General features: G+C 40.8%; 2 protein-coding genes across 4 annotated transcripts; one reads left to right on the forward strand and one right to left on the reverse strand.

Moving 5' to 3' along the window:
* Window positions 1–6,583: 6,583 nt before the first annotated feature.
* On the forward strand, window positions 6,584–41,392 carry PLP1 (proteolipid protein 1). 3 transcript variants are annotated; one of them, XM_059910142.1, is made up of 7 exons: window positions 6,584–6,722; window positions 14,904–15,090; window positions 15,845–16,001; window positions 17,185–17,353; window positions 17,801–17,874; window positions 18,662–18,727; window positions 41,307–41,392. In XM_059910142.1, the coding sequence occupies exons 1-7, from the start codon at window positions 6,719–6,721 to the stop codon at window positions 41,307–41,309; spliced, it is 660 nt and encodes a 219-aa protein (XP_059766125.1). In that variant the 5' UTR covers window positions 6,584–6,718; the 3' UTR covers window positions 41,310–41,392. The 3 variants fall into 3 exon arrangements, with proteins under 3 accessions (XP_059766125.1, XP_059766123.1, XP_059766124.1); XM_059910140.1 differs by lacking the exon at window positions 41,307–41,392 and adding an exon at window positions 19,823–21,853 and having other exon boundaries at window positions 15,845–16,106; XM_059910141.1 differs by lacking the exon at window positions 41,307–41,392 and adding an exon at window positions 19,823–21,853.
* A 10,225-nt stretch (window positions 41,393–51,617) lies between these two features.
* Window positions 51,618–58,115, reverse strand: RAB9B (RAB9B, member RAS oncogene family). The gene is made up of 3 exons (XM_059911062.1): window positions 57,978–58,115; window positions 53,253–53,319; window positions 51,618–52,265 (listed from the first exon to the last, which is right to left on the reverse strand). Exon 3 carries the CDS (start codon window positions 52,221–52,223, stop codon window positions 51,618–51,620), a length of 606 nt encoding a protein of 201 aa, XP_059767045.1. The 5' UTR covers window positions 52,224–52,265; window positions 53,253–53,319; window positions 57,978–58,115.
* Window positions 58,116–72,089: the final 13,974 nt, after the last annotated feature.

A 72,089-nucleotide genomic window follows, 5' to 3' on the forward strand; every position in this document is an offset into this window, starting at 1 on the left:
ATTCTCAACCACTGTGCCACCAGGGAAACCCGAGTCTATGTTATTAATCACTCTGCTCCGTTGCTCATAGAGAGCTCTGATCATCTGGAAGGCCCACTTGATATCTTGCTAAAAATCCTTCATGCTGCAATTCTATCAACTTCCTTCTTGATTTATCAACAGAGAGAGGATGGCTACTCCCAGGAAACCCAGGACTAGCCACTCTCTCTAAACTCAGCTTTAACTGGGACAGCCAGCCCCACCCCAGCATTCCCCAGCCACCTCCATGTCCCCTTTTTGAGGAAATCTGAGGACAGTTGGGGAGCTCTTGCCCCAGAATGAAGAACCCTACTGGCTTTTTCGGCTTGTAGCTTAGGCTCAGTGGCTCTCTCTAAGGCCAGCTCCTTGGAGGGTGTCTCATGGGCTGAGAATTGAATAGAGCTTCTGTGGCTGGGCAGCAACAGTACAGCCAGGGTAGAGAGAACATACCAGTGAGGATTTGCTTTCCTTCCTGAAGGTTTCTGCTGCGGGGAGGGAGCAGAGGCTAAGGGAAGCTGGTGACACGCTATCCTTTGAAACCTTTGCAAGAACTGCTGGATTCAGCTTGTGGAAATAATTGCAGTGCTTTAGAAAATTTGAAGGATTTTCAAGGATAACCCAAGGAGCATGTAAAACCCTCTTTGGAGAGTCCTCCAGGGGAATTGCCTCTTAGACTTTATGGTTTTGGACTAATTGTGCTTAAAAAAAGAACCCAGTTCCCTCCAAGGGCCTGGGTGTCTACAGCCTAGGAAGGAGCAGGCCAGGATGGAGGAGTGCATTATAACCCCTCCCTGTGCCCCTTGTGCCCCCCTGGCTGTCACAGACAATTCCACAGCAATAGAGTTCCTAGGCGGGGAATGGTTGGAGGGTGGGAGCTCCCCCAAGGCGCAGTGCCTGCCGCATCCTATTCAGTGGCAGGAGGAGCCCATGCTGGTGGGGAGAGCAACCACCCAGGACTCCTCCTGGGCTCAGCCCAGGGTGTGGGAGGAGGAGGGGGGAAAGCAATCCTCAGCCCTGTGGGGCAATTGCGCTAAGCTCTGGCCCCATGATTTGTGCTTACGTGGAGTATGCAGCTCTCAGCAGGGAGAACTGAGACTCCCCTTCTTCTCCATCCTGGATGCTGGCACAGTTTCCCAAGGAAGGCACCCCAGCCTCGAGGGTAGACAAGCCACTCCATAGGCGCGTAGCTTTGCGTTGAGGTATTGTCCACAGCCCAGAGTGACTCCTTTGAATCAGGCAAGCAGCCAGGGCTGAAGGGCCTGGCCTGGCTTCTCTGAAGGGACAGCAAACTTTGATGATGATGATGATGATTCTGATGATGATTGAGGGGGCAGAATCATATCTCTGAAAAGGCAGTCCTGGGCAGCAGCTTTGAAAGGAGGAGGCCTGAGCAGCAGCTTTGAAAGGGAGGCTTGAGCAGCTGCCTGAGTGGGTCCCTTCAGTGGCAGACGTAGCCTTCACTGTTCGTGGGGTCAGCAGAGGGGCGAGGAGGGGCCTTGTTCCCCTGGAAGGTGGAAGGACCGGCCTCTTGTGCTGAGGACCTTTCTTGCATTCAAGGGCTCATGTCTTCTCCTCCCACGGGGAGCAGGACAAGAGCAACCCCTCTTCCCCATCCAGCTGTGCCTCAGGAGGGGTTCCTGGGAGTACTCTCCTGCGGCTGGAGGTCAGTGTTTCAGAAACGCAGGCAAAGAAGGGTGTGGGCGGCATGGGGGCTGGCCAATCTGCCACGGCGAGGACTTCTCTCTCGTGATCCACCAGCATCAGTGGAGCAGACTCAAGGGACCCACAGGCTGCTGTCCCTCAATCTGCCTGAAGCATTTTTCGAATGAGATTTTCAATAGAAAAACCAAGGCATTGAGTATAATTACAATTGTCCCTTGGTATCCGCAGAGGATTGGTTCCAGGACTGGTGCAGATACCAAAATCTGCGGATGCTCAAGTCCCACAGTCAGCCCTCAGCCCTCGGTATCCACAGGTTCCGCATCCAAGTATTCAACCATTCGCAGTTGGTTGAATCCAAGGATGCGAACCCCAGGATACCAAAGGCTGATTGTACAAATTCCCACTACACCAAAGTGCGTAGAGTGAAAAGTCTCCCTCTTGCTCCAAGCCCCCTATCCCCTTCCCCAGAAGCAGGCCACTCTTATCAGGCTATGTGCATTCTCCCAGAAAGATTGGAGATCTCTCTTTAAAGTGTTCTCTTTTTTTCTGAGTTTGTTTCAACCTTAACTTTAATGACTCCTCTTTTGTGACCTCAAGTTTAACCATACACAAAGTAGAGAAAATAGTATAATGAACCTTCATGTCCCCATCACCCAGCTTCAATAATTTTCAACATTTAACCAATGTTATTTCATCTAACATTGCTATTGTAATTTTCTGGGGGAGGAAAAAAATCTCAGGCATCATGACATTTCACCTCTAAATATTTCTCTGTGCAACTCTAACTGATAAAAGATCCTTTTTAAAAACATAATTACCATGCTATTATTACACCTAACAAATATAAGAAAGTCCTTAGTATTATCTAATCTCCAGTGACTGATTTTGAGTCCCACTGATCTACAAATTGCACGTAACTTGCCCTGCCTGGAGTTGAACGTGGACCCCCTGCTTAGCCTGAGAAGTACAAAGGGTTGGAGACTTGGGCCACAGCAGCCTGAAACCTGTCCATGCTCCCCTTGGCTGTTCTTGTTCAGGCCAGAGGCTCTCTGTGCAAACATTCTTTTGGAGCAGAACAATCTTCCAAGCAACTTCTAAGCAATGAGAGTCTGGAGAGGTGCATCCTCTAGAGGTGGCTCTGTCCCTTGCCTGCTGGGTGGCATTGGGAGAGCTGCCTCTGTACCCCATCAGCAAACTAGAACAAATAACATTGGTCCTCAGAAGTCAGGTGAGTATTTGACAGCCAAGGATAGTAGTATTATTTCTGCTGTGCTCAGAGATTGTATCAAACATACGGCCCCTCTGCAGGGACCACTGTGCCAAGACTGGCCGAGTTTTCATTTTGGTGAAGGTGGATTTTGTGGACAGCTTATTTCTCCACGTTGCTAGTAGCTATTTGGTGGTCCCTAGACACTCCTTTCCTGAGCTTATTCATCTGATTATTCTGGCTTCCAGACTACCCTTCACGCTACCTCTAAGCCATGGGCATCTCCTCATCACAAATACACATCCAACTCACCCCCTGCCCCCATTCATCCTTGCACTGCTCTCTGAATCTTCAGGAGAGAAGAGCACCCTCTACTTCCTCCCACCCCCTGCCAGCTCAAAGTATGTGACATCTCTGGTCCTCAGCCCTCAGTCCTCTTGGCCGGAAAGGCAAGGCCACCAATCGGCATGAAATTGGGTGTGGAAAGTTCTAGCTCAAGTGCCTAGGAAATAATATATTGTCTGCCAGCCAGCCCTCTGTGCCAGGGCTAGAAAAGCTGTAAGAATAAGCCACTGCCTTCTTAAATTTGATCTGGGAGGACATTATCTTGGGGAGCAGAAGCAAATCCTCAGCTCCGCAGCCCCAGTGTTAGCAGGTGACCTCAGGTACTGTGCCTTCTCTGTTTCCCTTTACAATCTTTTTTGAGGACATGAAGTGGCCTGCCAGATTGGGCACTTGAGCCCTTATTTACTTTCCTGGGAGAAATTCACTGGAATTCTCTGAATTTCAGAGTTCACTCTATATAATGGAGCAAAGAGAACCCACTTGCCCAGTGGCCTTCAAGAATCTGGTAATATGGAATCACACAGCAGAGAGGGGAGGTACTATCCAAACGTTTTGGAGTTATTGGCAAGAAAGCTGCACAACCAAAGCAAGCTGTGATCAAGGGGGCCCAGATCCTCTGAGGTACCATCAGAATTGCATTAAGCAAACTGTTTACTAGTTTCATACAATCCTGTATTGTTCCCACAGGCACCCAGTGCAGGCAGCAGGCTGCCACCAAGAAGGCTGGCAGTGCCCTCTTGAGGAATCGCTGGGTAATGCAGGGGACCCAGCCGGACTCTGGAGAACATTTGCCAAGGGCAGCCAGCAGAACCATTGGAAGCAAAATCACAGAAATAGGTGGGGTTGGATAGATTTTTTTAAAAGCCCCTTTGGGGACCTAGAAAAAAACCCTATGAGGGCTGTGGGAAAGGCTCAGGAGAAGGGTGGTGAGCGGGTGCTGAGGCAGAGTGTCAGGCCCTACAGAGCCACTGTAACACAGTAGATCCTGGGGAGCTGGGAACCTTAAGGCACCGGGGACAGTGAACATGACACAGTCACCTGGCTGAGCCCCTTTGCCATCCCAGGCATGAGAACAAGGTGCAGACAGGAAGACATGCTCCATCAAGGACTGTGGCGAGAGAAAAAGAAAGACAGAGAGAAGCAGAGACAGAGATGGAGAAACAGAGACACAGAGAGATTGAGACTTGGGGAGAAGACAAAATGAATAGTATGGCAAGAGAGTTGGAGGAAAGGAGAAGAGAAATGTCGGGGAATATGGTTGAAAAATTGGTATCTGTGAATTTACTGGGAACACATCTTTTCTTCCAAGTAGCTTAGCAGTCCCCAGAGCTGCTGCTGGGAATCCAGGGGCAGATTTGTGAGAAGCTCAGCCTGAGAGAGTCCCCCTGCATATGGACCTGTCTCATCTATTCGAGCTGTGAAAAACCATCTCTCTCATCCCCTAAACAGAACCCCCGGAGTTTGCACTCAGTTTCTTCTGCCATCTGAGAAGCTGAGGGCACACGTTTGGCCCATTTGACTTCTTGCTTTTGGTCCCCGCCTCTCCTCCAGGGCCATTCTCACAACAACCATCCAGAAGTTAATTGTTGGCACAATCCTACAACTCAGCTTCCTCAGTAAGTGGAGTCTGTGGCTGGAGAAAAGGGCTGGCGAGGTCAGGGGTCCTGGGACCCTCTACCATCAGTCGTATGGCCTTAGTCTGGTCTGCTCCAGAAAGCTACTATTATACGGTTCTGCCAAAGGGGCAGTGTTTACAGGGATCCTTTCTCCTTGGGGCTGGTATAAGGGCAGAGGATATAGAGTTCTAGGACTCTGGACAAGCCTCAACTACTACAGGACTCAGGAACTGAGGGGACCCACAAGGGCATCTGCAGAAGATTCACCCATTTCCTAACAGAAGAGCCCAAGCCAGAAAAGTGACCAAGGCCACAATCCAAAGAGAAAACTGTAAGACACAATTTTGCCTCTCTCCCCCCATAGGAAGATTCTAGACTCTGCTCAGTATCTCCTTCCTCTCCTCTCTTACCCCAAGGCAAAGCCATGGGGAAAATTAGGGAGGGGGCATCCCTTACTTCCCTGGAGTCTTAATGGTACTCTTCCAGTTATATGCCAACCAGTTTCCTTATAGGCCATCTATGGGAAGATGTGGGCCTCAAGGTCAAGATAGTCGTGTCTCTCTGAGACTCCTGAGGGGATAGGGAACACGAACAAGGAGCTAGGTAGACACTGGTTAAGATTCAGTTCTTCTAGCAAACCTTCCATAGGCTAATCCCACCCAGTCCTGGGCACTCAAATACCTTCACAGTCTTTAGAAATAAATATTATTAGGTTTAGTATATTATTCCCTTGTTTTTGCTACTTGGCTATTTTTTCTTAGTGTTTCTTTCTCTGTGGAAAGAACCGTATTACTTTCCCCTTCCCTCCATCCTCACTGGCACCCATGGCTTCACCTCAACCCACTCCCTGCCTCTCACCAGCCTGGGTTCAGCTCTCTGACGACACTATTCTCAGGGTGGGATATTGACTACCTAATTCCCAGATTGTGTTCTCGTGTCAAAGTCAATTACCTTCCATGGAAATCACCCACATCCCTAATTCTGACCTTTTCTTTAGCCTATTCTGTGAACCTGCACAACAGGTCTTGCCCCATCCCTGGGTCTCTGTTATCCCGTCTATAAAAATGATTACAATTCTACTTTTCTCCAGCTTGTTCAAAATCTGTTCGTGGAATCAACAGCTTGTGTTTTGTCCTCATTCAGTTGAAACTAGGAAGGATTTGGAGGAAATTATTTTAAAAGACAATTTTTCTTCTCTCTTGTGTTTCTGGAGCTAGGATGGCAGGGAAGGAGCGCTTATTTTCCAAAGGGTGGGGAGAGAGTAAAGGTGGATAGGGTCAAGGGCAGCTAGGAGTGAGGGGTGGGGTTGGGGCAGAGTTGGAAGGACTGGGAGATGGCACCTAGGTTTTCGACCCTGACTGCCTCGCCAGGGCTACCACCTTCCTGGCTTCTGACACTTGTGCTGCCACATCCCACACCAAATAGATCCAAGGATCAGTTGGAGGCCTGCAGGACCTCTTTATTTCCACCCCCCAAACCGCATTTCCAGATGTCTCTGCAGCAAAGTGAAATTCCACACAGGCAAGCCTTGGTGGGGGGGGGGGGAAGAGAAAAAATGAGACAATTGGCAGTGAAAAGCAGAAAGAGAAGATGGAGGCCTTAGAGAAGGGAGTATCCCTGAGGAGGTGGGGACAAGGGGAGGAGAAGGGGAGGAGGAGAGGAGGAGGAAAGCGGGCCTGTCCCTTTAAGGGGGTTGGCTGTCAATCAGAAAGCCCTTTTCATTGCAGGAGAAGAGGACAAAGATACTCAGAGAGAAAAAGTAAAGGACCGAAGAAGGAGACTGGAGAGACCAAGATCCTTCCACCTGAACAAAGTCAGCTGCAAAGCAGACTAGCCAGCCGGCTACAATTGGAATCAGAGTCCCAAAGACATGGGTGAGTTTCAAAAACTTTAGCATAGAAGATTCAAGCCAAAGCACAGGAATTTGCAAGAACTTTGTGGTTCGGGGTTTCTAATGGTTGAAATGAGTTGTGTTTTGGCACCTGTTTTCTTTTTAATTCCTTAGCACGCAATTAAATTAACTCCTTCTCTGCTGTACTGAGAATGATGCTTTATTGTCAAAGAACTCCAGCAGCGCGTGGAGAGCCCCACAGGTCCTTGGAGAGAGTGCCCGGCGGGCTGGATGTGGTCATGTGTCCTCCTACCCCCTCACTTCCCTCTACCTTCTCTTTTCCCCTGGTCCCCAGGCCCTGGTAATGGCCCAGTCAGCTGACATCCCTGGTTTTGCTGGAGGCAATTAATGTTGGCTGGCCCTCAGCTGTTCAAAATGACTGCTTGCTTGATACAAAATTTGGACCCTGCTGGGCATCAGAAGGAAACTGGGAGAGATGGGCTCAGGCTTGGCCATGGCTGAGGAGGCCAATCTCAGGTTCAGGAAATGAAAATAAAGTCCTCAGTGGCTTTACCATAGGGAACGGATATGGTTAAGGGTGTGTCTGTGTGTGTGTGTGTGTGTATGTGTACGTGCGTGCACGCACATGTATGGGTGACCATATGTAGCAAATATTAAAGACTTAGCCTTCCTGAGGCCATGGCTCAGACTCTAAATCCCTGCTATGACAACGAGGTTGATGGGACCTTAGGGCTCTTGCTGACTTGGTTGAGTACTGAGGGCTTCTCCGTAGAGAAGCTATGAGGTCTGGTCTCTGGTGGTGTCTACTCAGAGCAAGGTGTGCAGAGCACAAGGGTCTTTGTCCACACAGGATGCCACAGAAACATGTAGACATTGCTCACATTTGGCAAAACAAGAGCAGCAGCTTGAATACATCCTAAATGAAATGAGAATCAATTGTCCTGAGTATTCACCATCAAATGTAATACTCAGAAGGCTCCAACAACATCCACGGAGATAGATAGGTTTTCAATTATACTGAGCTGGTGTCAGACTTTAGGTTGTTTCATCCTGAAACACTGAGAGAGCTTTTTGAAGCATGTATTCAGGCAGGATAATTAAGAGGGCAGAGAACTGGACTAGAAGTTAACACAACCAGGTTTGAATCCCAGATCTGCCACTTATGAACTTCATGACGTTGGGTAGGTTGCTGTGAATTATCACTTCATCATCTGGAAAATGGGGATAACAATAACTCCTTTGTCTACTTTCAGGGTTATAAAAATCAAATAATAATGATGTGGGAGTCCTTTGAAAATGGGCAAGCTCTACAACAATTGTAAATAATAATAATACCAATTATTATACAATAATGCATATACAGGCTGACTCTTCTTTCCAAAGTGTTTGGGCTTTCTTTGTATGTACTCTGTGCACTTGGGTAAGAATCATTTGTCCAGTTGAGTGTGGCCAGGTGAGAGGTGAATGTTGGAGGAACTCAATTCCTGCCCTAGGTAACATCAAGAACCCTACCTAATGTCAAGGCAGCTGATTGGGTAGCTTGTGAATTAAAAAACGGAGAGGGAGTAAAGAAGGATGCTGAATATTACTTCCTTAGGGGATGAAAGCCCTGAGGAGAAGGCAGGAACAAATAAGGTGACCATAGGGATAGTTTCCTGTTATGGAGGCTGGATGATTTCCTTCAGGGGAGATTACCATAGTGAGGGCACAGTAGAGGTTGTGTATTGGATCCCAGATCCTGGGGGTGGGCCATGCTTGGGCCAGGTGCACATGATGGAGTAGCCATTGAGTTCTCAGTTATTCAATGACAAAGTATCTCAAATACTTTGTAAATAATAGACCATCTCCAGCAAGGTACTGAACTGCTACTACCTCTGACATGGAGTGTGTTGCTGTTTAACTATTGTTAACTTATATCGTGGAATCTGGGATTGGAAGGAATTTAAGAAGCTGTCTGAGCTAATTCTCAATGCAGGATTCCCTTCTACAACACCCAATTAAACATTCCTACAACTTCTTCTTAATCACCCCCAGGAACAGGGAGCTCACTGCCTCAACCATACAGAATCCAGTAGGATTGGAAGTGAAGAGGAACAGGGAATTCAGTAGTGTCCACACAAAAGGTTTACGGGGGAAATGATAGTTCATTAAAACTTGTCCTGACTTGGGAGAGGGATGTTCCAAATGAGTCTTTGGGATAACAATGGAACCGGAAAAGAGCCAAAGAGCAGTAGCTGATTATTCTCTGCTTAGTAACACAATGCCATTACTGAACAGCAAAACATTGGCTCCGGCAAAGCCTGATGTCTGAGAACAGTGGCTGTTACCCCGGTAACCAGACTATGAAGCTTCCCTCCAAAGGTGGCTGTTTGCCGAGCAGCGTAGTTTTGGCTGGCTCAGAGTAAGTGAGTGTAGCCCAGGCAAAAAGTGTGGAAGCAGAGCAGGGGTCCAGTTTTTTACAAAATGCCTGAAGACTATCTGAATCCCATCACGATGGCAAGAATGCTGCAAGAATGCCAGGAGCTAAAAAGAAAGCAGATTCAAACCAGCACATTCATTTACTTTTCCTAGAGACACTGACCAAAATGATCATAGGCAGCCTTCCCCACCCCACTCCTCATCTTGGCCCTGCAGAGCCAGAGGCGCTCTTGGAGAGCCAGGCAGATTGAAAGGTCTGCTCTGCTTCGAGGACCTTTTGCTCTGGCTCTGTGCTAGGAAAGCCAGCAATTTACTCAATAGCCTGACAACTAGAACTATGCTCTCAAATCTCTCTGAGTAGTAACAAGGCCCAAGAAACCCCTGGGAAATGGGTGGGAGGGGAAATATAGTCTCCAAACCTGTGAAGGCAGAACCCCAGCCAGTGGCATCTTTTTCCCTTGTTACCTTTTTGTGTGTTAACTTAAAGCCTTGAAAACCATCCCCAGGATTCCTGGTGCTGAAAGAAAGCAACAGTAGAAATGCCTCCTTGCCCACAGAACTTCAGGTCCAGAGATCATCAAGTCAGGGCAGTGACCTGATCAGGAAGGGTCACAGCAGCCATGGGAGGTGAACAGAGTAGCTTTCCCTTCCTTTCCCACTGTCAGGGCCTGCCCAGTGTCAAACTCACAGCAAAAGCTCAGCAAGTACTGATTGATTAATTCCTCCTTGATTATTTTAACATGGTCCTAAAGGTGATCGTTCAGTTCTGCACTGGCCTCTGAGCTTTCTGCCAGACAGGGCTCTGGAAAGGAGTCAGTGACATTCCGAGGAAGAGAACAAGGTTCCTTAGATCAGCTTCACACTGCAACCAAGGGGAGAGGAGGAAATGGTGGGAGACTAACCTAAGGAATAAGGTATGGAAACTGTTGTCTCTCAGCTTAGTGCCAGGTGCTTCTCTTTAACCTTTCCAGAAGTGGGCAAGGCGAAGACAATGTGTCAGAGATAGAGTTTAACAATCCAGCCTCTACCGCAGTCTCCCAATGTTTGGGTATAAATTGGCATACATGTGTGCACATGTGTATCCATGCATGCGTGCCTGTGTGTGTGTGTTTGGGGAGGAGTAGGGAATATAGGAAACAAGGTGGTCCAGTTGCTGTTGCCATGGCAATAATAATACCTGTTCAAAGAGGAGCCTGAGATTCCTTTTATATTTAACTCTGCATGACTTGACCATCTAGCAAGCTTGGATTCCCATGCCTCAGGGGCTACAGGGCCTCTTTCCAGCGCTTGAATGTGGTATAAGTGCTGATTTCATGTAGGAAAGACAAGATTATAGGCAGGGCTTTGTCTGATCAGGATAAGGCCAGAAGCAAAAGTCTTTGTCTCTGGCACCTCCTGTTGATTGTTGTTTTACTCCTAGAACCCACCCACTCATCCCCATCCATCCCCAGTACCAGTCACGGCTGTTCTAGCATCTTGGTCCTGTCAACTGTGATAGGTCCTGATCAAGGGAGCCTCTGTTCATGGGGTGAGGTTAAGGGGTGGGTTCTGGGAGGAGGGTAAGACTTTAGCTCAGATTAGCGACTTAGGGAGATGGGGCCAGTTTTTCACTCAATGAGCCTGCCTGTTGTTTAGCTCTATTGTATAGGGTTCTTCTATCTCTCCCTTTGTCAGCTGGATTCAAGGGACAGGCTGGGAATTGTGCAGGGCACAATTGGTCTCTTTCTACCATCCCTTTCCATGAAAGCCCTTCCTTTCCTCCCTTTGATGGGTTCCCAGATTCACACTAAATTTCCATCATGGAGCTCGTCCTTGAGGCGTGCCCAGGGCATGGGAAAGGAGGGAGGGCTTGGGAGCTTTTGGCTCCTGCTTAAAGAGACAGCATCAGGATCAATCCAGTCCCTTGGATAGACGAATCTGGATGAGTCACAGCAGTCCCGTTGAGCCTTGTCAGACTCCTGTGAAGAGCATTAATGAGAAGGGCTTGAAGTTCTATCACAGATTGATTAGACTAGTTTGGGGAGTTCGCAGATATATCTAGCCAACACTGAATATCTCCCCTTTGCTTACGTTTTGCCCACAGGACTTGGTTATACACATTTTAACACTAGATTATAGGCAGCTTTGGTCTTTGATTCACAGACATGTTTTTTTCCCCAACAAGACTGAAAGGTCTTTGAAGAAAGGGACTGGGCCTTATAATTCCCTTTTGTTTCCCATAGTGTCTAGGTTACTGCTAATATGCTTAATAATTGTACTGAATCCAATGAACAGAAATGAAAGGAAAACACTGGGGAAGGTTATTATTTTTCTTTATCACCTCTCAACAAAGTCAGGTGGTTTAATCCAATTCTATTGCATTGGGTAATATTATTGCTATATAGTTCTTTTATGCCAACTCCACCATGTTGGAGTCTATACTTAGCCTGGAAATGTGAGAATGTCCTTTCAAGAGCCAAGGAACTTCTTCAGAATCCCTCACAGCCTTCCTGAATCAAACTGATATCTTTTCAACCGTGAAGTCTTCTGAAATGGAGACTCTCTGGCTTTAGGTTCACACATTCCCAAATCAAAGGGAACCCAATGGACCTTTCTCAGAATGTTCTGATTGTCAACTACTTTGATGACACGATTTCTTGCATGTTCTGAGTTTTTCCCAGTTGGAATCCAAAATTTGATTTTTTGCTTGGACTGACTGACTGAGATCCCTCATTTCTGCTGAACTTAAATGCCCCCAGAACAAACATTTAATGTCAATGTGAAGAGGTGGACACCTGATGCTTATGCTTATATTGTTGAACTGTTTATAGCTGAGGAGTGATAGATTTATCCAGGACCATTTATTTCCAACTCCATGTTAGAGACCCATTAAAGCCTATGTCCTTTTGTACCTTGCTTCGAGTGGCAATGGAGCAGAAAAGGGGGTGCTAAGTTATTTGAGCTTTAAGAAAATGGAGGAAAAATGGATGTAAGAAGAAATAATATCAGTTGATGATTCAGAATTGCTCTCATGGCTTAGCCCTTTATCACCCAGTAAGAACACTATATGTGATACTCTCTGGTTATTTGGATGATGCTTATCCCTCTATCTGAGGGATCAGATAGACTAAGGTGGCTTTTTTCCTCATCTTTACAACCCTGGAGGAGGCATCAGCTAAAACTTAGAGTGGAATTCTCTGTTTGGTTAGCAAGAGTTCAAGTTTCTCCATCCCTGCTCACACCTGCACCACCATTTTAGCCCTTTCCAGGGTGAGAAAGCTGGGGTGAGTGAGTGGGCACAGGACAGTCACTTGCTAGGGACGATGCTCTCCTTACTCTGGGCTAAACAAACAGTTCTTCCATTGTTCCCTGGGTCTGATCCCCTCCCCACCCCCAGGCCTGCAGGCCCCTGCAGAATACCAATGAGGCTCCTGAGATCTCAGGGAAAAACAAGGCTTCTTTGTCCAGGGGAGCTATGGAGGGCTCTGTCCAAGACTTGACCCTGTGCTGGGGAGAGAGGGAACAGTGGGGTCACTGACCTTCCCTTCCCCCACCCCCAGGCTTCAGAGACCTTCTTTACTAGAAGATTCTAAGAGTTTGGGGATAGGCCGAGAAGGAAAATGGCAGCACTGTTTATTTCCAAGCTCCTTTTCTTGACTTACAGGATGCATCTAGTATCTTAACCTGTTGAGAAAGAGGAAGATCAATTTCTGAATGTTTCCTGAGGACAATGAGCAATTTCAACTGCTATGGTTTTCTCTCTGGTATATACATGTGTTTATGTGAACATTTGCATTCATGCATGTGCCCCCGCCCTGGCACGTGTGCACACACGCGCACACCCCCCGTGGGCCAGCTCTAATGAAGCACTGCTTCCCATAGAGGCCAAGTTTTCTGACAGCAGTGCTTCAGTACTTAGAAAAGGGAGGAAATTCAGTTCTGCTGCAAATGTTAGCTACTTATTTTGCTTGGCTTGGGCTTCTGAGTCTTGTCTCTGGTGTGACATACAAGAATCTTTGAGGAAGTGGCTCTTTGAGCACCAAGGAAGGGCTGTCATTTTAGGGGACAGTGGGTAAGAGGACTCACTCATTCTGTGGCTCTGAGAACAGAGATAAATAAATGTCTCTGCCTCAACTTTCTCATGATAGAGATAATTTGGTCCTTCAAAATCTGTTCACATGGATGCAGTTCAGCCAGGCAAATCACCAGATGGTCAAGCACTCAGGTCTAAAAAGAAACTGTACTATTATTAAGAGGTTCAGGCAAAGGACTCCCCCGGTCCCTGGTACCCTGGAATAGACAAGCGAGCTTTGGATAAAATCCAAACCTAAAAATTAATACAATTTATTTTATTTGTGTAAGGAGTTCCAACATGCTTTTCCAAAATAGCAGCTTCTCAGCACATTTGCTGATTATTTGTGTGTGTGTGTGTATACACACAAATATTTTATATATGTGTATACTATATATATACACAAAAATACAAAAATAATTCATATGCCATATCTCTATGATATGTGGATAGATAAAATCAGTGTATATATAACTTTTTTCTGAAGAGTTTAACACTTTCATTTCTTCCACCTTTTGGGGATCTGGCTGAGAGGCCAGAGGGAGCCCTCCTTTTCCCATCTAGTCGGTCATCTACTGGATATTTTTTAAGTTTCACTCCACGTGACACCTTAGAGCTCAGGGCTAGTACTTGGGGGCACAGCTGCTCTCAGAGCCTGTGACTTGCGTGCCTTTCCTGCTTCTCAGCAACACTGGCTTGGAGCCTGAGGTACCAGGTCTGGGGAATCTCAGGGGCTCTTAGCACTTTAAGACACCTGTGTTCCCAGGCCCTGGTGTGTTTTGCCATTCCAGAAAGACGTTTCATGCTTTGTTGACTTTGTATAAAGTCTCTTTGTAGCTGTTTTGACAGAACTCCAGGGTAGGACTGAGGGTGGGGACATTGGCCAAACTGTAGTATTGGGGGACAAATCAGCCATGCAAAGTGTCCAAAAATCATTCAGCCTGCATTGTTTATTACTGAGAATAATAGTAATCCTCCCATTACCATTTCCCATCCTCTGCCAGTTCCCTCCTTTCCTTTGGACTGCTCTCCACACATCCAGACTAAGAAGAATCAAGCATTCCATGCAGCAAATACACACAACGTTCAGGAATATCCAGGAACATGCAATTTCCAAAGTTTCTCCACCTGGAATGCTGTTTAAGGCTCAAATGTTGTCTGACAATATCAATATCTCTGGCCTGCACTCATCCCTTCCTGGAATTCTAAGGGCATTTACCCTTTGTAACCATTTACTTGGCGGCCTGGAATTGTTAGTTGAAAATATTAGGTCTACCTAGCTCACTTGCCTCAGTAGACAAACAAGTCCCCTGTGGCAGAGTCTATGTCTTTACGCCTTCACACTCCGCATAATACCTAGCACAATGCTGGGCACATAGTAAGTACTCCGTAAGAGTTGATAAATGATGAAACCAAATCAGAATGAGAAGAAAGGAGGGAATGATTGCATCATCTCTCTAGCTGGCTACCTGAATACCGATTGTTCAAAAACCCACGTACATTCTGGGAATTAAAGGTAAGGATTTATCTTCAAGAATGGAACAAAGTATAGTTTGGGGGGGTCAATCTCACATTCTAAAAGTCTAAGGTTCTAGACTCTCCTGCTTTTGGCCTCTGGGGTGACACCCCCCACCCCCTACCATCCGTGCATGTGAGCACAGGGCCTGGCTGGGCTGGTGGAGAGTGAAGCTATGTATTGCCCATCCCTGACTGTTTACCCTCTTTCGTCCTCAGGCTTGTTAGAGTGCTGTGCGAGATGTCTCGTAGGGGCCCCCTTTGCTTCCCTGGTGGCCACTGGATTGTGTTTCTTTGGGGTGGCACTGTTCTGTGGCTGTGGACATGAAGCACTCACTGGCACAGAAAAGCTAATTGAGACCTATTTCTCCAAAAACTACCAGGACTATGAGTATCTCATCAATGTGTAAGTACCTACTGTCCCACACAAACCCTGTCTATCTTGGAGATACAGAACTCATCAGTACCTTAGTGACTAGTAGGGGATTGGTGTGGGGCCAGACAGGATTCCTGGATCTTCCTTCTGTGTGCAGGTTCTACCTGTGCCACATCTGAAGCCCTGAATGAAGGGAAAGTGCCACATTCAGAGGGGGAGGTCTGCCTGCCTGCCAGCCCACTCCTAACCACACCCACCCCACCCTTGCTTTGTCCCACATGTTTTAATTTCTGCTAGGTAGGGTTAACATGGACAGAGTTGGAGCCTCTGAAGTGGTCCGTATAAAGAACTCGGCGGAGGCACAATGACTAGACAGAGTGGGGCTGCTTCTCTTGGTTTACCACACCGCTTGAGTCCGCTCAGGCACAGTACTAAGCCTTTCCTGTTCCTAGGGCAAGTTAGACTCCTCTTCTTTCATCCTTCTTCCTTCTTGCCTAGCTCCTCTCTACTCTCTCCTCTGAGGGAGCATCTCTGAAGGGTCAGGTCAAGGAGAGTAGTGCCCCGGTTCTTCAGGTTACAGGGTAAACCAGGTGTTGGGGAGGAGCATCCTCTTTTACTTCAATAAAGATAAGGTAGAAGCACAGAGGAAGAACCTAGTGATCCCTCTAAAGAATCCCTAGCCTTGTTTAGGTGCCCACTCAAGGGTCCAACTAACTTATGCAGCAAGGGAACTGGGTCCTCAATTCATTAGATTTTCTGGCTTTTTGTCTGTCTGTTAATGTAGGATCCATGCTTTCCAGTATGTCATCTATGGAACTGCCTCTTTCTTCTTCCTTTATGGGGCCCTCCTGCTGGCTGAGGGCTTCTACACCACCGGCGCAGTCAGGCAGATCTTTGGCGACTACAAGACCACCATCTGCGGCAAGGGCCTGAGTGCAACGGTAACAGGGGGCCAGAAGGGGAGGGGTTCCAGAGGCCAACATCAAGCTCATTCTTTGGAGCGGGTGTGTCATTGTTTGGGAAAATGGCTAGGACATCCCGACAAGGTGATCATCCTCAGGATTTTGTGGCAATAACAAGGGGTGGGGGACAACTGGGCGTGAGTCTGTGGCCACACCCCCACCCAAGGCTGGGTCCTCTTTAGGGGCCTGGCTTTTGAGTGAGGACGTGATGGCTGCAGCCAAACGAGAAGGTCAGGAAGAACGTGGTGCCCAGCTGGCTTAGCCTCACTTTTTAAAAGTTCCCTAGAAAATTTCATCTCAAAAGGAAAAGCATGAGTTTCGTGGGATGCTTTGTTCAATCAGACCATTTCTAAGCCATCTGTTGGTACCCCTTTACTCCCCTCCTAGCTGGGACCACAACAAGAGTAGATCTGACTGCCCGAGAGTTTAAAATGCTACTCGTGGGATTGAGATGTAGGTAGGTACCTGATCTGAGAGGGAGGGTGGACCATGGAAATTAAGTAATTGACTCCAAGATGGAATCCATAATATTCTGGGATCCTACATTGTTGGAGGCCCCAGAGGGAGCTAGTGTAGATCTGCATATTTAATGCTTTATCTTTGTCAGAGGGCTATCCATGCTTCCAGTGAAGTACACATTGGTTTCCAGCCTCTAGAGTTAAAGATCCTTTGGGGGCTGAACATCTGTGGGTTGTGGTGATGTCTTTTGTGGCTAGCAGTTGGCTTAGAAAGGTTTTGGGATTGGAAATTTAAATCTCCTATTGGCTTTGTTCAATAACTAGGGATCCAAAGTCCTTTGACAAAGAACATTTTCTAAGCTCAGCCTAAGGCATTTAAATGGCACGACTTTCTTTCAAGATCTCTTTTGATTTCTTCACACCTTATCTGCCCAAACAATCTCCTGAAGCCTCTCTAACCCAGGGGTCCTCCTCACTCCAACCCCCACCCATTCCCCCCACCCTCTGTCATATTTGGAGCCAGTTCTCTAGTAGATACTGCCAATGACATTTGGTAGAGGTGCCCTGCTTACTAATTTCATTTGGTGGAAATCCCTGGAACCTGGTTTCATGTCTGGTACATGCCATTCCAGGATCTCCTTGTTTATATTTCAATGTCTGCAGGCTGATGTTGACTTCTAACCACCCCATGTCAATTGTTTTAGTTTGTGGGCATCACCTATGCCCTGACCATTGTGTGGCTCCTGGTGTTTGCCTGCTCTGCTGTGCCTGTGTACATTTACTTCAACACTTGGACCACTTGCCAGTCTATTGCCTCCCCCAGCAAGACCTCTGCCAGTATAGGCAGTCTCTGTGCTGATGCCAGAATGTATGGTGAGTTAAGGTGGCTTGGCTCCCCTACCCCCTATAGAAGCACTATATATTTGGTTCTTAGGGTAAGGAAGGTGGTAATTATGGGGAAAAATAAAAATATGGATGCTTGGATCTAGTTTGTTAATCCTTCTTATTGAAACTGGAGAGGTTTCTTCCCTGAGAAGGGAACTTCTTGGAGGTGGTGGGAGTTTTCTTGGCTCTTTGCACTGCTCTACCCCAGTTGACTGCTGTCCCCAGCCCAGAAGCAGCACATTTCAATAACAAACAAAAATTTTTGCAACTGTTCAATACCACCTTCTATTTTTTGGGTAAATCTTTAGAAAAGAAGATCCTGATTGTCAGTAGGACCCAACTTTTCAGCCAGGATGATTAAAGATGGAAGAAGTGCTCCATGTAGCCCCATAACTCTGTGAAGCTTACCTTGGTTGATATTTGTGTCTTACATAGGTGTTCTCCCCTGGAATGCTTTCCCTGGCAAGGTGTGTGGCTCCAACCTTCTGTCCATCTGCAAAACAGCTGAGGTGAGTGGGGCACTGGGTCATTTTACAATGGAATGGCTAGTAACATAAAATTTCTACCCAACTTTGATTTTAAGGACCACAATTTCTTTTTGCTGGATTTTGAGTTAGCAAATTGCCTTCTATAAAATATTGCCTGAGCCAATGAACATACATGGTAAAATATCTATTTTCCTTAAAGCTGCAGAGAAAGCCTTCCATTCTAAGACTTCCTCCCTTAAAAGAGAAATTTGTAGCTCTAGGTAAAGATAGAGCTTAATGGCAAAATCCCCCAAGTGAAAATTTTCATTCTTTTACTTAAAAGCCTTATCAAGAAAATAGGTTGTGCCCAGACATACGTAGGTTTTATAAAACACATTTAGTTCGGAACTTCTCAATCTCATTTAAAAAGAAAGTACATTTGAAAAAGGAAACACTGTATTGAGAATGGATATTATACACAAATGAGGCAGGGGAATAAAAGTAAATCCTGAGGAAGAAGGCAGTAAGCTATTTCTTTGAAAGCAAAATGTTTTGGGGTTCTGGGCACAACCGAGGGGAACCAGTTGATTATTTGGGAAGACTATACTATTTTATGAGTATTCTGTGTTCTGGGTGCTATGGGGTCAGGTGCTATGGTGTACATTGAAGAATGGGAGGCCTACACTCAGGGATGTGACAACTTAGTTAGAGATGCCAAATTAACACACAGAAAGATATCAACACGTTCAGAAAGTTGCACTCATGATCTGCAGCAGAGCCTATTTCAGCTGTTGCAAGACCCAGTTCTCCCTTTTGCATTTTCTTACAGTTCCAAATGACCTTCCACCTGTTTATTGCTGCGTTTGTGGGGGCCGCAGCCACACTGGTTTCCCTGGTGAGTTGTCTTTTAATGATCTTGGCAAATAAGTGGTCCTGGGATAGCTTGGGTACAGCTATGCTGAAAGGTAAAAAGAGGTAGATTCCTTCTAACCTTGAAGTGCTGGAGAAAAGCTGCTGGGCAGAGACAGCAGAGTGTAGAGACTGTGGCCTTCTACTTTGCGTTGGCAAGGCAGAAAATTTTCAGAAATGAGACAAGAACAAGCAAAGTGGTGTGAGGAAGAGGAAAGAGATTCGTGGTCAAGAATAATAAGATAGAGCATTTACAGAGCATGTAACATTGCCAGGTGCTTTGCAGTCAGAAATTATAGTTAATTCTCAACACATTCCGGTCAGATCAGTGACAAGAACACTGAAACCTTACTAAACGTGATTTTTGGTAGCCTGGAATTCTATATACTGTAAATAGGAATCATCTTGGATGCTCTCCAAGGGATTTACTTACTCTCCTGAAAATACTGGAAGGACCTCTTAACATTATTAGAATTGTTATTATGGATGGTGTTTTGGCGCAGTGTCAATGTAGTGCATTCATTGTTCAGATTAAGAACCCGGGGTACTGAAGGGTGAAGCAACTTATCTCGAGTCATTGAATAAGTGGTGATCAGCCAAGGATCAGCTTGCAGCACTCCTGGCCCCCACCGCTGAGGCTTTTCTACGGAGTCGAGTTGTTCTTCATCTTGTGAAATAAATGGATGCATTAAGCAGGGGAAGGCTGTGCTGCACGGTGTGGCTATGCGTCTACAGCAAGCACCCTATGAATCCAGGTCGCTCAGACACGTAAGATATGATGATGGCAGAGCCCAGGTAGTGTTCACTTTCCTGAGGAAAACTCAGTGCTGGGCTGAGCAGAGGTGTGGAAAAATTCCTTGTCGAGTTGATTCTCTGGGCCTGGGCCATTGGAAGGAAATGTCTCAGAGAGGACTTCTAGTCAAGTATACAGGGCAAAAGCCTGGATGTGCTGCTTTTTGCAGAACAGGAGTTTTTTCTTTATTTAACTATGATTTTATTTCTACCCTTCCTCGTTCCCAAAAGGACTGGAGGAGGAAGCCTTTTCTACTCTCACTCATATTCTCTCTTCTCTTACTTACAGCTCACCTTCATGATTGCTGCCACTTACAACTTTGCCGTCCTGAAACTCATGGGCCGAGGCACCAAGTTCTGATATCCTGTAGAAATTTTCCTTTCTCTAATAGCGAGGCTCTAACCACACAGCCTACAATGCTGCGTCTCCCATGTTAACTCTTTGCCTTTGCCACTGACTGGCCCTCTTCTTACTTGACGAGTGTAACAAGAAAGGAGAGTCTCGTGGCGATTAATGTCTCTCCGTGGACTCTCCCCTCTTACGTACCTCTTTTAGTCATTTTGCTTCATAGCTGGTTCCTGCTAGAAATGGGAAATGCTTAAGATGGTGACTCCCCATCTGCAAGTCACAAAGAAATGGAGGCTCTAATTCAATTTTCAAGCATCTCCTGAGGACCAGGAAGTGTTTTCTTCTCAAAGGGCACTTCCACTGATGGAAACAAAGTGGAAAGAAAGATGCTCAGGTAGAGAAAAGGGATGCACCTGGCCCCCTTGCCATTTTGGGGGCCAAATATATTCTCGTTGGTGTACAAAACCGAGAACTCACTCCTGTCTCCCTATTACCATTGACGATAGAAGAAAAAAAGAATGCCAGCAAAACAATAAAAGCATTTGCCCAAATCTACCTATTGCAGCTGGGAGAAGGGGGTCAAAGCAAGGATCTTTCGCCCATAGAAAGAGAGCACTGACCCCGATGGCAATGGACTATTTAAGCCCTAACTCAGCCAACCTTACTTATAGCATAAGGGAGCGTAGTGTCTGTGTAGACAAAGGGGGCACCTGGCCTTATACCTCGTTAGAGAAGAGAAACAAGGTGTTGTCAGCATTTTCTCACTCCCTTCTCCTTGATAATAGCTACCATGACAACCCTGTGGTTTCCAAGGAGCTGAGGATAGAGAGAAACTAGCTCATATGAAAAAAGCCTGGCCTAAGGAGCAGCAGTTGCTAGAGGCTAACGGTGTAAACTGAGCCAGCCCTCTGGTAGACACAGGATAGATAACTCTTTGGATAGCATGTCTTCTTTCTGTTAATTAGTTGTGTACTTTGGCCTCTGTCACATCTTCACAATGGTGCTCTTTTCATGGGGTATTATCCATTCAGTCATAGCAGGTGATTTGAAGATCTTGATTTGTTTCAGAATGATGCACATTTCACATTTTTCAGTTTGTCTATCGCTTGTTTGGGGTTGTACCAGAAAGGTCTGGAGAATGATTCTTTGATTATGATTCTTTAACAAATGAAAATTGGACATTAAATAACGCAAATGATGTGTAAAATTGGCTAGTTCTTGCATCTCTTGGGATTTTTGACCAATTATTCCGTCCTTTGCAGAAACAGATTTGGTGAATTTGAACCTCAATTTGAATAACCTATTTGATCGTTCTTTCTAGCTGGCGGGAGATGATTTGATTTAGCAATGTTACCTTGGTGTGTTAAAGAGTTAGGTTTAACATACAGGTTATTCTCTCCTGGTGCAGATCATATACCTGAATGCACCAGCCATCAGCTATTCAGTTGGTAAGCTTCCATGGAAAAGGAAAAGTGGAAAGAGTTTGAAATTCGAATAGATCCCAGGTTTCAGTCTTCCCTTTCTGTGTTTGGGTTTTAACTTTGGGTTAAAAAATAAAAAGTTGATTTGTCTTTATTAAGGGAAAGATTTTATGAGTATGGCTGTAGGTGGCTCTGTTGCTGTAAAGAGTCGTTTTGTGTTCTCCCCCAAAGTGGTTTCAACAACGTTTAAGGAGATGTAAGGTTTACAAAAAGGCACTTGATATTTGCTTTCAGAACAGTATACAAGACAAGCTTCCAGGCTGCATAGAGGGAGCAGATGGAAAAGGTTCTGTAAGAAACCAATCAAGATCAAGGAAAGTGAAGTAATCCATACCTTGTGTTTTGTTTCGATTTAATAACATAACAAATAACCAACCCTTCCTTGAAAACCTCCCATGCATACATGCACACATATACACACATGAAGAGAGTTAATCAACTGAAAGTGTTTCCTTCATTTCTGATATAGAATTCCATTTTTAACACACATAAAGGATAAACTTTTAGAAACTTATCTTACAAAATGTATTTTATAAAATTAAAGAAAATAAAATTAAGAATGTTCTCAAACACCGTGTCTTTTGATTGAATTGTTCTGTTTTGCCCTACAATAGCAACTCAAAATAATTGTACCTTTATTGTGCTTTGTTTAAGGAGCTTACTTATTTTTCAGGTCATACAAGTCATTCCCACAACAGTTTTCTGAAATAAAGAGTAGATAAATCACTTCTATTTTTTATAGCTGGAGACACTAAGAAATAGAGGCAAATAAAGTACCCAAAGAAATCCAATAATCCAATAAATACGTATCTGAGCTTGGACTAGAACTCAACTCAGGTCTTGCTACCAACTCATTGAATTGTAAGGTTTCTTTTCTCTTAGAAATTGGGTTTCAGAGTGTTGTTCTACTAATTCACAGTCAAGTATGGTTTCTTCTTTAATATGACAATGGTGCCCCAGCCCTGGTGTGTATAGGATTCAGTTATTGTTAACTTTTCTTGGAATTGTTTGTATATTCCAAAAATGAACACTTAGTGCTTCATACATGAATAATGCTTAGTTTTATCTGGAAAGTACTGGTTGAAAGGTTTAATGTAGGGGCAGAGCAGATATGGGAAGGGCAATGTGAATTTAAACAGTCTGTGGCAGGGCAGTGTTAGGATAAATTAGTGACACCTGCTACTCTAATGGCCAGCCCAGTAGCCCACTTGGGACACAGCATTAAATCCCTGTCACGACCCTAGGCTAGAATTTGGCACTGTCGGACAGTAGGCACTCTAATGACCAGCCTAAGGAAAGCTGACTTAAAATTAGCTGTCGATTCATTGTCCCGTAGTTGCAGATGGCAAGGAGCGTGATCAGAGAGAAAGGAGAGTTTAGCTTGGGGGCAACAAGTCGGTCATCAGTTAAGGAGCTCTGTTCAAAAGTAGCTTCAATTTCATCTCCTGGTTTCTGCTTCACTGCAATCAATATTCTGCAAGCAAGGCTGCTTGGATGACTTTAAGACAAAGAGAATAAAAATATGACAAGGACTTATTTTTAGACACTGGCAAACAAGGACACAGCACTATATTTTGGAGAATTGATTCAGGGTGCTATAGAGTGATGTATTTTGGCCTCAGAGGAGTGGAAAACCAGTTCCCAAGAAAGCTGTGTTCTCCATCTGCCCTTATTTGGCTCTGCCCTCTGGGACCGATCTATAGATGGAGATTCCAGGCTCTCAGAAGCTGAGAGTGTCTCCAGTCTGTCAATTGAGCCCATTGTTCTTAGCTCTGCCATACACCATAAACCTCTTTTCTCTGAACTGAAAGAGTTCTCTTTGTGCTTAGATCAGCCAAAGATCAAGATGCAGCAGTATAAACAAGAAATATTTTCTTACAGCATCAGTTGTACTGCTTTTCCTATCTTCAGGGCCAGTACTGAGTGCAGTTATGCAGGGTGTGGAAGCTGTGGCTTTGGCCAGAGCAACATTCATTCATTCACTAATTCAGTCTACAAATATTTATGGGGCACTTACTAAGCTTTGTGCTAAACCCTGGGAGTTTCAAGTTTGGGGGTGATGTGGGTAGAAAGGGGATAAAGATATGATCTCAAGGATCTCACTCAGCCTCAGCCATAGCAAAGAAGAGTTCCAGGGTGGAGCAGAGTGGAGGCAGGGAGCATGCCAGAAGCAGTCTGACCGGCTGACTGCAGTGGGCATCTGAATTCTCCCCTCAGTATGTGGGAGAGGTCGTGGTTAAGGGCCATGACTTCACGTGGCTCTGGTTTTCTAGGGCCCTGATAAAAACAAAACTTCAATTTAGAGTCCTGACAACTTGTGACTTGCTCTCTATGTCACCCTGCTCCTGGCCTTACATGTGACAGTATTTATGTACACACTGTCACAATGCATGTGCGTGCTTCCACCCACTCAGTCATCTGGGGAGTCAGAGGGCACACAGATCATGATTTATATAAACACAGGCTATTCAGCCTGCCTTTTTTTCCATCCAGGCTAAATCTGAGAAGCCATGAGGGTAATATAAGACACAAGGTACTTCTCTTTGATTTTTCATACTGTGAGCACAGATAGTGTGTCTATTTGGGCATTCATGGTTAGCTTGATGAATATTAAGTAACAGAGGGAAGAAATATTCATTCTTACATTAAAAAAAATCATACTTGGCCTTTTCCTACATCAATAAGCAGGTAAGGAATTCAAGTCAACATCTATAAGTTGGGAAAGATTTTCCATGTCCACTTTGAAGCAAGCAAAAAGCTTTTCACAATTTTTATTGTCCTGGAAACTTTGGTGTCTATGTGTTCCTGCTCTGGAACTCCTTGAATTCATCAAATTTATTCCAAAGGAAAGAAAAGTAAGATAAAGTAATGAGTGTTTTCCACATCATGAAATAATCAAAGGAAATCCAACCTTAACATTATTCAAACCTTCAACAAATATTTATTTAACAAATTATCTGTGCCGAGTGTTATGCTAGATGATGGTAATACAGCTGTGACTAAAACAGAGACAGTCTCTGCCCTCAGAGAACTCAACTAAAGACAAAAAGGGTTAGGGAGGGAGACTGGAAGTGTGGTAAAGAATGAGACTAACATCCTATGACAGAAAAGGTGGAAAAAACAGAATCAGGGAGAAACTTGTACAGTCCCATGAGAAACAGAGTCAAGTAAAAGAAGATGGAGACATGTGACTGTCTAGAGAAAGAGGCCTGACATGCTATGGTATTTAGGGTTGAAAAATGTTAAAAGGCCTTCTACTGTTTTGTTCACCAACATGGACAGTAGGCCAGCTCTGGGCTCTGAAAGAACTATATTGATTGATACTCCATGTATTATGCGAAGCTCTACCTTTCAAACATGAAAAGGGAAAAACCACAAAGCTGGGTTCTGAGGGTTACAACATTAAAACCAAGCAAGTGAGCTGATACTTGCAAATTTATAGGTGGCTCTAGTTTTTTAATATTTTTTTCTGATTAAGTTCTTTTTTAAAAAAATTTTTATTTGAAATATAGTTGATGTACAGTAATGTTATATAAGTTACACGTGTACAATATAGTGATTCACAATTTTTAAAGGTTATACTCCACTTATAGTTATTATAAAATATTGGTTAAATTCCCCGTGTTGTACAATATATCCTTGTAGTTTATTTTATACAGAATAGTTTGTACCTCTTAATCCCCTATCCCTATATTGCCCCTCCCCACCCACCACTGGTAACCACTAGCTTGTTCTCTATATCTGTGAGTCTGCTTCTTTTTTGTTATATTTACTAGTTTGTTGTATTTTTTAGATCCCACATATAAGTGATATCATACAGTATTTGTCTTTCTCTGTCTGACTTATTTCACTTAGCATAATGTTCTCCAAGTCCATCCATGTTGCTGCAAATGGCAAAATTTTGTTCTTTTTTATGGCCGAGTAGTATTCCATTGTATATATATACCACATCTTCTTTATCCATTCATCTGTTGATGGACACTTAGGTTGCATCCATATCTTGACAATTATAAATAATGCTGCTATGAACATAGAGGTGCATGTATTTTTTCAAGTTAGTGTTTTTGTTTTTTTCAGGTATATACCCAGGAGTGGAATTGCTGGGTCATATGGTAGCTCTATTTTTAGGTTTTTGAGAAACCTCCATACTGTTTTCCACAGTGCCTACACCAATTTACAATCCCACCAACAGTGGACGAGGGTTCCCTTTTCCCCACATCCTCACTAGGTAGCTCTAATTTTATTTGATGACTTGAGCTCACATGTAGAACAGCTTAAAAAAAAGAAGGAAATTGTGGCGCTTGCAATCAAAGCTCTCTTCCATGCCCACAAATGTACTAGATATGAATTTGGTGAAATCTTATTTGATTTAAAATGTGAAATCAGCCCACATTAACAAAAAATGCGAACATAAACATAAACATTCTTCTGTTTGCAGATGATATTATTATCACAAGCTACGAGTGATCTTAGTAAACAAATGTCTCAGCTAATTATTTCTAGAAAGAAAGTTTACATATCAGTAAACAAATTTGCCATTTTCAGTAGATGCTCCCAACTTCTCGTTGGTGAATAGTGTCAATAATTCCATAAAGCAAGTACTTGAGGATATATTCTGCAGCTAGTATATTTGGTAGGACACACAAGTAAATTACATTTCTCAAAGCCAGGTGGTTTATGGGTGCTTACTGAGTTTGTGGGGTGTGTGTGTGCGTGTGTGTGTGTGTGTGTGTGTGTGTGTGTTGTTTGTTTGTTTCTTTGCTTTTAGTAGCTGAGGTGGTTATAGCCACTTTCAAATACTTCCGGGTTAAAAATTTTTTAAATGTCACGTTTTATGACATGGGGTTTTGATGGCCTGTTTGTCTCAGTGTTAAAGAAGACCCAAAATAACCATCTGAAAAGGATCTTGGCCCAGTCCACAGGCAGCCACACCTCCAACAATAATAGATACACTTTACTAAGCCCTCTACAAAGTATTTTCGATGTCTTATATCATTTAATCCTCACATCAGTCCTATGAGGCAGCAGCAGCTATTATCCGTCAGCTCCAGATTGGAGCAATGCACCGTTACTGGTCACATCAGTTTGAATTTGAGGATAGCCAGTCTATCCCAGTTCAGCTGACTGCTAAAGCTGCAGAGCTGAGCTGCATCCAGGTGCTTGTCAGGGAGCAGAACATCAGTCATTACAGCTCAGTCCCTACCAGAAACTCCACTGAGAGAAATAGTAGTTATGAAGGACAACCTGCAGGGAGTGTAGTCCATTCATCCCCTAGTCATCTCCACATATGTTTGATTGTGCAATCCTATAGTAAAACATACCCACCTTCCCCCTGCCCCATGACCTTGCTGCTCCAAGTGTGGTCTGAGGACAAGCAATATCAGAATCACCCGGGAGCTAGTTAGAAATGTGGACTTTCAGGTCCTGCCCTAGAATTACTGAATCAGATGCCGAACTTTAACAAGATCTTAGGATGATGTGTGTACACACTTAAATTTGAGAAGATTTTCTGAATGCAATCATATAAAAAGGTATTAAAATGTATCAATATAATACACTTATCTTTTATCTTCTTTTTAGTTGACCAGAAGAAACTTTAATAATTTACCAAAAGTAGAAAGTTAACAGACCACATTCTTTCATCATAATCCAATAAAACTAAGAATAAACAATGAAAAGTGGACCCAAAATGATTTTTTTATAAATTGAGGAATGCTTATAAGTAATCTCATAACCAAATAAGAAATCATAACTAAAAAAAAAAAAAACCCCAAATTTTCTCAAATGTAATAATAAAGAAAAGATTTCATTCCCGAAACTCCATACTGAATAACACTCTTTTTCAAACTTAGGTTTCTAGAAAATTGTATAGCTGTACACAATATTATCTTTAACTTTGAGAAAAGACCCAAATCAAATGAACAAAGTATATAACCTCAGACATGAGAAAAAGAAAAACAAAGTAAAACAAATGAAAGCAGGAGGTAGGTATTAAGATAAAAGCTTATGTTGATTCACTAGAAAACAGAGAAAGAGTTGAAAATATAAATGAAACCAAAAGTTGGTATCTGAAAAGACTAATAGAATAGATATTTCCCTGCTGATTCTGATTAAATAAAAAGAAAGAAGGCAACATTATACCATGTTAGTAACAAAGAAGGAGATACAAAGATGGAAGAGATTAAAAATATTAGAGATGATTATGTACAACAATCTGGCAATTTATTATAAAATCTTGAGAACACAGAATGTCTCCTCTTAAAATATAAAGTTCTGAAATGGACCCAAGAAGAGTTAGAAAACTGGAACAATCACAGAATAGACAGAAATGGTGATTACAGAGCTACTATTGAAAAGAAATGAGGCTCAAATGATCTCACAGCTGAGATCAATATAGTGGAACTGATACTACGTGTAATACACTTATCTTTAAAAAATTAATGTGATATTTGTATACTGCCTTACTAATATATTATACAGATTATAAAGCATGCAAAACAGAACATTTAAAGTATGAGATAAATATGAAATAATATTTTGAAATAAAATTTATTTGATTATATATGTGAATCTATCTCTTATTTGAAACATATTATTATAAATATTTTAGTGAGAACAATGTGACTGACTATGCCTCCTTAATTTTGAAGTGATGGTTTAATATTTTGGAATATGGAGTTCAGTTTAAACTAAGGCTTGGCTCCAATGAATGTCATAGCTAGAAACGATACCTCACAAAGATTCATAGACCTAAATGGCTGCAGTATGACATTAGCTGTGCTCAGTAAATCCTGTTACTAACTTTTCATTTACGCAAAGGTTTTTTATTAAAGTTTGGCTATTAAATTTCCACTCTCCCTGACATCAATCAGTGGCTCTTGCACATTAAAATGTTTTCACAAACCAGTTCAAGCTATTGGAGTAGACTGTTTTAGGCAAGTTTATAACGTACTGTTACAGTTTTTCTTACAACTGTGCAAATAGTGACACACTTAGCTCTCAGCAACAAAACTACAAGATGATGAAAACATCTTCAAATATCTGTTCTCAAAATGCTCTCTCTATGACCTATTCCTTTGAAAAACACTTCCTTTCTCACCCATTGTTAAAAAGGCATCTTTCCTTGACTGACAGATAGACTGAGTGATGACATAAGAGTCAATCTTTATGTTAGATATTAATGAAACAGTTTCTTTCTTCTTTTAAGATTAAAAATTAATATAAACACTAGTTCTAATGGATCATGTTGCAGTCTCATAGAGTACACAAATCCCACATTAGAGACCATACTCTGTAGCAGTTTTTCCAAACCATTTTGAGTATGAAAATCTCTTTCTAAAGTAAAACCTTTTCTCAGGCCTCCACCATGATAGTGGCTGTACTTTTACCATCAATTGGTTGAGAAAACATTTAAAATTTACTATTAATTTAGTAACACTCTTTTTTTTAAAGAGTTTCCCTTTTTTTCTTCTTTTTAAAATTGGAGTATAGTTGATTTACAATGTTGTGTTAGTTTCAGGTGTACAGCAAAGTGATTCAGTTATACATATCCATATATACATATCTATATCTATATCTATATATTATTTTTCAGATTCTTTTCCACTGTAGGTTATTATAAGATATTGAATATATTTCCCTGTGCTATACAGTAGGTCCTTGTTTATCTATTTTATGCATAGTGGTGTGTACCTGTTAATCCCAAACTCCTAATTTATCCCTCCCTCCCCCCCTTTCTCCTTTGGTAAACATCAGTTTGTTTCTATATTTGTGAGTTTGTTTCTGTTTTGTAAATAAATTCACTTGTATCATTTTTTAAAATTCCACATATAAGTGATAGTGTATAATATTTGTCTTTCTCTGTCTGACTTCACTTAGTATGATAATCTCTAGGTCCATCCACGTTGCTGCAAATAGCATTGTTTCATTCTTTTTTATGGTTGAGCAATATTCCATTATATATATATATATATATGTGTATATATATATATATGTGTGTATATATATATATATATATATATATATATATATATATATATATACACACACACACATATATATATATATATCTCACATCTTCTTTATCCATTCATCTGTTGATGGACATTTAGGTTGTTTCCATGTCTTGGTTATTGTAAATAGTGCTGCTATGAACATTGGGGTTCATGTATCTTTTCAAATTAGATTTTTCGTCTTTTCTGGATACATGCTCAGGAGTGGGATTGCTGGATCATATGGTAACTCCATTTTTAGTTTTTTAAGAAAACTCCATACTGAATAACACTCTTTTAAAACGTTTTCTTATAGAAAATTTCAAATATACACGGAAGTAGAGAATGTTGCAATCGACTCCACATATCCTTTACTCAACTTCAACAACGATCAACATTCAATAACACTTTAAAATGAGCTTTTATTTTATTGCTGTCCACATGAATGAAGACATTCATTCATTTATTCTACTGACAATTCTTGGTGTTCAGAAGGATATGGTGACTCCTTGCATAAATGCTGCCATTTTCTACCCCACCTGCTTGTGGACAGACAAGCAAAACTTTGAGAACTGGTTCAGTCTAGAGTCTAAAATCTCTTTGTGATTTAAACCAGACCAAGAGGTGACAATATACTTGAATCATTTCATATTGGCCCCCACAGAATTACTTTTAGTGAATTGCTCCGCTTTGTGATGTCAGTGAACTATATTAAGCGGCATTTTTAAAAAGCAGTCCTTTACAACAGTGACTAGGTTTTCTATGGGCATGTTTTTGTGGGTGTCATTCATTATACTACATTTATCCAGAAGACTACAGTGGAGACATTTCTCTGCAATCTCTGTATCAAAAACGGCTGTGCTTTATTTGAGTGGTGGAGTAAGGTAAATTCATTACGATTACTGATGTTGTTGTGTTTTGGATGTTTTTCTGGAGCACATTCGAGCACTTTAGTAATTTACTCCATTTCTGAGTTGTTGAAACCATTCCAAAACAGCCTCTTGCTTTGTTGGGTTCTCTTTGTTTTTCTCTTTCCCCTCTGGAGGTGCACAGGGTGGTCAGGATTGAAGGACGAAGAAAGAAACAGTTCTAGGTCTGTTTCTTTCCCCCCAGCCTCCACTTCAAACTCCAGAATACAGAAACCCTTAAAAGACTGGGCTTAGATGTGGCATGGGTTCTATGGTGAAGTAACATCTCTCAACCAGACCTGGGCAGATTTGATACTCCAACCCTAATAAGAACTCCAGGCTCTTTGTCATTTTTAATACGTCATCCTGGAATGTACCCTGTTTGGCAAACCCTTCTAGAAATAGATATAAATTTGAATTAAAATGGCTCCATGCCCAAAGCTTTTACTTTCACAGGTTAGAAAGGCTTTTATAGTGTTCATTACCCTCTTTCGCATAATAAGAGCCTAGGGGAGCTAATTCCCAGGGCTGTTCTCCACATCCTGGGGTTCTGCAATTGTTTCAAGGAGTATCAAAAAAAGATATAAAAAAGATCTTAATGCAATTTAATTTTTAAAGGCATATGCCATACATTTTCAGGAAAAGATGATGAAATAAACTAAAATAAAAGAAGTAATACTTTTCAGTTCTAAAATATCTGGAAATTATTGCTTTAAAACAGGGTTACCGAGAGAGTGGATCCGTTATAGGCTCTGCCTCATTCGCTCCACCTCTGCCTTCCTGGACTTACAGTTGGGTACAATGATGTCTCTAGGAGTGGGTTTTGCTGTGACCCCTATGTTGATATTCATGGCCCTTCCTCCGTTCCTGCATCCCATTCTCCCAGCCTGAGTACTCACCTTGTACATCATACATAGTAGGATTGTCCCCATTTTGGATCGCTACAACTGTCACTTATAACTCTAGTCCCTCCTAGGAGTGTGGCTCAGAGTTGCCCTTACCAGTTGGTCTGCCACCTTCTCAGTTACCCTGTTTCTGTTAAACGGTGACAGGCCTTCTAATGGCCACTGGCAAACCTGCCTGAACCTCTCTAGATTTGTTTGCTATTTTCTGCACTCTGTTCACCCTACTGGAGTATAAATAAATTACCTGCTTCGCCAGACAATCCTGTAATATGAATAACAACCTGGAAATATAATAACAGCAAACACATATAACTTCTGCTGTGTGTCAGTGTTATTCTTAGTGCTCTCCAGGTATTAACTCATGCAAGCTTCATAACAACTCAGAGGTCAGTACTATTATTATCAATGATAAAGTTGAAGAAACTGAAGCACAGATGTAGGTTAAGTACATTGCCCAAAGTTACAAGCTGATAAATGGTGGAACTAAGAATTTTTTAACCACTTTATTGAGGTATGACTGACATACAAAAAGAAGTAGATATTTAATATATTACAACTTGATGTGTTTAGAAATAAGTATACCTTGTGGAACCATCATCACTATCAATGCCATAAACTTAGCCATCACCTCCAGAAGTTTCCTCTGTCCCCTTTGTTTTGCTTTGTTTTTCCTTTTGCGGTAAGAACACTTAACCTAAGATCTAACTTCCTAGCAAAATTTTAAGTATACAATCCAGTACTGTTAATCATAGGCCCTATGTTGTAAAGTAGATCTCCAGAACTTATTTATTTTGTATAAGTGAAACTCTGTAGCCTGACCAACACCTCCCCATTTCCCCCTCCCCACCCCCAGCCCCTGGGAGATCAGCTCGGTGCTTTGTGACCACCTAGAGGGGTGGGATAGGGAGGGTGGGAGGGAGGAAGACGCAAGAGGGAAGAGATATGGGGATATATGTATATGTATAACTGATTCACTTTGTTATAAAGCAGAAACTAACATACCATTGTAAAGCAATTATACTCCAATAAAATAAAAAATAAAAAAAAATAAACAGCTAAAAAATACGTACTACATAAAGCACTAGCACATAATTTAAGGGGATGCCAGCATGTTTAAAGACTATTAAATACATTAGGGTGGATGCCTGGGGTGGGAGAGGGAAATGGGGGTAGGAATCATGGAAGAAGGAAAAATAGAGAGACAGGGAGAGAAAGAGAGGCCTTGCCCAGAATGATGACAAAAATTTACTAAGAACTGCGGAGTATGATCAACTCAATTCTCAGCCACCCGAGATCCAAATTAAACAAATAAATAGTTGCCCTGAAATGGAATCCTTTGCTTTTGAGGATGCTTATAATTTTTCTGGTTGGATATATAGAGTGTCTGATATATGTCAAGGGTAAGTAAAATCTAGTAGGTGGCTGTATAGGAATGAACCGTAATGTATGCAGCCTTTGCTTTACTGGGAAATGACTAGGCTATTCTTTGCTTCTTCTTTTCTTTGCAGTTAGATGTGAAAATAAATTCATACCCCAGGCTACCAGTGTGTGATAGATTACTTTTTAACAATTTTATGGAGATATAATCCACAGAAAAAAAACTGACCCATTTAAAGTGTACAATTCATTGAGTGTTAGTGTGTTCACAGAGTTGTGCAACCATCACCACAATCAATTTTAGAACATTTGCATCAGCCCCAAAAGAAATCCCATGCCCTTTAGCACTCACTTCCCATTCTCTCACCCCCAGCCTTCCAGCCCCAGGCAACCACTAATCTACTTTCTGTCTCTAAAAATTTGTCCATTCTTGATAGTTCATATAAATAGTATCATACAATATGTGGTCGTTTGTGGTTGGCTTCTTTCCCTTAGCATAATATTTTTGAAGTTCATCTATGTTGTAGCATATATCAGTACTTTGTTCTTTTTTGGCCAATAAAATATCTTCCAATTGCTAAGTAATATATCCAATTACCAAATAATATATATTCCATTGTATGGATATACCATATTTTATCCATTCTTCAGTTAATAGATATTTGGGTTTTTTCCACTTTTTGGCTAGTATGATTAATGCTGCAATAAACATTACTGTGCAAGTGTTTGTGAGAACATATGTTTTCAATTCTTTTGGGTATATACCTAGCAGTAGAATTGCTGAATCATGTGGTAATGCTATATTTAACTTTTTGAGGAACTGCCAGATTGTTTTCCGCAGTGGCTGGAACATTCTATAATCCCAATAGCAATGTATCAATGTTCTGATTTCTCCACATCCTTGCCAAAACTTGTTATTATTCGATTTGTTGATTATAGCTATCTTAGTGGGTGTGATGTGGTATCTCATTATGGTTTGATTTGAATTCCCCTGATGACTAATAATGAGCATTTTTTCATATGTCTATTGTATGTTATATTTATTGGCCATTTGCATATCTTTGGAGAAATAGCTATTCAGATCCTTTGCCCATTTTTAAATTGGATTATTTGGGATTGTCTTTTTATTATGGAGTTGTAAGAGTACTTTATATATTCTAACTACAAATCCCTTATCACATACATGATTTTCAAATATTTTCTCCCATTCTGAGTTGCCTTTTCACTTTCTTGATGGTAGTTTTGAAGTAAAAAAGTATTTAATTTTGAAGAATTCTGATTTATTTTTTCCTTTGTTGCTCTTGATTTTGTTATCATATCTAAGAATCCATGGTATAATCCAAGGTCACAGATTTTCACCTATGTTTCCTCGTAAGAGTTTTATAGTTTTAACTCTTATGTTTAGGTCTATGATCCATTTTGAATTAATTTTTGTATATTGTGTGAGGCAGATGGGTGCAACTCCATTCTTTTCTATGTGGATATCCAGTTGTCCCAGCACCATTTGTTGAAAAGACCATTCTTTCCCTATTAAATTATCCTGGCACCCCTCTTGAAAACCAATTGACCTCAAATGTAAGGATTTATTTCTGGGCTCTCAATTCTATCCCATTGATCTATACATCTATTGTTATGTCATTATCACACTGTCTTGATTACTATAGCTTTGTAGTAAGTTTTTTTTTTATATTTATTTATTTGGTTGTGCCAGGTCTTAGTTGCAGCTGGTGGGCTCCTTAGTTGCAGCTCACCATCTCCTTAGTTGTGGCATGGGAACTCTTAGTTGCATGTGGGATCTAGTTCCCTGACCAGGGATCAAACCCGGGCCCCCTGCACTGGGAGCGCAGAGTCTTATCCACTGTGCCACCAGGGAAGTCCCTGTAGTAAGTTTTGAAATTTGGGAGTATGAGTCATCCAACTTTGTTCTCCTTTTTCAAGTTAGTTATTCTGCGTCCTGTGTACTTCCATATCAATTGCAGCACCAACTTGTCAATCTTTGCAAAGAAGCCAGCTGGGATTTTGCTGGGATTGTGTTGATTCTGTAGATCAATTTGGGAAGTATTGCCATCTTAACGATATTAAGTCTTCCAATTCATGAACACAGGATGTCTTTAATTTCTTTCAATGACGTTTTGTATTTTTCAGTGTACAAGTCTTGGACTTTCTTGTCAAATTTTTTTCTTAGCATTTTATTCTTTTTGATGCTATTATAAATGAAATTGTCTTAATTTCCTTTTTGGGTTGTTCACTGCTAGTATGTGGAAATACAACTGATTTTTGTGTGTTGATCTTGTAACTTGCAACTTTGTTGGACTTCGTTAACTCTAATAGTTTTTTGGGCTTTCTGTAAAATTTTAAATATATAATATTATATCATCTGTGAATAGAGTTAATATTAATTCTTCTTTTCCAATGTGGAAGACTTCTGTTTCTAGTTCTTGCCTAATTGCCTTGGTTAGAACTTCCATTACCGTAATGCATAAAAGTGGAGAGAGAGAACATCTTGTCTTATTCCTGATCACAGGGGGAAAGCATTCAGTCTTTCCTCTTTAGGCATGATGTTAGCTGTAGATTTTTCACAGATGCCTTTTATCAGGTTGAGGAAGTTCCCTGATATTCCAAGTTTGTTGTGTGTGTGCACGTGTGTGTGTGTGTTTTATCATAAAAGAGTGTTCAATTTTGTCATCTATTAAAGTGATCATGTGTCTTTTTTACTTTATTTTATTAATGTAGTGTACCACAATGATTGTTTTTTGTACGTTGAACCAGCCTGGCATTCCTGAGATAAATCCCAGTTGGCATATAATCATTTTTATATGTTGCTTGACTCAGTTTGCTGGTATTTTGTTGAGGTTGTTTTCTTCTATATTTATAACGGTTATTGGTCTGTATTTTCTCTTCTCATGATGTCTTTATCTGACTTTGGTATCAGGGTAATAATACAGGTCTCATAGAATGAGTTGGGAAGTGTCCCTTCCTCCTCTATTTTGAGGATAATTTGTGAATGATTGGTGTTAATCCTTTTTCAAAGTTTAGTGGAATTCATTAGTGCAGCCATCTGGTCCTGGGCTTTTCTTTGTGGGAAGGTTTTTGATTATTAATTCAATCTCTTTGCCTGTTATAGATTTATTCAGATTTTCTATTCCTGAGTCGGTTTCAGCAGTGTGTGCCTTTCTAGAAATGTGTCCGTCACATATAAATTATTGACTTAGAGTTGGTCATAGTTTCCTCTATAATCTTTTAAAAATTTCTATAAGACTATGTTTGGTTCTGGATTTTAATAAATTGAGCCTTTGCTCTTTTATTCCTGGTCAGTGTACCTAAAGTTTGGTCAGATTTTTCGATCTTTTCAAAGAACCAACTTTTTGATTTCATTGATTTTGTTGTTTTCCTATTCTCAATTTCATTTATTTACACTCTAATCTTTGTTATTTCCTTTCTTTTAGTTGTTTTGTTTTTCATTTACTCTTTCTGGTTTCTTAAGGTGAAAGTTAAGCTACTGATTTGAGAGCTTGCTTCTTTTAATATAGGTGTTTACAGCTATAAATTTCCCTCTAAGCACTGCTTTTACTGTATTCCCTAAGTTCAGGCATGTCATACTTTCATTTTCACTCATCTTGAAGTATTTTCTAATTTTCCTGTGATTTCTCCTTTTATCTATTGGTTATTTAGGTGAGTAGTATTTAATTTCCACATCTTTGTGAATTTCCCAAATTTCCTTCTGTTGTTGATTTCTAATTTCATTCTGCTGTGGTCAGAGAAACATTCTTTGCATAATTCCAATCCTTTTAAATTTATTGAGACTTTTCTGTAATTGTGTAACATATGACCTATCCTGAAAAATGTTCCTTGTGCACTGGAGAAGAATATGTATTCTGCTGTTTTGGATCAAGTTTTCTATAGATGCTTGTTAGGTCTACTTGGTCTATAGTGTTGTTCCAGTTTTCTATTTCTTTACTGATCACTTGTCTAGTTGTTCTATCTATTGTTGGAAGTCAAGTATTGAAGTCCTCTGTGATTATTGTTAAATTGTTTATTTCTTCCTTCAATTCTGTCAGTTTTTTGCATCATGTATTTTGGGGCTCTGTTGTTAGATGCATATATTGGATAGATTCTTGAAGGTTGCTCAGCTACCATCTATGTCAAAGTAATAGGAGAATATATCCAGATTTCAAGAAGAAATTTAACTGGGACTCCTCATGATAGTCTTGCAGATAAGATGGAAAAAATACTGGCTTTTGGATGATATACTTAGATGGGTTTGTAATAAGTTGAGTGATTGTATCATAAAAGTGCTAATTAGCAGGTTAGCAGGTTTATGTCAACCTGAAAGGCTCTGTCCTTCAGCATGTCCTGTTCAAAATTTTGATCAATGACTAAGGTAAAAAAATAAAAGGCTTGCATATTAAATCTGAGGATGACAAGAATTGAGAGTGATAGCAAATATACTGGCTGCTAGAATTAGGAAAAGAAATCGTCTTAACAAATTGTGACCATGGGCTGAGTCTAACAAGATGCAATTTAGCAGGGGTAAGTGTATTCCCACAGCATTAAGTGCCATACGTTGAATATAGTAATAGCCTCCTATCCCTATCTCCTCTAGTGAATTGAATTAATACAAGATGAGGGTACAAGGTTGATCAGTACCACATGAGAAAGCCACCTAGGAGGTATAATGAATAATGAGCTCCTTGTGCCTAGCCAAGTGCCTGGCAATAACTATTTGAGGAAGGGAAAAGGAAAGAAAAGAAAGGAGGAAGGCAAGAAGAAAGCTTGGTGTAACTGCAAAGAAAGGTAATGTAAGTTTAGGTTGAAGTAGCAGGAGTTGATTTTCTCAAGAAAATCCCACAGCAATGAAGTTCCTGGGAGAGGAATAGTTTGAAGGTGGAGGACCCCTTACCACCCAAAGCTTGCCCCGCCTTCCCTCTATGTGCCAGGACATAGGCTGTCACTAGATCCCATGCTGGTGAGGAAAGTAGCTGATGGTCAAAATTTACTCTGTGGTGCGCCAAACACACCTAAAATGACACATTTTAAGAGAGAAGTTAACAAATTAGAGTTTTCTCTGAGGTCAGTGCTCAGAAACCAAGAATCATCCTAGACTCTGCCTTCGTGAACCACACCTAGTACTGTCCGTTCTACCTTTTTCCTTTTGTTACGACTGAAACCTGAATGACTGCAGTAGCCTCCTCTCTGCTCTTCCTGCCTCTATTCTAGCCCCCAATCCCATCCGCCCTCCTCACTGGAGTCAGAGGACTCTTTAAAAAGGCAATTCTGATCTCCAGTAACTTCTCTGTTTAAAACTCTACTGAAAGCCTACACTGTTAGTGACTTCTGTACAGCCTTCTTTCTCCTCCCCCTCCTCTCCCATAGGGCTGTCACCTCTCCCCCATCCCTCCCAGAATAAGATGCAGTCCTTTCTGTCTCTCCCACTGTCAAGGGACTGAAAGAATAACATTTCCTGAGCTCCCTTCGCTGAATTATTCATCTTTGCTGCCTGAGCATGACAAAACTTCTCATTAAAAGCCCTGGGTGGGGGTGACCCACCGGGCCCCAGGCCACACAGCTAGCCAGAGAGAAAGCCAAGGGGAGGAAGAGACACAGTGGCCGGCGTGGGAGGTTCCCCCAAAGGGCCTGTGAGACGGAGTCCTTGAGACCCGGGGACTCGAGAGGGTGATGGGGCACAGGCAGGCTCTTCACTGTGGGGTGACCAGCGTGGTGGTCTGGGGCGTCAGCCTTCTCAAAAGCTTTGGACAAACACAGAAAGCCTGACCCACCATGCTTCTCAGCCCTAGAACGTCCAAATGCTGAGCAGTCAAGAAATACTGTCACGGAATTGAAGAGAACTCGGTCTCTGCCGTTAGGACTCTGCTTGGCTGGGTAAAGTAGGACAAGTTGTCCATCCCTATTGTACCTAGAGGGACAGAGCCATGTGGCGTAGAGAGCCGGAGTGGGGAGACGAGACCGAATTTCTGGTTCCAGCTCTGCCATTAGCCAGCTGTGTGACCCTGGGCACACCGCTTGGCTTCTCTGTGCCTGAGTTTTCACTTGGACAAGGGAGGCAATACAGACGGTGCGGCGATTCAGGGCATGGGCCCTGGGACCAGGCTGCCCAGGTTCACATCTCAGCTCTGTCTCTTCCGAGGTACGTGACAGTAACAAACCTGCTTGGCCCGACAAAGCCTCAGTCTTTTCATCTGTAAAACAGGAACAACAGTAGTGCCCACCTCAAAAGATCGCTGCAAACTGTACAGCAGTCAGCACACAGCCTTGAGAGACACTCAGTAGACGGTAGCTATGTGCATCTCATCAGAGGTCCTCGTTCTCCAGAGTTTGATCTGTTCAAGTCCCTGGGACCTGGCTTTTCATTCCAGAAGGAGCACGACATTCTAGTGATGAGAACATGTGGTTTGCAAGTTGCCTGGGCCAGCCCTTCAGAACACGCAGCATATGTCCCTATGGGTGCACTCCCCGTGTGATGTCCTGCAGACGCTCGCGGGGGCTCCTCACTTTCGAGGCATCCTGGGGAACACTGCCATGGAGACCAGTGCTCCCGGGCTTACAGGACGTTTGCCCACAACTCTGAATAGGACAGAGCAAGGGCTGTGGGGGAGGAAACATGATTTCCCTCTATCCTTCTGGGTTCTTGGCTGAGACCACCCCCACCCTGTAATAAAAGACAGATTAACAGGAGAAAAACAAACAGACGCTTAGAAACCTATATACCTCCTGTATTTACGAGAGAGACCCAGGAAAATTGAGCGACACCCCGAAATGGTCCAAGCCACCAACTTAAATACCATCTCCAGCTAAAAACAAAAGAAGATGATGAGGGGGCGGGGAAGAGCCAGTCATGGGAGATTTTCAGGAAAAGCTCATTGAACAAGGGTAAGAGTGTTATGCATATTTAAGTTGTTGCCTTCTCCATTGATAAGAGTTTCTAGACATTTGGTCATCCTTCTCTGTGTTCCTGGTACAGAAAGAGAGACTCCCTTCCAAATGGAGATTTCCCTTATAAATGTAAATGTCTCTTACAAAAGAGTAACTTCTACTAGGTTTTCAGAGCTTTTTCTGGTCTGCTGTTTCTCAGATATAATCAGCCTAAGATAATCCTTAGGCCAAAGAGACGTATTTTGGGGTGGTAAATTCTGCCCCGCTCTGTGCCCACCCTGGGGGAGCCACAGCCAGGGAGGCCAGGGCCAGGGCAAGAGGGCAGCAAGTCCCAGGCCTCTCCTCCGCTGGCCTCCGGGTACCCAACCAACCAGCCAGAAATGGGCTGCTTCCCTTGGCCTCTTACCCCAGACCTGGCTGCCTTGGCTTCTGTTTGCTTTCCATTTGGGGAGTGACCGAGGATGCTGCCAAGAGCCAGGAACCTTCAGAGAAGGGCCCTGGGTCCTGTCACCTTCAAGCCCATTAAAGGTGTTGTAGGCAACCTCGCTGACAGAGCAGCCAGGACTGACTCCACGGAAGATTGCCACTCAGCACTGCCGTCCAAGCAGGGGCTGCCAGCAGTGCCTCCCCATCCACCCACCCACCCATCCATCCATCCATCCACTGATGCATGCATTCATCCCCAAATATGTAGCTGCCACGTATCTGTGCCTGGCCCTGCACTAGGTGCTGTGGGAGCTCAGCAGTGAGAACAACACAGGCCTGGGCCTCGGGGAGCTTACAGTCTAGTGGTGGGGGGGACTTAGGAGGAGCCACACACATGGATGTGAGATTACAAATTGTGAGAAACACCAAGAAATAAATAGAGAGGTGTTGTGAACACGTGTAAGATGGAGTAGGAAGCCAGGAAAGAAGTCCAAGGAGGTGATGCTTAGGCCTGACCCCGAGGGAGAGAAGGTACCAGCCAGGCAATGAGTGAGGGGAGAGGGTGCAGCAGGGCCAGGTGTGTCCCTGCCCCGGGTCAGGGTGTTTCCTAGCATTCTGCCTTTGTGGGTCAGACTCTGGGGTCTGGATGCCTGTTGGCTTTCACTTGACAAACAGACTCTGACTGCTGCCGCCGAGGCTTTTCAACACCTAGCTCTCAGACCATGGGCATGAGAGTCCGAGAGAAAACTTGATAACAGGTAGATGCCTGGGCTGCACAGCCCCCCAGAGACTTGGATTTAGCAGATCAGGGCGGGCTCAAGAATTTGTGTTTTTAACAAGGTCTCCAGGTGGTTCTGTTATAGGTGGTCTGCTGCTCTGTGGGATATTCTTGGAGTAACTGGCATGTCTATTGTTATTGTCACTGGTCACCTGTGTCTGTGCTGCTCACCCCCACTCCCACCACATCACTGGAGGAATCATTCTATAACACAAACCTGAGCTTCCTACCTCTTTTCTTAGAACCTCTTCTTTTATTGCCTATTACTTTCAAAATACATCCACATTCTTTAGTAGGGATTAAATGGTTCTTTGTGCTTTTGTGTCTGCGTCAAATTCTGCTCCTGCTTCTTCCCATTTACCCTCTTCATCTCCAATAGTGCCTGGTGCGGGGTAGACACTGGACAAAAAATTATTTATTACTATGAAAATGAGGAATTTAAAACATATCATATTTTACTTAGGGACCTGGGGATATTTCAAGTCATAAAAATAGAGCTGTTTTCAAATATTGGGAGGTCTGTGTCATGTAAAACACTTGTTTTGAATAGCCCTAGGACCAGTCAGTGGAAGTCATAAGAGGTCTCCATATAAGGAAGTGTGTGCCATTTTTGCAAAGATGTAATCACCTGCATTTGTAAAATGGTTACGTTTCTTGTCTCTTGTAGTAATTCAGCATTGATTCTATGACCACTTGGCAGGCATTTGGTGAAATTGGGAAGAAATAACCTACCATTCTTGAGCTAGAATTCTGTGGAATAAAGGTGAAAGGGAGAAGGAAAGAAAATGAACTCTCCATTTCAGGTAAGTAGAGTATTATGGTTTATGTTACCATACACACCATACCCATATACATCATATATGGAATACCTGTTTTCCATACTACAGAATAGACCAAACCGTAATATTCCTTATTTTTTCTTTGATGATCCAATAAGTAATTTAGCCTCTTACAATGTCTATGGGTCATCATTACAGACATTAATTCTCATTATAATATTGAAGTATGGGGGCTCCCCTGGTGGCGCAGTGGTTGAGAGTCTGCCTGCTAATGCAGGGCTCACGGGTTCGAGCCCTGGTCTGGGAGGATCCCACATGCCGCGGAGCAGCTGGGCCCGTGGGTCACAACTGCTGAGCCTGCGCGTCTGGAGCCTGTGCTACGCAGCAGGAGAGGCCGCGATAGTGAGAGGCCTGCGCACTGCGATGAGGAGTGACCCCCACTTGCCGCAACTGGAGAGGGCCCTCGCACAGAAACAAAGACCCAACACAGCCATAAATAATAAATAAATAAATAAATAAATAAATAAATAAATAAAGAGTGCATCCTAATATAAATAGGTAGACTTTAAAAAATAATAATAATAATATTGAAGTATGGAAATACCAGATAACAAAAATCTCTGCCAGAATGTCAGATAAATCAGCTTTTATTACTGTAACTAAAGAAGTATTCTAGAAAAAAAAAAAGTGCATCATGCAGAGATAATAATTCTTCAGCTCAATTTATTATGTCACAAGTTTTTTTTATTAAAACAAAGAGCCATGACAAACTAAAGAATAACACTACAAGGGCTTCCCTGGTGGTGCAGTGGTTAAGGATCCACCTGCCAATGCAGGGGTCATGGGTTCGAGCCCTGGTCCGGGAAGATCCCACATGCTGCAGAGCAACTAAGCCCGCGAGCCACAACTACTGAAGTCCGCGTGCCTAGAGTCTGTGCTCCGCAACAAGAGAAGCCCGAGCACCACAATGAAGAGTAACCCTTGCTCGCCACAACTAAAGAAAGCCTGCACGCGGCAACGAAGACCCAACTCAACCAAAAATAAAATAAATAAATTTATATATATAAAAAAGAATAACACTACAGATCAGAAAACTCACTTGGCTGAGATATAGCTAATAACAAAAGCTAACACCTGGTAGGTACATAATTAACAGCAATTTTCACAATTGATTGCCAGTACCTTTTTTTCTTATTGTACCTACATAAAATAAAGGAGGGAAAATGTGGGGCTGAAGAACAGGATTTTTTTGAACCTCTCTGTCAGGTACCTCTTTCCTTGCTCTGTTTATTAGGGACACTTAGATTTTAGTCACTTGGGTAATTTTTAGTCAGAGTTTTAAAGACTTCGGATGCTAACAAAACCCGACAGCTCTGATTTCAACAACAATTTTCAGTAGCTTTTGTTTGTTCAATAAGGCAAATGCTGTGGGGAGGCACACTTTCTTGGTAGTTCCTAGGGTTATTTCCTTGGGAGGCATAGTAAGGACATGACTGACTCTTAAGGAAATTTCTCCCAGACCAGAGCTGCTTGCTACTGTTGGCTTCTTCCTCTTCCACTATGTGAAGACTAAATCCTGCTCTGCTTAGAAACTTGCCCACCTTTCCTTTCTTTGCCCCTCTAGTTTCATTCCCTCCCTATCCCTATCTCTTCTGCATCTTTCAAACTACATCAGATGACTAAATTCTAAGGATATATTGTACAACATGGAGACTAGACTTAATGCTATGTCGTATACTTGAAAGTTGCTAAGAGGGTAGAGTTTCATGTTCTCGCCATAACAACAACAACAACAACAACAACAACAACAAAATGGTAATTATATAATGTGAAGGATGTGTTCACTAACTTTATTGTTAGCAAAACTTTCACAATATATATGTGTATCAAGTCATCATGTATACCTTAAACTTACACAATGTTATATGTCAGTTATATCTCAATAATGCTGGGGAAAAAATGAAAAAAATCCTGGCCCCAGACAGTGAGTTGTACAGAAAATAGCACTGGAGTGAGAAGTAGGAGATAAGAGTTCTAAGGCCTGATCTGTCACTGGCTAGTGGTGTGGCCTTCAGGAATTTGCTTAATTTCTCTATTCCTCAGTTTTATTATCTATAAAAAGGGAACTGGATCGTATTACCTTAGAGTCAGTTCCAAAATTTGACCCAAAGTAGCACACACATTACCATGCTTTCCACACCTCACCAGAATCTTTTTCCAGTTTTCAAAATTCCTCTAAGAAACTTGTTTTTCTTAAAGAGGGTCTTTGCATCTATTAAATACTGCAATCCTTTGCCAATTATGTCACAAGAACCTATGTTGTAAAGTTTTTTGAAGTCATTTTTAACCTCTGAGCACATTTAAAGTTCAGTATAAATAATGCAGTAATAGTGATGAGAAGAGAAAAAAATCTACCCTGGAATCTGTTTTTATTCTTAATGTGAAATAAATATATTAATACTAGATGGGGAGTAGCTGATTAATATCTTGAAGGAAAGAAAGAATTTATTTGTCATCTACTCTGTGCCAAGAACATTGCTATGCCCTTGTGAATATTATTTCTGGTAATCCTCACAACAAGCTGTTATGGAAGACATTTTCTCACTACACAAGCTGAAGAAATTGAAGATCAGCAAGGTTACCCAATTAACCTAAGGTTACGCATCTATTTAGTGGCAGGACTGGGATTTGAACCCAGAAGATTAAAATGTATATGATTACAACAGTGTGAATATACTAAATGCTACTGCACTGTACACTTTAAAATGGTTAATGTTATGTAATTCTTACTTCAAAAGGCAAAATAAATATTAAAAATCAGAAAAAATATATGTGTTTATAGTGTGTGTCAATTTAACTAAATCACAGTATGGTCAACTGGAAAATGTTTAGGACTAAGCCCTTTGACTGGCCAGCTCTGCAACCATGAGCAAGTCATTTCACCCCTCCAGATTCCAGTCTTCCCGTCTATAAAATAAGGGAGAGGTAGACTAGCTGGATGATTTCTAGGCTCTTCTTCAGCTCTTAACAGTCTGCAGTCATGTGTTTAGTCTACCACCGAACACTAACTGGTCTTCTTTGCCCCCTTGTGGGTGAAAGCTGAACTGTTACTATCTCTGTATTCATGTAAGATTTCAGAATAATCTTCATTAAAATAACAGCAATAAACCCAAATCAAACCAGCCATTTGACATCATGCAGATAAAGAAGAGTGAATGAATATTTTGCTTTCTATCATTTTTTTATCATGGTGGCACAAGCTTAGACTCATAACCTTTCTAAACAAAAATAATTACAGTCTCAAATGTGGTCAGGAAAAAAGGACAGATCAAGTAGGCATTTCTCTCTCCCCCACCATCCTGGTTTTCTATTTTATTAGAACACAACCCTTTCAATAGTCTGTCAGTGGTTTTAAAAATATCATAAACAAAATTAAAAGGAAAGAGATATGGGAGAGGACTGCAGAAAACCAGCAATACAGATAAGATGAAAGGTTAATGCCCATAATATTTATATAAAAAAGGAGTTTCTAGAAATCAATAAGAAACAAAAATGAATGTTCCTCATCCCAAATGGGCTCAGGACTAGAATGGGCTATTTACTCAAGAAAAAATAAAAATAGTCAATAAATAAATACATGAACAACTATTTACTATCAAAGAATGAAAGAAATGCAAATCAAAACATAAGATTATTTTTCATTCATCAAATTAGGCAAATGTGGTTTGTGACGATAATATTCCATGAGAGATTGTTTAGAGAAATAGGCCTTCTCTTATTCGGCTCTCATTGATGTAACTTGGGACAACTTTCTTCTAGAGGGCAATCTGCTAATATATATTAAAAGCCATAAAAATATTCATACTCTTTGGCCCAGAAATTTTACTTATAGGAAATAGAGATGTGAATTAAGATAAATATTAGGGACGTGCACTGCTGCTTTATTTTATAAAAAGGAGACTGTTGGAAAACTACCTAAATGTCTAGCAATAAGTGTTTGATTACATATATATATTTTAAAAATTTATTTATTTTTTATTTATTTATTTTTGGCTGTGTTGGGTCTTCGTTGCTGTGTGCGGGCTTTCTCTAGTTGCAGTGAGTGGGGGCTACTCTTCATTGTGGTGTGTGGGCTTCTCATTGCTGTGGTTTCTCTTGTTGCAGAGCACAGGCTCTAGGCGTGTGGGCTTAGTAGTTGTGGCTTGCAGGCTCTAGAGCACAGGCCCAGTAGTTGTGGCGCACTAGCTTAGCTGCGGCATGTGGGATCTTCCCAGACTAGGGATCAAACCTGTGTCCCCTGTATTGGCAGGCAGATTCTTAACCACTGTACCACCAGGGAAGTCCCTGATTACATTTATTATGGTAAATCCTTCAATAGACTATTTTGCAAGTGTTAAATATAATCCCTAGAAGAATATATAATGACTTAAAGTGTCATGTATGTTAAGTGAAAAAGATTACAGTCAGTATGTGCAATATGACATCAATTTTCTTTATTACATAAATATATTAAAACACACACATAACCACACTAAAAAGTAATATTAAAAAAATATGGTTACCTCAGGATAATAGGATTACAGAAAACTTTTATTTTCTTTGTCTTGTTTTTCTGTTTCTTTTGTCCTTTCTGTTTTTTTTTACCACAGGTGTGTATAACTTTTGTAATCAGAAAAAAATAAAGACAAAGTTTTAAAGTGTTTACTGGTGACACTGTTTTCCTGTTGGGAAGAAATGGAAAAAGAGACAATTCAAAGGTTATACCAATACTTGTTCATTAGACTCCATATTGAACAATATATTACAGGACACACCCTTGGCTGTTTCTACGGCAGCCAAGAACAATGAAAGAGAAAAGAGAAGAGATGAGCCTGTCTCTTGCTTCTTCACGAATGCACCACAGGAAGGCATGATTTGTATTTTAACTCTAATCAATACAGCTAGCGTTTCTTTCATCAAGGCAACGTTTCTGAAGTCCTTTCCATCAATCAATTAAGTAGAAGAAGCACAGCTTGGCATGTCTGGCTAAAATTCAGGAGTGCTATGGTAAGACTCATTACACATTACACATTTACCCATAATTCATAAAGCATGAAAGGAATTCACAGATTGCTCAAAAATACACTTACTTGTACTCACAGAACCCACCATTTAAAAATGCACTTAAATATGGCTGAACCAAAATTCTCTGTGTTGCCTTGGAGAAGACAAAGTGATTTATGAAGACACACAGATCATTGCAGCAGTTCCTATATGACTAAAGGTGATAATTCCTTTACATCTTGAGCCTCGAAGATGCTTATTCTAGCTGGGAAAGCACTAAATAAACCTTCAACCCCCTCCAAAAAAAAAAAAAAGCCCTCACCAATCCTCACACAAACATCACCACCTCCATCAGCAAAATAAAAGCCAGATCTTTGCTTACCAGTTTTTGCAAACATACCAATAAGGGGACATTTAATAATTTAATAACTTTACTTTCATTCTTTATGCCTAGTTTCTATCATTATCCTTTCCTTCTCCTAAAGAGAAAAGAGTAAAGAATGGAGGCTTTATTGGTGATTTTAACTTGAGGAAATTAAAAAGACAGCAAAAAAAAAAGGTAACTCTGAATGGTGATGGATATATTAATTAGCTTGATTGTGGTGATTATTTCACAGTGTATACATGTATCAAATCATCAAGTTGAACACCTTAAATATATACAACTCTTATTTGTCAATCATACCTCAATAAAGCTGGGGGAAAAAAGAGACCAGTTTGGAAAAAAACATACACATATATGAATATTTTATCAAAAAATGTATCAGTTTATCTGCCCTAAAATCAAGTGTAAGAAAAGCACTCTGCGGTAATGAATCCTACATCTCCATAGCAAGGAGGTAAAAAAGTGAAATGATTATCTGGATCACCGAGGTAAAAATATATATATATTGCACTTAGAACTACTACAGGTAATTCAAATGAAAGTAGAGATGCCACTCCCAGCCTGAAATTACTCAGATTGGTGCTTCAATTTTTCCAGTGTGTTTTAAAAATTTAATTATAGAATTGAGGAGAAACCATCTATTCCACACCTTCCACTTCCTGGAAGAACCATAGCCAAACTATTTCCAAAATATGAGAATCTATACTATTTCTTTTCCTTCCTTCCTTTCTTTCTCTCTTCCTTTCCTTCTTTCTTTTTCTTTCTTTCTTCTTTCCTTTCTTTCTCTTTCTCTCTCTCTCTCTCTCTCATTCTTAGGATTTGCTCTCTTTATAGCTTTCATATATAACATACATCAGAGTTAATTATATTTCTCATGCTATATATTACATCCCTAGGACTTATTTATCTTATAACTGGAAGTTTGAACTTTTTGACTGCCTTCATTCAATCCCGCCCCTGCCTCCCACTATACCATTTCTTGAGACATAAAGAGAAAGAGATTTCCTACTGGGCTATGAATCAGGTAGAAAACCTGCAAAGACAGAAAGTTAGTTTTCTGCTTTTAAAGTATCAGTTTTGGCTGAGCAAATCCTTTTTAAGAGCTTATAAATCTATGACCTTTTAGCCTAAAAGTTACATCATTATAGCCTAATCAAAAGGATTTCGGGTGCTGTAGTTGAGGTTGGTCTGATAACTTGTTAAATGATTATCCTTAGCGATGGAAGCAGTACATGTGGCAAAAAAAATCTGTTTTTTACCCGCTGTGATTTCGACTGCCCAAAGTTCCAATAGGCAAAAATAGAGGGAGGGGAGAAGAGGGCTAAATCTGTGACAGATGGAATCACTGTAATGTAATTATGTGCTGTGGAGAGACTTGTGTCTGTAATTTAAAAGTCACCACTACGTACTGTATATTCAAGCCGTTTGATGCTAATCCAAGTCTCTTTAAAGTCCAATATGTGAGAAGCAACAGAACAGAATATTTAACAAAATTATCCTTTGCTTTCTGATTTGTTTTGCCTATATTTTCATGTTTTCCTAAGATCTGGACAGTATTCCAGTCAAGAAAATGAAGGGAATATGTATATTCTGTTTATATTTTGTGATGGTCTAATTTTGTTTTAAATTATAATGAAGATATAAAGTGGAGAGTCAAGATCCAAGTTCTAGTTCCAATACTCTTCATGTATTTAAAAAATGGCATAAAATAAAAGGAACTTCCCCACCTTAATCTTTTGAGTTTGTTTCCCAATCAGTAGAATGGTATCTGTCTGATCAGTAGGTAGTGGCTGCTTGGAGTACCATGTGAAAAAATGATCCAGAGCCACATGTAGGGCAGCCTGAAAGAGTGACTTGATTGATAAATACTCTCTGTCACACCCACCAGTTGCTCAAAAAGGGAAAGGGAGAAAAGAAGCACAAACATTGTATACTGGTTATTCAAAATGCACTTTTTATTCACTTTAACACAGATGATATTTTTACAGTTGAAACAAAATATCTGATACACAATTTTGAGTTTTTAGCAGCACCTGCAACAAGAGGATTGTGGAATACCTCAGGGTAAAGTAGAGATGGCTGAGGCAGGCACAAATTAACCTGAAATTCATCAATCCACTGAAGACATATGGAATCTGAGGCCCCCTGAATGTTAGCCCAACACATGAAAATAAATTAAATAGATATTCTGTATGATGTTTTAATGGACCATTGAAAAACAATATAGTTCCAATTAGAAATATCTTGTTCCAAAAAATCTAGTGTTCATTAAAAAAAAAAAACACCTACTGAAAATATTGCACTGCACATTCTAGAGTAAACAATTTCTAAGCCTATATGCACAGTTTCTTGTACTCACAGATTTCAGCCTTTGGTGTTTTTTTTAACTTTACCCAAACTATATGTCCACAACCCACTGAGTATTACTCACCAAAATGCCACTATTTTTTGTCACTGAATATTAAGTGCTTTCATTAAGATATTGTGTAGTGATATGGCAGAAAAAAAAATTGGTATGGCTAAGAGGAAAGGGGCTTCAAATGACTTAACACTTGTCTTGTATGGACAGGAGGCCTATGAATGGGATACCTAAGTAATTGTTTTTACTTAAATGATCACATGCCATTCTAATAGTGACAAGTACTTTTGTGAGTGGATGGAGGTCTTTATGAAGGCCTGAGATCTACAAATAGAAACTATTATAAGCAGAGTGCAAGTAGAAAGAGAAGGCCCCAGGTCTCATGCACTTAAAAACAATTAGCATTTAATAGTTCCGACATACATATTTTCACCCTAACATGATTGTAGCAAAATGATCATAGAACTTGGAAACCAGTGTGGCTGGCTATAGGCATAGGCAGGATAGAGACCAATACTTAAGAGCTGTGGGGTCCCAGTTCTGGCTTTGACTTCTGGCATCAAAATTAGTTGGACAATGGGGTCTGGACTATATTTAAATTGGAAATATTGAGCATTACTGGGTTAAAATATCATCTTCCACTTATCAATGTGGCCAAAAAGTCCCAGAGCTCTTAAAGCACATAAGGTCCCACATGTAAGGCTGATTCCATATGTGGCTACAATGGAGAGTTCTAGGCTATATTCCTGTGAAAGCTCCTGCCCCCTTCCCAACCTAGGTCTCTTTTTGGGGTCATTTCTAACTGTCTCTCACTACCTTGGGTCACTATTTTTATCATAGATGTTGTAAAAGTATAGATTAAAAGCTATGCAGGACAAATATATCAACTGACAAGAACTAGCTGCATATTCATAATATAGTATATAGCTGGCAGTCATGGTAATCAAAATTTGACAAACTGTTTTTGTATTTTAATATGGTATCTTCAGGTTGTTTACATTGGGCACATAATGATTACTCAGAGCTCAAGAATTTTTCCTGCCATAGTGCAAAAGCAAAAGAGAGAGCTATGTAGTTGCTGTTAAATGCTGATCCCAGAGTAGTTTGAGAAATTTTAAAGTCCCTTTCCATAGTCTTAGCTGTTGTCTTAAGATATATCTAACTATAACATGGCACTGAAACGTAGTTTGTAGCTCGTAGATTCCTAGAACTCAGAGCTGGAAGGGACCTTAAACCAAACATCTAGCCAGTACAGAAATTATTTTTATGATATTTTAACAGATGGTCATCCAGCATCTTGAATATTTTCACTGGAAGGGGCTTCACTATTAAGGCAGTCCATTCTATTGTTGGACAACTCTCATAAGTTCATTCTAATGCTGGGTTAAAGTATGTTCTCTTGTTACTTTCAACGTCCTAGTTTGGCCAGCTCAACATACAGTGCATACAAGAAATCAGTTCCTTCTTCTACAATAAATATTCGAGTTACGGAACCTTAGGAGAAAAGCCCAGTATCCTCCAACCTGTTCTGAAGGCTTCTCTGAGAGCACAGTATGGTGGACCAAAGGACCATCAAAATTATGAGCAGAGTGCACTGCATCCAAAGCCATATACTAAGCAGCATTGCTAAATTAATAAGAGGTTGTCAGAGAAGCAACATCCCTGTGCAGCAAAAGTAGACTTATGAAGTGAAAGCAGACCAACCTTTTACTTGCAAGGGTGGTTGGCATATTTAAACATAATCCATTCACTAGGACCCTGTTACTTCAAACACAAGGAGTATAATAAATCTCCAGTGTCATTAGTGTATCTCTTATGGAGATGGTATTTTTTTGAAAAGCTCAGATGGGAGCAAACTGTACATAAGGATTTAAACAAGGCAGTGTACATCATTATACTTTTGCATTCCTAATCATTACAACCTCTTTATAATTCAAGCTTAGGACATCCTAGTTTGCATTATAATCTTTATTGTAATACGACTCAGAGTCTTATTTTTTTCCCCTTTGGCAGACATGTCAGAAACTGCTTGGCAAGAGTTGATGGTGACATTTGTTAGTTGATTAATGGAATGCTTTAAGGGATAGCTGTAGCTCTTTAACTCCTTCATGTGGCTGGGTTCTAAGTTTAAACTGTGATTTGAAAAATATCTAAATCTTTCAGAACTAAAGCTTTCTGAAATGTCCTGAAACACACAAGAAGGAAATAGCAGAAATCACGCAAAATACACTTGGCTTGATAAAGCTTTTTTTTTTTTTTAATCGCTCTACAACTTCAATTTGAAAGGCTCTGATTTACAATCATAACCTTATCTCTTACCCTTTTGTATGTGTGTGCAGTCTTAGAGGGGCACAGTTATTCTTACACTACTCACTGACCAGTTGGGGCACACTTTTAAAAGGCTTCCCACTTTTAACAGCATGAAGATCCTGCTTTGGAACCACTGTTCAAGTCAATAGTGTGACCTAACATGCAATGCTCCAGCTGTTCCTCTACAGCTAACACCTGCCTGACAGCTTCTTCAAAGGCCACTGTCACATTAGTATCATCTTTGGCACTTGTTTCTAGATAAGGGTAATCTCCATTCTCCATGCACCAGGCCTGTGCCTCCTCAGTAGTCACTTGCCTATCCTCTTTGTCTACTTTGTTACCCAGAACTACAAAGGGGAAGTGCTCAGGGTCTTTCACATCTGCGTAGTAGATGAATTCTTTCTGCCAATTACCAAGGTTCTCAAAGCTCTGCCGGTCATCCACGCTGAAAGTCAAGAGGCAGCAGTCTGCTCCCCTGTAGAAGGGTGTCCTAAGGCTCTTGAAGCGTTCCTGCCCTGCAGTGTCCCAGATCTGGAGAGTTACAAAACGTCCATCTACCTCCAGATCTCGATTTAAGAACTCTACCCCTATGGTGTGAAAAGCCTGGGAGTCAAATTTATTGGTTACATAACGGTTCATGAGCGAGCTTTTCCCAACTCCACCATCACCCAAGAGAATGACCTTTAAGAGCAGGGATTTCCCACTCATTGTTGTAGCACCAGATGGAGAAGAGTTTATAACCAAGAGAACCTGAAAATAAAAGAAAAAGTAGAAGGGAAAACAGTTAAACCTGAAACTGAAATCAACTTCATAGTAAATTTCTCTGAATTACAAGGCCTTATTATTTAACTTCTCTTAATTCATGCTCATTAAATGATATAGTACAGCAGAAGGAATAAAACTCTTTTTCCATAAGGGAGAAAATATGTCTTGTTTTTCTGAAGTCTCTTGCCTGTGCCAGGAAAATGGCTGAATGCCATGCATAAATGGACTAGCAGATGGTGCTGTCATCTGGTTCAGTTCTGACCCTATTCTAGGGGAGAAAGCCTAGAACAGGAATGCTACTCAAATGTGTAACATATTAGCTTCTGGTTTGGACAGTTCCAAACAAGAGGCAAAGAGTATGAAATTGATTAGAGGGGTTTGAAGTCTGTTCCTGATGGACCCAAGAACTGTTGAGGAGAGAAAGCTGTGTAAGCTGGAATCTTGATTCTCTTAGTAGAGGTTTAGGTTAGAATTACATTGGACACCAGAACTTGGAAAAGAGAAAAAGATCAGGTTTCTTCAGGCATTTGCCCCATTATACTTGCATTGATATGGATACCCTCACAAGTAAAAGATCTTCCATAATCTTTTCTTCATGGAACAATGGCACTCAAGTTGATGATTGTTGATTGGTATCATTATAACAGCTATCACTGAAGAAGAAAATCTTGAATAGCTTATTAATTTCTGGATTTAGGTTCTAATTCCATAATAACACCAATCAAAACATACTGTAAACTCTAAACAGCTAATAATTATACAGTATCCTTCTTGTTACCTCCACATTCTGTACATGAAATACCTAGAATGCATCTTAAAATAAAAAGATCAAATGTTTACTGAACAACTACCTTGTACTAGATTTTGTTAGGTTCTTTCAAACGAGGTCCATTGTGGGAACTCAACAGTGATGATCAAATAAAAACATATAATATATATACCTACCTAGTTGAGAATAAAATGTAAACCTACCCAGTTGGGTCTTTGTCACAGTCTTAGTCTTTTTCTTGTTGTTGCTATATTCTTTCTTTTTAGGATTCTAAAAAACAGATTGGGAAACATTATTTATAAAAATTTATGTAAAATAAAGTTAAGGCTATCTATATATAAATATACTCAAGTCAGGAAAAAAAAAAACAGACCAACCTCAACTTACCTACAGAGGATGCTTTTCACAAATATACTTGAGAGTTCAAATACTACAAATACCTAACATGGACAAAATAATTTTATTGCATGGACTTTAACTTGTCCTAACTTGAGTGTACTTTATATGATTTTTTAAAGTTTTATATTGTCTCTCTATTGAGCTTTCCATTCAAAGTAAAAGTAAATCAAAGAAAGTAGATGATATTCACAATAGATGATATTCAGGAAAGAGAAAGCACAGAGGAGTCTAAGATATGTTGAAATTCTAAGTCAGAGATGAAACTCCTTACCTTTCTACCTACCAATGTTCCCATCTCCAAGAAAGTTATTAATGCACTCAGCCTTGAGGGTGCCTCTGCAACTGATTCCACAAGATCAGAGAAGAAAAAATATGTTTGGGGACTCCTTGTTTACAATATATAATCTTGGCTAATTATTTTACTCATTAATTTCAGTCATCTGTCTTGAACACAGGTTTTAGCATTTAACTGGCTTTATTAAATTCCAACACAACTTCATTTAAAATTATAGTTAATTATGGCAAGTGTCTTATTTCAGCAGCATCAAGAGTACTGTTCTAAAAAGAAAAAACAGTTCCTACATTTGCTGAGTGTTCTTTCTTACTGAGGAATAAAGAAGCTTTTAAGAAGTCTCTGCTGCTTAACAATCTCATGTTATTTTTTTCAAATGTAGAAAAAGCATATAATAAGGGATTCATCAGAGATCTAAATCAGTAATTATGAATTTAAATAATGTCTTTTAAACTGATAGGTTTTATCCTCCTTCTTGGTCTATATCTATTCTAAAAAAATTTTCAAGTTTCCTACAATTCCTGATTTTTGTCCTGTTTTTTCTTCTGCTCTCAAATTGCTGTCTTTGGAACTAGCTCAAGTAACAAACATTTCTTTAAATGGAGATGAACCAAGTGTTAGCACACTTCTTTTTTATACTGGTCTGTAGGATAATTTTACAGAGCAGAACTCTTGAACTCTCACTTGAAGGAAGTACAAACTTGGGCACAATATTGACAGTATTACGCGCCCATGACAAGTGAGCTTCCTTAAGTTCCTAGCAAACAGGTGTCCATATCATTAAACGGCTCACTAACTCTACTTTCCCGGCTGCTGCGAATAAACGCAAATGACGGGTCAAGGACTGAGTGAATATGGAAACCAAATACTCGGCTCCAGGAATCATGAAGTATTAATAACTATCTGAGATATTGCTGCCTTTGCTCGTGCATCCCCTATTTGGTCATGTGCACACATAACTTCTGGGTGCATAGGGTCTATACCAGGGAAGAACAATGCAGTTCAGTGTCAAGTGCACTGGGCTGGCAGCAATCAGGACAGTCTTCATCACTGCTTTCCCATTCATTGATTTTATGAACTTGGACAGGTCACTTAATCTTGCTGTGTTTATTCCTATATAAAAATAGAGCTGGTAATACCTGCCCTACTTAACTCACAGGATTTGGGAGGAAACAACTTATGAAGTTTGCAAAGATTTGTAAGCACTTACTGAAATTTTTAGTTTGGTATTTTTGTTCCTCTTGCTCTCCACCTCCTTTCATTCACTGGTGGGGGCCTTGTGACTCAATATTAACCTTTCTCAGAAAGCGCCTGCCAGTGGGAGGATAACAATTCTTCCTTTTCTCTTTCTTCCATATCTGAGAATGCCTTGTTCCCCAACAGTTTTGAGCATTTGCATATACCACAGAATCTCAGCGTTGGAGGGACCTTAAGGGTCTTCTTGTCCAATCCTGAAACTGATGCTTGAGAAAACATTTGAGTGCCTCTTGTGTGCTGTGTCCTTACTAAGGTGACCCTACACTTTCCTCTGCTGTCTCCAACTCCCATTTATTTGCTGGAGGTAAAAATGAATACAGTTAGGCTTGTCTCCTTGCTTTCAGTCACTAAATCCTGATGATTTTTCTTTGCAATATCCTTTTCTAGTCTTCTGCTACCATCCTCATTTTGGTCCACATCTCCTTGTATCTAATCTACTGTGAAAGCTTCCTGGCTCTTCTGTCCCTGCCTCTAGTTTCTCCCTACCTAATCTACTTTGCAAAGCGTCATCGCTTGAGCACCCACTGAATGTAGACCCTGTTGGAAATCATACATGTTTAAGGCAAGGTCTTACCCTCAAGGAGTTTATAAATTCACATATAAGCTTCAGATCTCATAGTTTACAGTTGAAATAGTATCATTATACTGTCTTATTTTGTTAACAAAATCTTTTTTTTCTGCACAGCCAAATTCTAAATTCCTGGATCATAAGGCCCTAGTCTGTATGTGTCTTTGAAGCCTCTTCATGCAGCACCAGAGTCCTCCATATGGATAATCAATAAATATTTGTTTATTAATTAGATAAGTACCCAGAACTAATGCCTCTGAATTGATGCACAGGTACAACAGATCCACAGTTCTGTAAGGTATCCAAATATTATTATTTACAAGGTGACTAAAGAGCAGAAGTTATGGACTTATCTGGATCACTTTCTAGATGGGACTTAACAGGAATTCCACCTGTTGAAAGCCAGTGGAAATGCTCCAGTTTCCCTTCATCTCCCTTCACATTTAAAAAATAAATATATAAATTTCTCCACTCCCACCAAAAACAAGAGCAGAATAATTATCTCCACATTATGTTTACAGTGGCTGCTGGCATCCCCATCATCACCATCATCATCATCCTCATCTGAGTGTGATATCCTTTAGTACATACTTAAATTAAAAAGAACTAGCACAGTACAAAAGCAAACCAGACAATATTTTTTCTCCCCCAAAATATGCCAAATTTAAATCAAAACTTAAAAGAAGATAGCATTAAGTAGGCAAAGGAATTCTTTGATAACCCTAAGTACATTTAATAGGAAAGTCAACTCCCTTAAGGATCCCATATCAGGTTAGGATTTGGACTAAAAGGTTTATTCTAATTTTGATCCTATTCAGAGAAAGATCTGGCTTTAAATGATTCAAATATCCCAGAGATGCCATTCCCCTTTCCTACCCCACTCCCCAAAACAGAGTAACAATCATTCTCTAAGGATAGTTTATTCACTGTTTTTTTCCCAATTAGGGTCTACGTCTTGGACAGTAAGGTGAATTAGAAATTGATATAACTGATACTCCCTAGCTTTCTTTGTTCAACACACTTGAAACTTTCTGAATTTGCTGTGTCTGCACCCACACAGGCTTATTAAAATTACTGTATTTAGTTGGGGATGCTTGGGGGTGGGGATGGAGGTGAGGGAGGAGGCAGTACAATGATAAGAAGGAGGTTGAACCTTTGAAAATAGTACATTTTAGTGTGATAATGATGAAAAAGAAAAGCAAACTGGCAACACCAGTTCGGTTGCCATGGGTAGAATGATGCTCAAATCCATAGTGCAGATTGTTTGGGAGCAAGTTTTGAGAGGGATGTGTACTACAGGGCTAAGGGTTGGGGAAGAGAAACAGGGGAGGGCTAGGCAGTGGGTGAGAGTGGCCCTGGTGGCAATCTGCACAGGCGAGGAGCCGTAGTTAGAGCTGTGGGGAAAGCCCATCTTATGGTGACACACCGGTTGAGGCTCTTCAACTCGCTGTTGATTCCTGGAACAATATTTGGAAATACTGCACTGGAGAACTGGGTGGGGCTTTCTTTAATCTACGTAAAAATCAATACAAATAAGAAATGATTGGATTTTGAGACCCTCTACCTTAAATGGTGTAGATTGTTTCCAATACAACCTGATGCGTGGGGCTGGGGCTGGGGGAGGGTTCCGTAGCAGGGAAGCCCTCTGATGCACTGGATTCATTTTGTAGAGCTAACAAGTTATCAGCTACATCTATACTCTGAGTGCAAATGCCACAGCTGTCATTCCGCAGCTGTCATGCATATTCCTACATTTATGCCCATATTTATATCCTACATGCAACTAGAAGCGTCCAATGTGGAATTTCACCTCCAACATTTCACTCCTCACAACGACAGCTCTGGGGCTGTGAGCCCGAAGGCACACTAGATAGCAATTTGGCACTGTCCACAGGTCACTTCTTCCTGAGTAGACCGCCTGGAGACGAATAGGTAAGGTTTTGGGTGACATTAAGTGAGCAGGGTACAGGGAAAAGAAGCTTCCTTAGGAGGCTGGGAACGCTGGCATCTCCATGACAGGGGTACTGTTAGCATCGGGGACCCAGAAAGTGATATGTCACGCATAGTTCCAACTACCTCGGACCCAGGTAGTCTCACCTCGCCCCCAGCTCTGAGAACCAGCGGCTGTGGCGCATGCGCACTGAGCCACGCCCGCTCCCCACAGAGCCCTGCGCCTCTCTGCCGGGCTTTGGCAGCTGCTCTTGATTACTCAGCAACGCCCCCCTCCACCGTCACCCACCCACCCCCCAACTCCGACCCCGCGGCGCCTAGGCCCCTTTCCCAAGATGCAACTGCCCCCAGGGGATCACCCAGACCTCCCTCTCTCCCTCTGGCCCCGGGCCTCCCACCTTCTGGCCTCCCGCGTCCTCTGGCCGCTAAGCCACTCTCGCTGCCCCCGCACCGGCACCTTACCCAACACAATGGGAGAGAGGCGGGAGAGGGCCGCGGGGGCCAGGCCGGTCAGCTCTGCGTGCCGGCAGTCCGGCTCTTCGGCGACACCGTCACTGCTCCTGCCGCCTCCTCGTCCTCAACGAGGCGGCAAGTGCAGCTTGGACCTAGGTGGCCTGACAGCTGCCGCTCGCGCCCGCTGCTGCCGCCGCGCAGCGTCTCGCGCCCGCGCCCGCCAGGGGAGGGGGCGGGGTCCGCACCGCCTCCTCGCGCCCCTTTTTCGGCGCCAGGGACCCGGGGTAGACGCCTCCCGCCCTCGCGCGTCGAGAGCGCTCCCTGGCTCGCTCACACTTCTTTCATGATCAGTGTCCAACCCTGGTCTCCTTTGTCCTCCTCTTCTCCCCTTGCAGATCAGTAGGCACAGCGACAATGGACCGTCAAATATTGCTCTCCCACTTAGCTCCTCTGTAGCCACAGCCCCATTTCTGGCCATTACTCTTCGACCTACCTCATTTATCCTACCTCCAAACCCTCTGCTTTTGCCAAGAGGATAGCACATACACACTCTTGTTTAAAATAACTCAGGGAAACACATGATCACGAAACATTACTAGGCCCTCTAGCTGGCTACTGCTCATGAAATTCTCATGGCAATCCAAAAGGAAAGGTTCACATCTGTAGCTCAGGCATAGAAGACACACTGCCATTTACCCTTACAGGTTACCGTTCTAGAGGGCCATCCTAAGAGCATTATCTGAGGTTCCCAGAAATGTTGCTGGGGTAGAATGCAATGTTCCAATAGTGCCTAGCCACCCAACCAGTCATTTCTTTTTGTCTCCTGTGCCCCTCTGGTTCCTCCAACTAATTCGTGATTTTTTCCCCTGAAATCAAAGGAGGGTGGAGCTCCTGGGGTCATTTAGCCTGCACTCCATCTCTGTCAGGCAGATTCATCTTTGAAGCTTCCCTGTTGTCTGATAACCCGTCCCTAAAGTGGCACTATGCCTCACTCTCCACGTGCCCCGTCATGGCCCTCACGCACCCTCCCTCTACCTAGGCCACGCTCTTTCTGCCTCTTCCCAAGTCAACCACTCAGTCAATTCCATAAACCCCAGCTTAAATGTCACTTTCTCAGGGTAACCTCAACCCCAGAATAGAGTAAGTGCCCCAGTTTATTCTCTTGTAGCCTCCTATATAGCCTGCTGTACTTTTCTTTGTAATACTTAGCAGTTTATGATGAGATATTTATTTAAAAATTTTTTAATTAAAAAAATTTTAGGGGCTTCCCTGGTGGCGCAGTGGTTAAGAATCCGCCTGCCAATGCAGAGGACACGGGTTCGACCCCTGGTCCGGGAAGATCCCACATGCCGCGGGGCAACTGGGCCCGTGAGCCACAACTACTGAGCCTACGCATCTGGAGCCTGTGCTCCACCAACAAGAGAGGCCGCGACAGTGAGAGGCCCGCGCACCGCGATGAAGAGTGGCCCCCACTCGTCGCAACTAGAGAAAGCCCTCGCACAGAAACGAGGACCCAACACAGCCAAAAATAAATAAATAAAAATAAATAAATTTATAAAAAAAATTTTTTAATTGAAGTATAGTTGATATACAATATTGTATAAGTTACAGGTGTACAACATAGTGATTCACAATTTTAAAGGTTATACTCCATCTATAGTTATTATAAAATATTGGTTAAATTCCCTGTGTTGTAAAATATATCCTTGTAGCTTATTTTATACATAATAGTTTGTACCTCTTAATCCCTTACCCCCATCTTGCTGCTTCCTTCTTCCCTCTCTGCACTGGTAACCATTAGTTTGTTCTCTCTGTGAGTCTGCTTATTTTTTTTTTTTTATTATATTCACTGGTTGGTTTCATTTTTTAGATTCCACATGTAAGTGATATCATACGGTATTTGTCTTTTTCTGTCTGACTTATTTCACTTAGCATAATACCTTCCAAGTCCACCTATGTTGTTGCGAATGGCAAAATTTCATTCTTTTTTACAGCTGAGTAGTATTCCTATATATATATTATATATTTATATATGTATATATATATATATAATATATATATATACACACCACATCTTGTTTGTCCATTCATCTGTTGATGGACACTTACACTTAGGTTGCTTCCATATCTTGGCAATTGTAAATAATGTTGCTATGAACATTGGGGTGTGTGCATCTTTTTGAATTAGTGTTTTCCCTTCTTTTTGGATATGTGCCCAGGAGTGGAATTGCTGGGTCATATGGTAGTTCTATTTTTAGTTTTTTGAGAAACCTCCATACTGTTTTTCACAGTGGTTGCACCAATTTACATTCTCACCAACAATGGACGAGAGTTCCCTTTTCTCCACATCCTCTCCAATATTCGTCATTTGTGTTCGTTTTGATGATAGCCATTCTGACAGGTGTGAGGTGATATCTCGTTTTGACTTTAATTTGCATTTCTCTGATGATTAGTGATGTTGAGCATCTTTTCATGTGCCTGTTGGCTACCTGAATGTCTTCTTTGGAAAAATGTCTATTCAGGTCTTCTGCCCATTTTTGGATTGGGTTGTTTGATTTTTTGATGTTGAATTGTATGAGCTGTTTATATATTTTGGATATTAACCCCTTATTGGTCATATCATTTGCAAATATTTTCTCCCATTCTGTAGCTTGTCTTTATGATGAGATATTTAAATGTATGATTATTTGCTTGATAACTGCCTTCCTCCACTATACTATATTGCACTATAAAGTCAAGGACTGTGACTGTTTAGATTCACCACCATACCTGCAGAGCCTAGGGCAATGCTTGTTACATAGGACATGCTCAGAAAATATTTGTTGAATATGAATGTGCTCCTACTTAAACCAGTCCTGCCCGCTACACAAACACACTAAAACACTCTTCTGTTGGAGAAGAAATGCACATAATCCTTTAAAGAAATTTTTTACTCACACATTCTTATCTGTGATAAAAGAAAACTTCTGAGCATGGGCCCCCATATATGTATTTATAGATTTTATACATGTTCTACTGTGCATATCTATTTTATATATACATTATAATACATATACATTGAAAATACTCCAACACAGAAATTTTAAAAGAATGACAAGAAAACCAAACATGTTGATGTTCCAATGTTTTCTTTCTGCACTGTATTGAACTGTTTTGTGAACTGCTCAAAATAACAGTCCTTCAAATTAGAGTCTCATCTTTATGTGAATCTAGATTTTTTTGTCCTTTTCTCATAGATGCTATTTTTCAACAGTTTAGTCATCTCTGAGAATCACCCCAAACCTATTTGCAAGTTTTAAGGGCCTTTTAATTGCTAGGCTTGGATACCCAGTTCTGTAGTCAGAAGCTCATAACTGCTGAAGGCATTACATATTTGCAGAATGTTGGAATCCTTAGGGATTAATTAATTAATCCTTAGGATTAAGCAAAATCCTATGTTAGCCCAAAGACTCCTAAACAAATCCTATATTAAAAGACTCTCTAGAGGCTACTTGAAAAGCAACTACCATCCACATAGAATAGAAGCAACATGACTACCACTAGTTAGGAGGGAACAGCACAAGGTGGATAGCTCAAAGTTTCAAAATACCAGCTGTAGGTTTTGTGGCTCTTGGACTGGACTATTCTAAATGATCCATCATTGAGATCTGTCAAACCATGCCCTCCATCAATGATGCTTCCATGCATAATGAAATAATATAATCCTATCCTTGTAACACAGTTACACACACACACACACACACGCCTCCACACACACCCAAACACCACTTTTCTACCAAAGCGAGAATCATACTGTAGTCAGTAGGTTGGAGACTAAACCAAAATTGTCTCTAGGTGCTGGAGAAAAAGTTACCTTTGGAGAGTGACACACACATGCAAAAATCAGCATTCAGTGTATGAAATCTATTATGTCCAAAAGCCCCCCATCCTAATTCGGTTTTAAATACATTGATCTGGGCTTAAAGAAGACATAATTTGAATGTGATTAATATAAAAGAAAAGCCTGATTTCATGTTCATAAGATGCTTATGAAAAAAAGAGTTCCATGAAGGGTTCAAATAAATTCATAAACACCACATACTATTTCCTTTCCTGGAGAATCACAGTGCATATTAGAACATTAAAGGCTCTTGGAATCTTGCAGTGAAGAAAGCATTTTTTAAAAACCAAACTTCTGTGACCACAAATTCCTTTTGTTTATTGAACATCTGTCAACAGGACTAGTATACCTCAGAACCCAATTTGGCAACTGCTGTCTTAATTGTACAAAGTTGTAATGTGATAACAGAACATTGGCTTGCCTTAAACGTGGATGGTAGTATATGTCATCTTGCTTGGCCACTCAGATTAATTTATAGTGGCTTCCTGGAGACTTGTGCTGTGAAAGATTCTAAGGCACATCTAGCTCAGTAGAAAAGAGTGATTAGTTAGTGGTGGCTACCATGGATGAGGCAATGTGTTTGGCATCCTTGGCCTAGAGTATTTACATGGCAACTATACATGTCATATATCCAGATAATTCTGATTTTGAGTATTTTCTTCTGTTTTCCCCACATTTACAATAATACTTATGGGACCATCTGATGTTTTATTCAGAAAATATAGTAGCACAGATTTGTAAAAAGGAAATTGGGCAGTAAGAATTTGTCAATATTTACCTATCATTGTCCAAAAGCAAGTCATTTGTTCTGGTGGCACAATAATTTTTTATCACTTGGTATGTGAATAATCTTGTGGAATAGGGATGCTTTGCAAGATTTTCCATAGCCTGAAGGAAAGATCTCTGAAGATAATCCAATTATTGAAAACATCAGTATGAACTCAGTTTTATTATTTTAAAAATGCATGTATTTTCAAGCTCTGTTCACTGAAAACAGTTCAAAACAGTGAAAATTCCAGTACCAAAGAGCACCTCTAGTGCCCAGACTGAGATTCTAAATATCATTTCCCAGTAAAAGGAATCAAGGTTTCTTAGAGAAATGGCTGATTCTAGGTCTGTGGCAAGATATGTCCAAGATGAATCTGGAATATCTTGTCACACCAGATAACAAAGAAGCTATGGAGCCCCAAGATAATAGAAAATATATGTATTGGTCTCTACCCCCAGTTTCTGGCACAGAGCCCCTGAAATGCTTGTAAATTCCTGAGTGATAAGAATGCTATCTTTTGTTCTAATATTTGGTCTTTGACCCCAGTTCCTGACAAGGCTCCTAAATCCCCTAGAATTTCCTGAGTGATTGGAGTATCTTTTGTTCTAATGAGGCAACTCTGGGTGGGTTCTTGCATGACTTCTGGATGGGGGCTGATCTCCAGAAAGACCAAGCCATAACTAGAAGCTTGGAATTTCATCCCCATCCTCCACTTCTCTAGAGAGGGGAGAGGGGCTGGAAATGGAGTTAATAACTGATCATGCCTATGTGAGGAAGCCTCCATAAAAATACCCCAGCTCCACAGGGACAGAAGCTCCTCCACCGGGAGCCTCCCAGACCTCGCCCTATGTAGCTCTTCATCTGACTGTTTACTGTATCCTTTATCATATCCTCAAGTAACCTGGTAAACTTAAGTGTCTCCGTGAGATCTGTGAGCCGCTCTAGCAAATAATAAAATTCAATGGGGAGGAGGTCATGGGAACCTCTGTTTTATAGCTGATTGGTCAGAAGCACAGATAACAGCCTGGACTTATGATTGGCTTTTTCCCTATACAGGTACACTACTAGGGCTGTGTCAAAAGGACTTAGGAGCCAAATTGAAGAGAGTCTCACTAGCCAAACATGAAGCAATTTGAACATCAGTAAACACAATAACTACAATGGATTGAAATATATCAAATATGTTTAAATACATGAATTCATGATGACACTTAAAAATGTAATTTGTCAACTTGGAGAAAGTTATGAAACTAGCTCATTATTTTAAAACTGGTAAATAAAATAATGAACTGAACATTTAACCTGCCTTTCTTATATACATTCTTTCTCTGTGTAACCAAATAGTTCATGAGGAGAATGTTTCAGTAGAAGATTTCCACCTAATAAATTCAGAAGGGATGATAGAATTTTACAATGGCTAATGAATTAATGGATATAGGCAATGATCATCAAAGTCTGCTAACATTACAAGAGTAATAACCAAATATCATCTGACTCTTAATGGAAAAACAAAGCAGTGCCTATGAAGTATTTTGCTAAAAAAGTAAAATTTGAATCTGATCAAACCTCTAGATATAACTATGAATTTTTAGGAAAAAGGACAAAGATGTTAAATAACATCACAAGAATCAAGAATGTAAGCAAGAACATGTAAGACTTGAGTTTAGAGTTGGGAGGTTGGGAAGGGGAACTCCACAGAAAACAGCATGGTTTCTTCAATAAATAAATTGCAAGGAGAATCTGAAATTTGTATTTATAATGACATCAAAACCAAAATATTTAGGAGTAATTATAAAAAGAAGTGCAAAACATATACTCTTAAAAACAACAAAATGTTGAAAGAAATTAAAAAGATCTAAATAAATGGAAAGACATTCCATGTTTGTGGGTCAGAAGACTTAATATTATTAAGATGGCAATACTCTCCAAATTGATCTACAGATTCAGTGCAGTCCCTACCAGAATTCCAGCTAGTGCCTTTGTAGATATTTATAAGCTGTTCCTAAAATCCATATGGAAATTTTGTAAGTTTACAATTTAACCATTGTAAGCGGATAAATTGGCACATGGCCATCATGAGTTTGAATAGCATGTATCAGTCTCCTTTCAAGTTACTGGAACCTGAAAAACTAAGGATAGTATCCTACATCTTGCCCATTAACTGAAGCCTTTCTACCCTTTGAAGTTCCCCTTTAATAGAAAACCCACTTCCCCCTGGTACCTTCAGAATTCAATATATAGACTCTTGGTTTTGGCAGGGCTTTTAGAGTGACTGATTGAATCCACTGATTTCCGAACTTAGCTGCACATTAAAATCACATAGAGGATTTATCAAAACTATAGATTTCAAGTCCCTGACTTTGAAATCTCTGTGGTGGGGCCCACAAATGTATGTTTTTAACAAGTTCCCTAGGGGATTGTGATAAGCTGGCCCATGTACAAGTAGTTAGGAACCCTGAACTTTTTCTAGCCTCTCACCTACTACAGGAATTCCTTTGACAACTCTCTGACTTGTGGTCATTCAGCCTCTGAATAATGACTTCACAAGCAGCCCATTCCATTATTTAGACAGTTTACTTTGTTAGAAAGTTCTTTCTTATGAAATGATGAAATCTGCAACCTCTAGCTCTCCTTATTTTGGTACTAGTTCTGACCTCAGAGATGACCAATAGGTTTTGTAGAAGTCTCTCTTAATTGAAAGAAAAATAAAATCAGAAATACAAGTTCCTCTTTTGATGATGGTGAGTAGCTTCTAAAAATAGAGTACTTGTCAGCAAAAGAAAAAAATTCAAAGCGAATACAATGTTCAGCATCTCTGTGCAAAAAGTTATTGTTCCCTAAAATACCCAAACTTTCTCTTTTAAAAGATAAGAATTTTCTTAAGACTGAAACATTCAACACTTTACTTTTATTTCTTTTGAGATCATTACAGATCTGTTGTCTTATAGTTGTTGCAAATGCTGCAAAACATTGTTCAGATGAATGTGTCAGTCATAACATGATGGTTTGTGTAAAAGTTAATGTTTTGAAAATTGTGTTGGCTAATGTAAAACATCCAAAGTAAGGTTACTCACTTTTCTTTTTTTAAAATACTTATTTATTTATTTTACTTTTGGTTGTGTTGGGTCTTAGTTGTGGCACGCAGGATCTTCGTTGCAGCACTCAGGATCCTCCGCTGTGGTGCGTGGGCTCCTCATTGTGGTGCGCTGGCTCCAGAGCGCGTGGGCTCTGTAGTTGCTGCACGCAGCCTCTCTAGTTGTGGCCCGTATGCTCAGTAGTTGCGGTGCCTGGGCTTAGTTGCTCTCCGGCATGTGGGATCTTAGTTCCTCGACTAGGGACTGAACCCGCGTCCCCTGCATTAGAAGGCGGATTCTTAACCAATGGACCACCAGGGAAGTCACTCACTTTTCTTAAAGAAAGCAGTGTGATAGTGGCCCCACCCCTTGCATGCCACTGAACAATGACGCCTTTCTTCTATGGGGTCCCGCACGTTTTCCGAAAACTTTCCTGGTTGTGGAGCTCCTTACTCCTGTCCCTTCACGCTGTCTTTTCACAGCCAACAGCTGTTCCTTCCCTCTGTCCACGATCCAAACCCCGCTTCCCAGCACCCAAACCCCCTCCCCAGCGGGCGACTCACGACTCAGGCTGGAATGCACAGAGTTGCAGTGTAGACCATGTGTGCAGTTCTTACTTTGTCCTGCCTTCCACAGACCTTCTGCTGCATTCTCCTTTGATTCCCCGAAAGGTCCTTTTCTGTCTCAGCTGATTTCCCAACCATGAGGGAGTTTTTCTGAGTGCGGAGACCTCCCCTCACTTTCAGCTTCCCGCCAGGGTTGCTGGTCCCTTTTTTGATTCCTCTTCCCTGTTTTCCTTCTTTCTTTCATCCTACCCAGTTGTGAGGGGATTTTTCTTGTCCTTTAGGTGTCTGAAGTCTTCCACTAATGTTCAACAGGTGTTCTATGAGAATTGTTCCTAAATGTCCATCAACAGAGGAATGGATAGAGAAGATGTGGTACATATATACAATGGAATATTACACAGCCATAAAAAGAAACAAAATTGGGTCATTTGTAGAGACGTGGATAGACCTAGAGAGTGTCATACAGAGTGAAGTAAGTCAGAAAGAGAAAAACAAATATTGTATATTAACGCATATATGTGGAATCTAGAAAAATGGTATAGATGATCTTATTTGCAAAACAGAAATAGAGACAGACGTAGAGAACAAATGTATGGATACCTAGGGGGAAAGAGGGGGGTGGGAGGAACTGGGAGATTGGGATTGACATATATGCACTACTATGTATAAAATAGATAACTAATGAGAACATACTGTATAGCACAGGGAACTCTACTTAATGCACTGTGGTGACTTAAATGGGAAGGAAATCCCAAAAAGAGGGGATATATGTGTATGTATAGCTGATTCATCTTGCTGTACTGTAGAAACTAACACAACATTGTAAAGCAACTATACTCCAATAAAAAATTAATTTAAAAAAATTGAAAAACAAAGAAAGCATTGTGTTTTAAGCCTATGAAAGATCAGTTTATATTGACTGTAATGTTAAAGTTAAGGTAAAGTTTCATCTTCCTATTGCTGTAGAAATAAAAATAGTTTTCTTAAATTTTATATATAGCATAAAATCTGTTTGCTTAGTTAATATCTGACAGTTTCACCTCATTTGCCAATTTAGATCAATTGAAACTTACTGTTTATGTCACAATGTGAAAATGTGTTGTGATATCTGCTGTGGGGACAGGACTGGGATGGTGGCAATCTGCACACCACGTGCTAACCAGTGCAATCCCTATTCAATGTAACAAACTTCTAAATATCTGGATTACTTTCATACACCCTTTAAGTCTCCTCTTTCCCAGATTAATTATGTGCAAGTCATTTAATCAGTCTTCATGTGGACCTGACTTTTACATCCTTCATTCTTCTCTTCTTCACTAAACACCCACAACTTTGTCACTATTCCTCTAGAAATATGGTGGCTAGACATGAAGTCAGTACAAATATGCATTGACCACATCTATAATATTAACAATCATTTCTGAAAATGGTTACTTCTTTTGCCCTATCAATGTTTATTATGTTTCATTTCTGGACATTTCACCCATTTGTCAGGGTCACAGAAAATTCTTACTATGTATTTTAAGATGCTAGACTCATCTAATTTGGTTTTATTTGCAAATTTTGTGAGCATGTTCTTGATTCCACAATTCAGGTAATTATTCATCCATCTATTCAGCAAATATACTTGCTGACTTTGTGTCTGGCCCTGCTTTAGAATGTAGGAGTTTGGTGATGAGCAAAAACAGTCACAGCACCTGGTCTTGTGAATTACAATCTAGTAGCTGAAAATCTAAATGTTAAGTCATGCTGGAGGACAGTTTAGCAGTTTCTTACAAAACTAAACATACACTTACCATATGATCCAGCAGTTACAGCCCTTGGTATTTACCCAAAGGAGTGGAAAGTATGTCCACACAAAAACCTGCACACAGATTTTTTTAAAACATTTTTATTGGAGTATAATTGCTTTCCAATGGTGTGTTAGTTTCTGCTGTATAACAAAGTGAATCAGCTATACATATACATATATCCCCATATCCCCTCCCTCTTGCGTCTCCCTCCCACACTCAGCATCCCACCCCTCTAGGTGGTCACAAAGCACCAACCTGATCTCCCTGTGCAATGCAGCTGCTTCCCACTAGCTATCTATTTTACATCTGGTAGTGTATATATGTCCATGCTACTCTCTCACTTCATCTCAGCTTACCCTTCACCCTCCCTGTGTCCTCAAGTCCATTTTCCACGTCTGCGTCTTTATTCCTGTCCTGCCCCTAGGTTCTTCAGAACCATTTTTTTTATATTCCATATATATGTGTTAGCATACGGTATTTGTTTTTCTCTTTCTGACTTACTTCACTCTGTATGACAGACTCTAGGTTCATCCACGTCACTACAAATAACTCAATTTCATTTCTTTTTATGGTCGAGTAATATTCCATTGTATGTGCCACATCTTCTTTATCCTTTCACCTGTCGATGGACACTTAGGTAGCTTCTATGTCCTGGCTATTGTAAATAGTGCTGCAATGAACATTGTGGTACATGACTCTTTTTGAATTACAGTTTCCTCAGGGTATATGCCCAGTAGTGGAATTGCTAGGTTATATGGTAGTTATATTTTTAATTTTTTAAGGAACCTCCATAGTGTTCTCCATAGTGGCTGCATCAATTTACATTCCCACCAAAAGTGCAAGAGGGTTCCCTTTTCTCCACACACTCTCCAGCACTTATTATTTGTAGATTTTTTGATGATGGCCATTCTGACTGGTGTGAGTGATACCTCATTGTAGTTTTGATTTGTATTTCTCTAATGATCAGTGATGTTGGGCATCCTTTCACGTGTTTGTTGGCAATCTGTATATCGTCTTTGGAGAAATGTCTATTTAGGTCTTCTGCCCATTTTTGGATTGCGTTGTTTGTTTTTTTGATATTGAGCTGCATGAGCTGCTTGTATATATTTTGGAGATTAATCTTTCGTCAGTTGTTTCGCTTGCAAATATTTTCTCCCATTCTGAGGGTTGTCTTTTCATCTTGTTTATGGTTTCCTTTGCTGTGCAAACTCTTTTAAGTTTCATTAGGTCCCATTTGTTTATTTTTGTTTTGATTTCCATTTCTCTACGAGGTGGGTCAAAAAGGATAGTGTTGTGATTTATGTCATGGAGTGTTCTGCCTATGTTTTCCTGTAAGAGTTTGATAGTGTCTGGCCTTACATTTAGGTCTTTAACCCATTTTGAGTTTATTTTTGTGTATGGTGTTAGGGAGTGTTCTAATTTCATTCTTTTACATGTACCTGTCCAGTTTTCCCAGCACCACTTATTGCAGATGCTGTCTTTCCTCCATTGTATATTCTTGCCTACTTTATCAAAGATAAGGTGACCATATGTGCGTGGGTTTATCTCTGGGCTTTCTATCCTGTTCCATTGATCTACATTTCTGTCTTAGTGCCAGTACCATACTGTCTTGATTACTGTAGCTTTGTAGTATAGTCTGAACTCAGGGAGCCTGATTCCTCCAGCTCCATTTTTCTTTCTCAAGATTGCTTTGGCTATTCGGAGTTTTTTATGTTTCCATACAAATTGTGAAAAGTTTTGTTCTAGTTCTGTGAAAAATGCCAGTGGTAGTTTGATACGGATTGCACTGAATCTGTAGATTGCTTTGGGTAGTATAGTCGTTTTCACAATGTTGATTCTTCCAATCCAAGAACATAGTATATCTCTCCATCTGTTTGTAACGTCTGTAATTTCTTTCATCAGTGTCTTATAGTTTTCTACATACAGGTCTTTTGTCTCCTTAGGTAGGTTTATTCCTAGGTATTTCATTCTCTTTGTTGCAATGGTAAATGGGAGTGTTTCCTTAATTTCTCTTTCAGATTTTTCATCATTAGTGTATAGGAATGCAAGAGATGTCTGTGCATTAATTTTGTATCCTGCTACTTTACCAAATTCATTGATTAGCTCTAGTAGTTTTCTGGTAGCATCTTTAGGATTCTCTATGTATAGTATCATGTCATCTGAAAACAGGGACAGCTTTACTTCTTCTTTTCTGATTTGGATTCCTTTTATTTCTTTTTCTTCTCTGATTGCTGTGGCTAAAACTTCCAAACCATGTTGAATAATAGTGGTGAGAGTGGGCAACCTTGTCTTGTTCCTGATCTTACTGGAAATGGTTTCAGTTTTTCACCATTGAGAACGACGTTGGCTGTGGGTTTGCCACATATGGCCATTATTATGTTGAGGTAAGTTCCCTCTGTGCCTACTCTTTGGAGGGTTTTTATCATAGATGGGCGTTGAATGCTTTCGAAAGCTTTTTCTGCATCTATTGAGATGATCCTATGTTTTTTCTCCTTCAATTCGTTAATATGGTTTATCATATTGATTGATTTGTGTATATTGATGAATCCTTGCATTCCTGGAATAAACCCCACTTAATCACAGTGTATGATTCTTTTAATGTGTTGTTGGATTCTGTTTGCTAGTATTTTGTTGAGGATTTTTGCATCTACGTTCATCAGTGATATTGGCCTGTAGTTTTCTTTTCCTGTGGCATCATTGTCTGGTTTTGGTGTCAGGGTGATGGTGACCTTTTAGAATGAGTTTGGGAGTGTTCCTCCCTCTGCTATATTTTGGAAGAGTTTGAGAAGAATAGGTTTTAATTATTCTCTAAATGTTTGATAGAATTCGCCTATGAAGCCATCTGGTCCTGGGCTTTCATTTGTTGGAAGAATTTTAATCACAGTCTCAATTCCAGTGTTTGTGATTGGTCTGTTTATATTTTCTGTTTCTTCCTGGTTCAGTCTCTGAAGGTTGTGCATTTCTAAGAATTTGTCCATTTCTTCCAGGTTGTCCAATTTATTGGCATATAGTTGCTTGTAGTAATCCCTCATGATGCTTTATATTTCTGCAGTGTTAGTTGTTACTTCTTTTTCATTTCTAATTCTGTTGATTTGAGTCTTCTAACTTTTTTTCTTGATGAGTCTGGCAAATGGTTTATCAGTTTTGTTTATCTTCTGAAAGAACCAGCTTTTAGTTTTATTGATCTTTGCAATCATTTCCTTCATTTCTTTTCATTTATTTCTGATCTTATCTTTATGATTTCTTTTGTTCTGCTAACTTTGGTTTCTTTTTTTGTTGTTGTTGTTCTTTCTCTAATTGCTTTAGGTGTAAGGTTAGGTGGTTTATTTAAGATGTTTCTTGTTTCTTGAGGTAGGGTTGTATGGCTATAAACTTCCCTCTTAGAACTGCTTTTGCTGCATCCCATAGGTTTTGCATCATCGTGTTTTCATTGTCATTTGTTTCCAGGTATTTTTTGATTTCCTCTTTGATTTCTTCAGTGATCTGTTGGTTATTTAGTAGTGTATTGTTTAGCCTCCGTGAGTTTGTATTTTTTACAGTTTTTTTTTCAGGTAATTGATATCTAGTCTCATAGCATTGTGGTCAGAAAAGATACTTGATATGAATTCAATTTCCTTTAATTTACCAAGGCTTGATTTGTGACCCAAGGTATGATCTATCCTGGAGAATGTTCCATGAGCACTTGAGAAGAAACTGTATTCAGTTGTTTTTGTATGGAATGTCCTATAAATATCAATTAAGTCCCTCTTGTTTAATGTGTCATTTAAAGCTTATGTTTCCTTCTTTATTTTCATTTTGGATGACCTGTCCATTGGTGAAAGTGGGGTGTCAAATTCCCCTACTATGATTGTGTTACTGTCGATTTCCCCTTTTATGGCTGTTAGTATTTGCCTTATGTATTGAGGTGCTCCTATGTTGGGCGCATAAATATTTACAATTGTTATATCTTCTTCTTGGATTGATCCCTTGATCATTATGTAGTGTCCCTCTTTGTGTCTTGTAATAGTCTTTGCTTTAAAGTCTATTTTGTCTGATATGA

This window comes from Balaenoptera ricei, chromosome X, assembly GCF_028023285.1.
Source record: "Balaenoptera ricei isolate mBalRic1 chromosome X, mBalRic1.hap2, whole genome shotgun sequence".
NCBI lineage: Eukaryota > Metazoa > Chordata > Mammalia > Artiodactyla > Balaenopteridae > Balaenoptera > Balaenoptera ricei.

Excerpts from the sequence above, each read along its gene's own strand:
- PLP1 (XM_059910140.1), top strand. Across the intron at positions 17,354-17,800 it reads TGCTGATGCCAGAATGTATG|GTGTTCTCCCCTGGAATGCT; the intron begins GTGAGTTAAGGT and ends TGTCTTACATAG. Across the intron at positions 18,728-19,822 it reads CAGCCACACTGGTTTCCCTG|CTCACCTTCATGATTGCTGC; the intron begins GTGAGTTGTCTT and ends TCTTACTTACAG.
- RAB9B (XM_059911062.1), bottom strand. The coding sequence starts at position 52,223 with ATGAGTGGGAAATCCCTGCTCTTAAAGGTCATTCTCTTGGGTGATGGT.